At 44.4% G+C, this 71777-nt stretch overlaps 2 protein-coding genes across 4 annotated transcripts in view; both read right to left on the reverse strand.

Moving 5' to 3' along the window:
- The window catches only part of slc39a14 (solute carrier family 39 member 14), a 63431-nt gene extending 63006 nt beyond the window's left edge, over window positions 1-425 (reverse strand). For 2 of the 3 annotated variants that reach the window (XM_064936672.1, XM_064936673.1), the window contains exon 1: window positions 207-425. The gene's annotated coding sequence lies outside the window, so the exon portion shown is untranslated. Of the gene's footprint in view, window positions 1-202 lie in introns of all 3 variants that reach the window. The other variant, XM_064936674.1, reaches the window with a different exon arrangement.
- Window positions 426-6234: 5809 nt separating this feature from the next.
- mamdc2a (MAM domain containing 2a) lies at window positions 6235-52504 on the reverse strand. Its single transcript, XM_064936678.1, has 14 exons — window positions 52179-52504; window positions 51703-51816; window positions 37710-37960; window positions 34066-34150; window positions 33321-33458; window positions 32370-32626; window positions 22791-22884; window positions 18537-18683; window positions 17631-17896; window positions 17441-17537; window positions 14383-14538; window positions 13943-14202; window positions 8871-8958; window positions 6235-7094 (listed from the first exon to the last, which is right to left on the reverse strand). Exons 1-14 carry the CDS (start codon window positions 52207-52209, stop codon window positions 7033-7035), a joined length of 2046 nt encoding a protein of 681 aa, XP_064792750.1. The 5' UTR covers window positions 52210-52504; the 3' UTR covers window positions 6235-7032.
- Between the last annotated feature and the right edge of the window lie 19273 nt (window positions 52505-71777).

Raw genomic sequence — 71777 nt, forward strand, 5'->3', positions numbered from 1 at the left:
TAACGTTAGCTAACTAGCTTTGTTTGCTAGCCTTGTCAGCTAGCCCATTCACAATGAGACCCTACATTTAGCAAAGCCTATGCATACAAGAGACATGTTAACATTGATAATAGTCAGCTCAATTGTATATTCGTGGACTAGCTAGCAAGCTACGACGACGACAGACCAAGAAGCATCATTGGATGATGTGATGCATGCTCACCTACCCGCTGGGGAAGATCAGCTCGCTAACTAACTCCCGCACGTGTGATGTCTTCCTTACTTTGCATATATATATATTGCAATCAATCGTCCATAAAGAAGGCACCCTTTTCAATGCATCACAAATGCAACAAAGGCTACTAATCTCCCTCTCTCATGCCAAAGATAACGCTGGACCAGATATGATCTTGTTTCTCGGCCCATTCGCTGTATGAGAAGCAGTGACCTTAAAAGACCGCCCCTTACGGCGCATTACATTTTGTCCCGGTTTAAAATCCGACTCAATGTGTTTATGTTTGAGCTCTCGTTCCTCCCCTCTAAAATTGTCAAAATTGATATTGTAGTTAAAATGTGATAGGTACTATTCTGATTAGGGCATAATAGACATGAGGACGTATTAGCAGGCTTTGCATTGATATAGCTACTGAATAGTTTTCTGGAATGACATGTTGATGATGACATCCCATTCATGAATGTCGTTAACCAGTCTTTTCTTAGGATTTAGCGCCTTCAAGCGGATATAACAGATATGCTACATATACTTATCACATGACAGGACCCAATTCGGTCAGTGGTTCCCAGGGGACATTAATTCATGTGTAGTAGTTGACTTGGGCCAGGGTTCCGGTCTTGAAGCACGGTTTCGACTGCTCCTACAGTTTTGCTTCGGTACTGCAGTTTAACTGACGTCCGGCTCAGAAAGAGAATTTGCATACACGGCCACATAGAGAAATCAAATTAGAAAATTCCTAATAAGACACTTTAGTCATCACCTTTGTGCACAAAACATCCATTAAATTATTCAAATAATTGTGTATAGGGTGTGTGTGTGTGTATAGGGTGTGTGTGTGTATAAGGTGTGTGTGAATAAGGTGTGTGTGTACAGGGTGTGTGTGTGTATAAGGTGTGTGTGTATAGGGTGTGTGTGTATAGGGTGTGTGTGTGTGTAGGGTGTGTGTGCATAGTGTGTGTTTCTGTGTGTATAGGGTGTGTGTGTGTGTATAGGGTGTGTGTGTATCGGGTGTGTGTGTATAGGCTGTGTGTGTGTGTGTATATATAGGGTGTGTGTGTGTATAGGCTGTGTGTATATAGGGTGTATATAGGGTGTGTGTATAGGCTGTGTGTGTATAGGGTGTGTGTGTGTGTAGGGTGAGTGTGTATATAGGGTGTGTGTGTATAGACTGTGTGTGTATAGGGTGTGTGTGTGTACGGTGTGTGTGTATAGGGTGTGTGTGTATAGTGTGTGTGTGTATAGGGTGTGTGTGTATAGGATGTGTGTGTATAGGCTGTGTGTGTATAGGCTGTGTGTGTATATAGGGTGTGTGTGTATAGTGTGTGTGTGTATATAGGGTGTGTGTGTATAGGCTGTGTGTGTATATAGGGTGTGTGTGTATAGTGTGTGGCGGTGTCATTGTTCTCCTAGTCATTTGTTTGAGGCTTTTGAGAGCCATTTGAAAACCATGCTGCCCTAATTAGGGTGCTAGAAGGCATGTTTGTTTTATCCGTGTTTCTATATGTTTGATAATATTGTGATTGTGTAGAGTTATGCCACTGTAGTAATGCCCTGTATGGAGAGGCGTTACGTTCCAAGCAGTTAAAAGCACCCTCCCTTATAAGGTGATTAATTGTCTAAGTGAACTAATTTGTATTTCTTTTACGTTTATTTGTCGAGTGCAGACAATCAAAACTGTGCATAAATGATCATGGACCAACAGTCATACAGTTTATTGATTGTGTCCAGCTTGCTAATAATCACTGAGATGAATGCTAATGTAACGGGTCCTGTGTGGCTCAGTCGGTAGAGCATGGCGCTTGCAACGCCAAGCGTCGTGGGTTCGATTCCCGCTAGGGCCACCCATATGTAAAAGTAGTGGCCCCAGCCGACTTGTAAGTCGCTTTGGACAAAAGCGTCTGCTAAATGGGATATATTATTTATTATTATTATTATAACTTTAGACCGTTCCCTCGCCCATACCCGGGCGCGAACCAGGGACCCTCTGCACATATCAACAACAGTCACCAACGAGGCATCGTTACCCATCGCTCCACAAAAGCCGTCTACCTTGCATAACAAGGGGAACTACTACTTCAAGGTCTCAGAGCAAGTGACGTCACCGATTGAACCGCTGTTTAGCGCACGCCACCGCTAACTAAGCTAGCTGTTTCACATCCGTTACACTAAGACAGTCAGCGAGCATCAAAACATTTGAAAAGGGATGGATAGACGACTATTTTTGGCACATTTTGACTGTGAGGAGACTTTAAATATCATCAATCACTTAAACATCTACATATCAGCCATTATGATAATGACCCTTCAGTTCGTGTCTGTTTGTGCTGTGGCCACAATTTGTGTGTGGATGCGCAGGCTTGTACAAGGGTGGCAACAACAATAATAATTTCACAAAGACAAAAGTACTAGGTCGTAATGTTGCAATATTTTATATCAAAGGTGGCCAACCATCCTCCAGGATAGCGACTGAGAGTGCAGGTTTTTGTTCCTGCCCTGCTCTAACCACGTTGTAGCAATCAGCTGCTCAAAAGGACCTTGATAATCAGACTTGGGTGTTTCAGAGCTGGATCATGATTTTATAATCATATTCTCTAATCCCCAGGCTGGAACCAATATGGCTGAAGATCTCTGCCTGGTGCCTTTGTTCTGACTCTGAGACAATCGCTTGGCTCCCTGGCCGTTCACCGTCATGAATGGGCAGCCTCTGGAGTAGAAGACATTATGTTTCATCGTTGTTGTGGTTGTTTTACATACATTCATGTTGACCAAGGATACCTGGAAGTTTTTGTTTATTTGTGTTTCTTTTGCATGATTTCATTTTATAGCTGAAATTAATATCTGAAATTAAACATGTATTTGTATCTACAATTTGGTCATGATTGGCTATATGCCATTTTAAGAATGTCATAGACGGTGTATTAATGTTGTAACAGAGTTTTATTGTTAGAAGTATTTTTACCTTTAGAAAATTAACAGAATCTGTAATAGAGAGGTGGACATTTTTCCCCCAGCAATAAAGCTAGAAATAACCCACTTCTACTTCAATGAATATCCCATAGGCCTCTACATTATGGACAAGGTATGTGTATGAGACCATTATCCAAACAGCTTTTTTAATTGACATTTTCCACAAAAACCAAGGTATGAATACTGTTGTATGCATGTTTTGTTAATCAAATATATAATTACTATTTTTTGGGATTTGGGATTCACCCTCCCTACACCTCTGATGAATATAACAGGAAACCCGTTCAATCCCCATGCACTGCAAAATCATTCTGGCTGTGGATACGGAGAACATCAACACATTCACATTACCACACCAGAGAATATATCCATTGGACTTGGGTCTCTGCTGGGAGTTTACCTCATATTTCGATTTTTTTAAATTCTGCTTTGTCACTAAAATCACGATAAACACCGACCACTAAAATATTGTTTTATTGTTATGCTGTTTATTATTAATAATAGGGGAATAGCTCAAAAATTCAACCTTAAAGTTTCTTCAAAAGGTTCTTCGAGGATCAATTCAAATGGGTTCTTATCGGGGTTCCCCCACATATTAAATTTGAAGAACGCCTAAAGCCTAAAGGATACTCCAGAGTTCTTTTCTTTTTAGAGTGTACTCCCTGGTTTTAAGAGTGTGCTCCCTGGTTTTTAGAGTGTGCTCCCTGGTTTTTAGAGTGTGCTCGCTGGTTCTTAGAGTGTGCTCCCTGGTTCTTAGAGTGTTCTCCCTGGTCCTTAGAGTGTGCTCCCTGGTTCTTAGAGTGTGCTCCCTGGTCTTTAGAGTGTGCTCCCTGGTCTTTAGAGTGTGCTCCCTGGTCTTTAGAGTGTTCTCCCTGGTTTTTAGAGTGTGCTCCCTGGTTTTTAGAGTGTTCTCCCTGTTCTTTAGAGTGTGCTCCCTGGTCTTTAGAGTGTGCTCCCTGGTCTTTAGAGTGTTCTCCCTGGTTTTTAGAGTGTGCTCCATGGTTCTTAGAGTGTGCTCCCTGGTTTTTAGAGTGTTCTCCCTGTTCTTTAGAGTGTGCTCCCTGGTTTTTAGAGTGTTCTCCCTGTTCTTTAGAGTGTGCTCCCTGGTTTTTAGAGTGTGCTCCATGGTTCTTAGAGTGTGCTCCCTGGTTTTAAGAGTGTGCTCCCTGGTCTTTAGAGTGTGCTCCCTGGTTCTTAGAGTGTGCTCCCTGGTTCTTAGAGTGTGCTCCCTGGTTCTTAGAGTGTGCTCCCTGGTTTTTAGAGTGTGCTCCCTGGTTCTTAGAGTGTGCTCCCTGGTTCTTAGAGTGTGCTCCCTGGTTTTTAGAGTGTGCTCCCTGGTTTTTAGAGTGTGCTCCCTGGTTCTTAGAGTGTGCTCCCTGGTTCTTAGAGTGTGCTCCCTGGTTCTTAGAGTGTGCGCCCTGGTTTTATTTGTCAATGTTTCTGGTCAGTTGTGAACTTGGTCAGTAGCCTTAACTAGTCAGTGGCCTTAACTAGTCAGTAGCCTTAACTAGTCAGTAGCATTAACTACTCTGTTATATTAGGAATATGCTTTTACAAAAACAAAAATTGAAAATATATATATTAAACATCTTGTCATTTTTATTTGTATTAAAACAGTACTCTATATTTTGATACATACATCTGTAAACAGACGGATTGGTTAATCATGTTCCTTGTGCTTCTTTACCAGACTAACTTTTAAACTGTAGACTGGTGACATCATAAGAAGGCACAACACTGAAAGCAGCAGGTAGGTGAGTTAAAAGGGAGTTTTCTGACCAGCATCCCATTGACAGCCCGACTAGACAAAACCTACAACTGACCCATACCTTAACCCTAACCTTAACCTAATTCTTAACCCTAACCTTAACCTAATTCTTAACTCTAACCTTAACCAAATTCTTAACCCTAACCTTAACCTAATTCTTAACCCTAACCTTAACCCTAACCTTAACCTAATTCTTAACCCTAACCTTAACCAAATCCTTAACCTTAACCAAATCCTTAACCCTAACCTTAACCCTGACCTTAACCCTAACCTTAACCCTAACCTTAACCAAATCCTTAACCCTAATCTTAACCAAATCCTTAACCCTGACCTTAACCCTGACCTTAACCCTAACCTTAACCCTAACCTTAACCAAATCCTTAACCCTGACCTTAACCAAATCCTTAACCCTAACCTTAACCTTAACCAAATCCTTAACCCTGACCTTAACCCTGACCTTAACCAAATCCTTAACCCTAACCTTAACCAAATCCTTAACCCTAATCTTAACCAAATCCTTAACCCTAACCTTAACCCTAACCTTAACCCTAACCTTAACCCTGACCTTAACCCTAACCTTAACCAAATCCTTAACCCTGACCTGAACCAAATCCTTAACCCTAACCTTAACCAAATCCTTAACCCTGACCTTAACCCTAACCTTAACCCTAACCTTAACCCTAACCTTAACCCTAACCTTAACCCTAACCTTAACCAAATCCTTAACCCTAACCTTAACCCTAACCTTAACCAAATCCTTAACCCTAACCTTAACCAAATCCTTAACCCTAACCTTAACCAAATCCTTAACCCTGACCTTAACCCTAACCTTAACCCCAACCTTAACCAAATCCTTAACCCTGACCTTAACCCTAACTTTAACCCTAACCTGAACCAAATCCTTAACCCTGACCTTAACCAAATCCTTAACCCTGACCTGAAATTAAATATTGATTTGCACGTCAGCCACGTTTTCTTAGTTCACGTGTCAAACTCATTCCACAGAGGGCTGAATGTCTGCAGGTTTTCAATCTTCTCTCGTACCTGTTTGATGAGTTCAATTTACTGATTAGTAAGGAACTCCCCTCACCTGGTTGTCTAGGACTTTATTGAAAGAAAACTAAAATCCAGCAGACACGAGGCCCTCCATGGAATGAGTTTGTCACTCCTGCCTTCGTTCTTCCCAGGTGAGGGTATCAACAGCTTCTATTTGCTTTGACTGTCAGTCAGACAGTAATACTGATTTGGTCACACAAAGTGTTCTAGGTTATATTAAAACAAATAATCTGTCTGCATTTATGTTTATTTGTTTATTTGTAGAGCATGTTTATTTGTAGAGCATCATTTACATACTACACTTCAGCAGAACATAGCCCTATGTAGGAAAACATGTTTAGAAAAGAAAAGTAAGAAACCTGAGAAAGAGAAGAGTAGCCTATCCCAGTAGACTTTGATATATGAATCGCTGGTTATCTTCTGACTTCAGACCTAAAGCTGGACACAAATCCTTTGTCACAGTGAGGAGTTAGATATCATTTGCAATGCATAGTGTAAATGTTAGATACACATTCGATATACAGGTGGGTCAGTGCTTTACAAGTTTAGTCGAATATTTACTATTGCATTTGTATACAGATTATTCATGTATTATTTTAAACAGAATAGAGACGTGTGAATTCTCTGCAGTTTTGATCTTCCACCACTAGGGGTCAGACATGAACTGTGCAGTAAAAACGTTGAGTTTTTAAAACAATCCAACAACATATTTCTGCACTGACAATACATAAATCGAGGGGAGTAAGAATAAATTGACATAAATCCAGAAAATATTACGTTTGAACATATTGAATGATTTTCTACAAAAAAAGAAGAGTTTTGACTGTACAAAGGTCTGTAAAGCCTACATTTTGTCCTACCTTGTACAAGAAGAAGAAACAGTGGGAAAACTAATGACTGGCACTTAGCATGTCTCTACTCTAGGTAAATGGTCTTGCAGGAGTTCCTCCCGTACACACAATCTCTCACCATTGTCCCCACCCAGTCTTCTATCACACACAGACACACAGACAATCCAGTGTTTCCCTCAGTACTCAATCTCGTTGAAGTTTTCTGAAAAGCCGGAATATGGAATTGTGTCTCCAGGATCTAGAAGAGAAATTATAATGATTAACATGCATCCACAGGAGGTCGGTGGCACCTTCATTGGGGAGAACGAGCTCGTGGTAATGACTGGAGCGGAATCTGTGGAATGGAATCAAATGCATCAAACAAGTGGTTTCTATGAATTTGATGCCATTCCATTTGCTCCGTTCCGGACATTATTATGAGCCCTTTTCCACTCAGCAGCCTCCTGTAAATTCACCTGTGAAACAATCTCATGTTGGAATCGAAAACAGTGTCTATCATGATTGGGGTCAATTCCACAAATTATATTCAAATTCAATTCTCTCTCCCTGTATTCAATTTAATTCAATTAAAATTCTAGGTCAGTCTTTGAAATCAGAAATAATTCAATTCCTCTTAATTCCAATGTTAGGTCAATTCGAAGAATTCAATTCCCAATTCAATATTATCCCCAACAATTCTGCAAACTCCAATTTGAATTCAATTCCCTCAGGCTTTCAGGGGGATCATGCCACTGTTCAGACAACTTAAGTATACTGGAAATATAGCAATACACGTTGCAATGATTCAAAACCAATCTTACCAATCTTATACTACATTTTTTTATACTAATGTTCATTAATTCCATTAACTGGGAAATGTAAAAATATTTAATTTAATTCCATGTCAATTCTCCACTTCATGAGAAAAAAAAATTGGAATTGGAATTTCAAATTCAATTGGAATTGACCCCTGGTGTCCTATCTATTGTATATCTGGTCCCCAGCCGCCTCTCATGGAGTAACCTGGGGACGAGGTGATTCTATTCATATTTCTATGTATAAAGAACGGTCTTTTCTATACCTGATAAGTCTATGTACAGGGAACTGTGTATTCTATACTTCATATTTCTATGTATAGAGAATTGTCTTTTCTATACCTGATAAGTATATGTACAGGGAACTGTGTATTCTATACTTCATATTTCTATGTCTAGAGAATTGTCTTTTCTATACCTGATAAGTCTATGTACAGGGAACTGTGTATTCTATACTGCATATTTCTATGTATAGAGAACTGTCTTTTCTATACCTGATAAGTCTATGTACAGGGAACTGTGTATTCTATACTTCATATTTCTATGTATAGAGAACTGTCTCTATTCTGACTGAGGACCTGTGGCAGGATGCTGTACTGCACTGTGTGAAAGAGGTTAAAAAAGAGGTAGCCCCTGTCTACACAGCATTAAGCTATTCTATCACGTGCTGTACAGACCCCACCAGCCCCTGTCTACAAAGCATTAAGCTATTCTATCACGTGCTGTACAGACCCCACCAGCCCCTGTCTACAAAGCATTAAGCTATTCTATCACGTGCTGTACAGACCACACCAGCCCCTGTCTACAAAGCATTAAGCTATTCTATCATGTGCTGTACAGACCCCACCAGCCCCTGTCTACAAAGCATTAAGCTATTCTATCATGTGCTGTACAGACCACACCAGCCCCTGTCTACAAAGCATTAAGCTATTCTATCATGTGCTGTACAGACCACACCAGCCCCTGTCTACAAAGCATTAAGCTATTCTATCACAAAACAGAAATAGCTCAGTGATTACAGTATCAGAGTACAACTATGATGCTGATTTAACCTGTCATTATGACGTCATACTAAACTGGTTGAAGTTTCCCCAGATAGAGTATCATGTGTAAACTGTGTAATGTGTGTTCTCAAGTCCTGATTCCCCCCTTTATCTATTCAGGCGAGTCAATTAAGAACAAATTATTATTTACAATGACGGCCTGGCCAGAGAACCTACCTGCTGTGCACGGTCCTTTTTTAAACACAATGTCATCAATAGCGATATCACTTCTTATTGATGGTCCTCGGATCGCTTCGAATATAATCTGGAAAGAAAGGCAAAGAAAATCATCATCACAAACCACGTTTCCATCCACAGTTTAAACCCCGTTTCCATCTACAGTTTAAACCCCGTTTCCATCCACAGTTTAAACCCCATTTCCATCCACAGTTTAAACCCCGTTTCCATCCACAGTTTAAACCCCGTTTCCATCCACAGTTTAAACCCCGTTTCCATCCACAGTTTAAACCCCGTTTCCATCCACAGTTTAAACCCAGTTTCCATCCAGTTTAAACCCCGTTTCCATCCACAGTTTAAACTCCATATTCATCCACTGTCTGTCTGTCTGTGTCTGTCTCTGTCTGTCTCTGTGTGTCTCTCTGTCTCTGTCTGTCTCTGTCTGTGTCTCTGTCTGTCTCTGTGTGTGTCTCTGTCTGTCTCTGTGTGTGTCTCTGTGTGTCTCTTTGTCTCTGTGTGTGTCTACTGTCTGTCTCTGTGTGTGTCTCTGTGTGTCTCTTTGTCTCTGTGTGTGTCTCTGTCTGTCTCTGTGTCTCTTTGTCTCTGTCTGTGTCTCTCTGTGTGTCTCTCTGTCTGTGTCTCTCTGTGTGTCTCTCTGTGTGTGTCTCTGTCTGTGTCTCTCTGTGTGTGTCTCTGTCTGTGTCTCTGTGTGTGTCTGTGTCTGTGTGTGTGTCTCTGTCTCTGTGTGTGTCTCTGTCTCTGTGTGTGTCTCTGTCTCTGTGTGTGTCTGTGTGTGTCTCTGTCTCTGTCTCTGTGTGTCTGTCTGTGTGTGTGTCTCTGTGTGTGTGTCTCTGTCTCTGTGTGTGTGTCTCTGTCTCTGTGTGTGTGTCTCTGTCTCTGTGTGTGTGTCTCTGTCTCTGTGTGTGTGTCTCTGTCTCTGTGTGTGTGTCTCTGTCTCTGTGTGTGTGTCTCTGTCTGTCTCTGTGTGTGTGTCTCTGTCTGTCTCTGTGTGTGTGTCTCTGTCTGTCTCTGTGTGTGTCTCTGTCTCTGTGTGTGTGTCTCTGTCTCTGTGTGTGTGTCTCTGTCTGTCTCTGTGTGTGTCTCTGTCTCTGTGTGTGTCTCTGTCTGTCTCTGTGTGTGTCTCTCTCTGTCTCTGTGTGTGTGTCTCTGTCTCTGTGTGTGTGTCTCTGTCTCTGTGTCTCTGTCTGTGTCTCTGAGTGTCTCTGTCTGTCTCTGAGTGTGTCTCTGTCTGTCTCTGAGTGTGTCTCTGTCTGTCTCTGAGTGTGTCTCTGTCTGTCTCTGAGTGTGTCTCTGTCTGTCTCTGAGTGTGTCTCTGTCTGTCTCTGAGAGTGTCTCTGTCTCTGAGAGTGTCTCTGTCTCTGAGAGTGTCTCTGTCTGTCTGTGTGTGTCTCTCTGTCTCTGTCTGTCTCTGTGTGTGTCTCTCTGTCTCTGTCTGTCTCTGTGTGTGTCTCTGTCTCTGTGTGTGTCTCTCTGTCTCTGTGTGTCTCTTTGTCTCTGTGTGTGTCTACTGTCTGTCTCTGTGTGTGTCTCTGTGTGTCTCTTTGTCTCTGTGTGTGTCTCTGTCTGTCTCTGTGTGTGTCTCTCTGTGTGTCTCTGTCTCTGAGTGTCTGTCTGTCTCTGAGTGTCTCTGTCTGTCTCTGTGTGTGTGTGTGTCTCTGTCTGTCTGTGTGTGTGTGTCTCTGTCTGTCTCTGTGTGTGTGTCTCTGTCTGTCTCTGTGTGTGTGTCTCTGTCTGTCTCTGTGTGTGTGTCTCTGTCTGTCTCTGTGTGTGTGTCTCTGTCTGTCTCTGTGTGTGTGTCTCTGTCTGTCTCTGTGTGTGTGTCTCTGTCTGTCTCTGTGTGTGTGTCTCTGTCTGTCTCTGTGTGTGTGTCTCTGTCTGTCTCTGTGTGTGTGTCTCTGTCTGTCTCTGTGTGTGTGTCTCTGTCTGTCTCTGTGTGTGTGTCTCTGTCTGTCTCTGTGTGTGTCTCTGTCTGTCTCTGTGTGTGTGTCTCTGTCTGTCTCTGTGTGTGTGTCTCTGTCTGTCTCTGTGTGTGTGTCTCTGTCTGTCTCTGTGTGTGTCTCTGTCTGTCTGTGTGTGTCTCTCTGTCTCTGTCTGTCTCTGTGTGTGTCTCTCTGTCTCTGTCTGTCTCTGTGTGTGTCTCTGTCTCTGTGTGTGTCTCTCTGTCTCTGTGTGTCTCTTTGTCTCTGTGTGTGTCTACTGTCTGTCTCTGTGTGTGTCTCTGTGTGTGTCTCTCTGTCTCTGTGTGTCTCTTTGTCTCTGTGTGTGTCTCTGTCTGTCTCTGTGTGTGTCTCTCTGTGTGTCTCTGTCTCTGAGTGTCTGTCTGTCTCTGAGTGTCTCTGTCTGTCTCTGTGTGTGTGTGTGTCTCTGTCTGTCTGTGTGTGTGTGTCTCTGTCTGTCTCTGTGTGTGTGTCTCTGTCTGTCTCTGTGTGTGTGTCTCTGTCTGTCTCTGTGTGTGTGTCTCTGTCTGTCTCTGTGTGTGTGTCTCTGTCTGTCTCTGTGTGTGTGTCTCTGTCTGTCTCTGTGTGTGTGTCTCTGTCTGTCTCTGTGTGTGTGTCTCTGTCTGTCTCTGTGTGTGTGTCTCTGTCTGTCTCTGTGTGTGTGTCTCTGTCTGTCTCTGTGTGTGTGTCTCTGTCTGTCTCTGTGTGTGTGTCTCTGTCTGTCTCTGTGTGTGTGTCTCTGTCTGTCTCTGTGTGTGTGTCTCTGTCTGTCTCTGTGTGTGTGTCTCTGTCTGTCTCTGTGTGTGTGTCTCTGTCTGTCTCTGTGTGTGTGTCTCTGTCTGTCTCTGTGTGTGTCTCTGTCTGTCTCTGTGTGTGTGTCTCTGTCTGTCTCTGTGTGTGTGTCTCTGTCTGTCTCTGTGTGTGTGTCTCTGTCTGTCTCTGTGTGTGTCTCTGTCTGTCTGTGTGTGTCTCTCTGTCTCTGTCTGTCTCTGTGTGTGTCTCTCTGTCTCTGTCTGTCTCTGTGTGTGTCTCTGTCTCTGTGTGTGTCTCTCTGTCTCTGTGTGTCTCTTTGTCTCTGTGTGTGTCTACTGTCTGTCTCTGTGTGTGTCTCTGTGTGTGTCTCTCTGTCTCTGTGTGTCTCTTTGTCTCTGTGTGTGTCTCTGTCTGTCTCAGTGTGTCTCTTTGTCTCTGTGTGTGTGTGTGTCTCTGTCTGTGTCTCTCTGTGTGTCTCTGTGTGTGTCTGTGTGTCTCTGTCTCTGTGTGTGTCTCTCTGTGTGTCTCTGTCTCTGAGTGTCTGTCTGTCTCTGAGTGTCTCTGTCTGTCTCTGTGTGTGTGTGTGTCTCTGTCTGTCTCTGTGTGTGTGTGTGTCTCTGTCTGTCTCTGTGTGTGTGTCTCTGTCTGTCTCTGTGTGTGTGTCTCTGTCTGTCTCTGTGTGTGTGTCTCTGTCTGTCTCTGTGTGTGTGTCTCTGTCTGTCTCTGTGTGTGTCTCTCTGTCTGTCTCTGTGTGTGTGTCTCTGTCTGTCTCTGTGTGTGTGTCTCTGTGTGTCTCTGTCTGTCTCTGTGTGTGTGTCTCTGTCTGTCTCTGTGTGCGTGTCTCTGTCTGTCTCTGTGTGTGTGTCTCTGTCTGTCTCTGTGTGTGTGTCTCTGTCTGTCTCTGTGTGTGTGTCTCTGTCTGTCTCTGTGTGTGTGTCTCTGTCTGTCTCTGTGTGTGTGTCTCTGTCTGTCTCTGTGTGTGTGTCTCTGTCTGTCTCTGTGTGTGTGTCTCTGTCTGTCTCTGTGTGTGTGTCTCTGTCTGTCTCTGTGTGTGTGTCTCTGTCTGTCTCTGTGTGTGTCTCTGTCTGTCTCTGTGTGTGTCTCTCTGTCTCTGTGTGTGTCTCTGTCTGTGTCTCTCTGTGTGTCTCTGTGTGTGTCTGTGTCTGTGTCTCTGTCTGTGTCTCTCTGTGTGTGTCTCTGTCTCTGTGTGTGTCTCTGTCTCTGAGTGTCTCTGTCTGTCTCTGAGTGTCTCTGTGTGTGTCTCTGTCTGTCTCTGTCTGTCTCTGTGTGTGTGTCTCTGTCTGTCTCTGTGTGTGTCTCTGTCTGTCTCTGTGTGTGTCTCTGTCTGTCTCTGTGTGTGTCTCTGTCTGTCTCTGTGTGTGTCTCTGTCTGTCTCTGTGTGTGTCTCTGTCTGTCTCTGTGTGTGTCTCTGTCTGTCTCTGTGTGTGTCTCTGTCTGTCTCTGTGTGTGTCTCTGTCTGTCTCTGTGTGTGTCTCTGTCTGTCTCTGTGTGTGTCTCTGTCTGTCTCTGTGTGTGTGTCTGTCTGTCCCTGTGTGTGTCTCTGTCTGTCTCTGTGTGTGTCTCTGTCTGTCTCTGTGTGTGTCTCTCTGTCTCTGTGTGTGTCTCTCTGTCACTGTGTGTGTCTCTCTGTCACTGTGTGTGTGTCTCTGTCTGTGTCTCTGTCTGTGTCTCTCTGTCTGTGTCTGTCTGTCTCTGAGTGTGTCTCTGTCTGTCTCTGAGTGTGTCTCTGTCTGTCTCTGTGTGTGTCTCTGTCTCTGTGTGTGTCTCTGTCTCTGTGTTTGTCTCTGTCTCTGTGTGTGTCTCTGTCTCTGTGTGTGTGTCTCTGTCTCTGTCTCTGTCTGTGTCTCTCTGAGTGTCTCTGTCTGTCTCTGAGTGTCTCTGTCTGTCTCTGTGTGTGTGTCTCTGTCTGTCTCTGTGTGTGTCTCTGTCTGTCTCTGTGTGTGTCTCTGTCTGTCTCTGTGTGTGTCTCTGTCTGTCTCTGTGTGTGTCTCTGTCTGTCTCTGTGTGTGTCTCTGTCTGTCTCTGTCTGTCTCTGTGTGTGTCTCTGTCTGTCTCTGTGTGTGTCTCTGTCTGTCTCTGTGTGTGTCTCTGTCTGTCTCTGTGTGTGTCTCTCTGTCTCTGTGTGTGTCTCTCTGTCTCTGTGTGTGTCTCTCTGTCACTGTGTGTGTCTCTCTGTCACTGTGTGTGTCTCTCTCTGTCACTGTGTGTGTCTCTCTCTGTCACTGTGTGTCTCTCTCTGTCACTGTGTGTCTCTCTCTGTCACTGTGTGTCTCTCTCTGTCACTGTGTGTCTCTCTCTGTCACTGTGTGTCTCTCTCTGTCACTGTGTGTCTCTCTCTACCTGGTGTCTGCGGTCACACTCGTAGTCCACCGTTGCCCTCATCCAGGAGATGCTCTGCTCGCCGCGACGTCTCCATAGCAACGTGTCCTGCTCCCTATCGCTGCGGCGCAGGAGTACGCTCAGCAAGCCGGTGCCAGAGCCGTACATGTGGTAGTAGAAGACCAGACACTGTGGCCCCGCGGAGCCCCTCAGGTCAGAAGACAGCAGACGGGCTGTGTGACCAGGACGCATCAGAGAAGCCTCGACATACATGAAGTACCCTGAAGAGAGATATGAGATATGACAGGTTAGTGGTGGAATGTAAACACTCAGGAGGAGGAAGATATCAGGGGTCATAGAAACACGTTGCTGACATACAGTACAGCATATCATCAGCATTACGTATGTGTGTGTATAACTGATGCTGGGTGAATGGATGAATGAATGAACTGGTGACTCACCCACCCCTGAAGTGTGGTCTCCTCGGGGCCCGGTGTAGGAGGTGGGGGTTTGCCCTCGCACCCGGAGCCACTCCCCTTTATCTGTCTCCTTCTCCTGGCTATAGCCACAGTCCCCTGTCTCAAAGTTACACTGGCCAGGCAGGGGTCTCAACGGCCCTGGAACACACACACACACACACACACACACACACACACACACACACACACACACACACACACACACACACACACACACACACACACATACACACAGACAGCTGCTTTAAGGAATCTGACAGCAAAGCTTGATTAAATGTAGATACATGGTAATCAACAGTGTTCGGACTCCCTGGAGGTTGGCAGTTGGCAGTGATGTTTGAATGATGACTCACGTGATTTCATAACGAGATAAAGAATAACTCCTTTCCCACTGGGCAAGAACCAGTTGCATCAACAATGTCTCCACGGAATTTCAACAACAAGAATTATATCTGATGACATTGAATCAACGTGGAAAACTAATTGGATATGAAAAAAGTCATCAAGGTAAAGGAATTTAGTATTTTTTTCACCCAACTTTTAACCTAAATCCAATGATGTGGTTAAAAAAATATATATATTTCACGTTGAATTCATGTGAGTCGACATCTCAACCTGTCACGCCCTGACCTTAGAGCTTTTATTGTCTCTATTTTGGTTTGGTCAGGGTGTGATTTGGGTGGGCATTCTATGTTCCTTTTTCTATGTTTTTGTATTTCTTTGTTTTGGCCGGGTATGGTTCTCAATCAGGGACAGTTGTCTTTCGTTGTCTCTGATTGGGAACCATACTTAGGTAGCTTTTTCCCACATGGGTTTTGTGGGTAGTTATTCTCTGTTTAGTGTTTGCACCTTACGGGACTGTTTCGGTTTCATTTAGTCTCTTGTTATTTTTTATTAGTGTTCAGTTCAATTAAAAAAAACACAAACACTTCCCACGCTGCGCTTTGGTCCGACTCCTCCTCCTCCGACGACGAAAACCGTTACACAACCAAATGTAAATCAGAAGTAGATGTTGAAATGATGTCTGAGTGGGTTGGCTGTATTTCTCCATTGCTCTTCACTACCAGGCTCATCAGCAGCAGAATCAGCGGCAGCAGTTATGAAAGTCATTAGCAACATAATCACAGCCCTGCTGAATGGCAGTTTACTTTGGGACTAAAAGAGTTTAAATCCATTGCCGCTTTGAAGATAACTGTTGTCTTAATAGTTTTAAGAATGACAACATCACAACAAAACCTTTACAAGTGCTTTGAAATGTATTTCTGTTATACATATGTGAAATAAATTATAATTACAATCAAAGACAATTCATTTGTGATTAGTCTTTGAAAGGTTGGCAGTAATATTATCACATCCCATCGAAACCGTTCCGAAGGCCTCATTTATAGTTTTCACCACAGCGGCATGAGAACGAAGCCCAAATGGAAACTGCTGTCAAGGCAAAGAAATCGTCACTGCCCATGTAATTACCATATACCACCATAGACGGCGAGACCAGATGTTTTCCACAATGGCTGATCGTCTAAGGCTGCGTTTACTGTTATGGGCAAAGGATCTGATCTGATTGGTCAAAAGACCAATTAGTGGTAAAAGATCCGAATTGGGCTGCCTGTGTAAACGCAGCCTAAGAGCTTATAAATAGTAAGAGTTTAACTGAAGGACCCAGCCCAGTCTCCCAGCAGCTGGCATCAAAAACCACATATCCACAGCCAGGGCCTGTGTAGGAGGAAAAGAGGAGAGTTGTAGTTGATTTTATTTCAGCTTGAAATATTTTCTCATGCTACTAGCTACTCTGGCTTGAGCAAGGCCAGGGCCCGGATAACCCTGCTTGCAAGGTCGACCTGTCTGAGACTTTATAGTCAGTGTCAGCCTTTGGCCCAAGAGGGACTTTCCTTAAGTTAAGATGTTGGTTTCTCCAGTGGGGGGATCCAAGATCACATCCAGCCTGTGACACTTCTCCAGATCAGGTTATGTAGTGAGGGATACCTGGCTAAACTACAACATCAAGTCCTGGACTGCTACCAGAGTAGCAGGATGCCACTGTTAAGTAGCACACTCCGAGAGTGGCTCCCGAGTGGCGCAGCGGTCTAAGGCACTGCATCTCGGTGCTAAAGGCGTCACTACAGACCCCAGTTTGATTCCAGGCTGTATCACAACCGGTCGTGCTTGGGAATCCCATAGGGCGGCGCACAATTGGACCCAACGTCGTCCAGGTTAGAGTTTGGCCGGGGTAGGCCGTCATTGTAAATAAGAATTTGTTCTTAACTGACTTGCCTAGTGAAATAAAGGTTAAATAAATAAAAATAGAACTACGTTTCGATATGTAACCTAGCCAAACTAGCTCTCTGAGCCAGCGGTGCTAACATAAATAGTCAAGTGTTTTAATAAACACTTCACTTTGGATGGAAACTAAAGAGCTTTGGCCTTGGCAAGCACGGCTAGAGAAAAACACCAACTTAAACTTAGAAATAGACTGTTTATTTCTACAAAACTCAACAATGGAGAACATCCAGATCTGTTAATCAGATGACCCTAGACACTGGGTACCTCTCTGTTTCAGTTCTGTTTAGAAGTATTGATGTCAATGGGAGAAATATTTCATAGTTGTATGTGCAATGGATATCACAAGGCAGGATTCAATCACATGTGCAGTGGATATCACAAGGCAGGATTCAATCCCATGTGCAGTGGATATCACAAGGCAGGATTCAATCCCATGTACAGTGGATATCACAAGGCGGGATTCAATCCCATGTGCAGTGGATATCACAAGGCAGGATTCAATCCCATGTGCAGTGGATATCACAAGGCGGGATTCAATCCCATGTGCAGTGGATATCACAAGGCAGGATTCAATCCCATGTGCAGTGGATATCACAAGGCAGGATTCAATCCCATGTGCAGTGGATATCACAAGGCATGATTCAATCCTATGTGCAGTGGATATCACAAGGCAGGATTCAATCCTATGTGCAGTCTCCTTGACATAATGGCAAGATCAAAGACCTGACCTATACACGCCCAGGCCCTGCTGTCTTACCTGCTGTGATTCTACAGTCCCCAATGGTCACTGTGATGTCATCGAGAGCCACTTGGCCACAGTCCCAGAGGTTTTTACAGATGCTGACGAACACTACCTGGGAGAAAGTCACAGATATTACCCGGCTATCGCAGAGAAAAAAACTCAACTATCATCCCTCCCTCCCTTCTGTGTACGCATGCGTTGTTACCTTGGTAACCATGGGCTTCATATATGTGATGTCCACCCCTGTCCAGACATCTCTGGTGGTATCAGCCAGGCTCCAGACCTTCTCCTGAGCCACGTTGTGCTGGTCGTAGATGTAGAGAACCAGAGCGTTTTCCACTTTCCTGAAGCCGTGAAGGGCGTAGTGGAAACGCAGACAGTACTTATGGTTGCCGGGGAGGAAAGGGCCGTGGAGACGACCCACGTAACCCGGCCGCGACGTGAATCGTGTGTTCGCCAGGAGGAACGAGCCTGGAGGGGAGATTTAGGATTTGATATGTTACGTCTCTCGATACAGGACATCACTTTAACCCCTACTTACATGTTCATATTACCTCAACTACCTCATAACCCTACACAATGACTCAGTACTGCTACTGCTTGTATATAGCCTCCTTATTGTTATTTTATTGTGTTACTGTTTTTTTCCGTTTTTTTGCTAATTTCTTACTTGTTAACTCAGTCAGTCTCGTTTGTAAGCATTTCATGGTAAAGTCTACACCTGTTGTATTCAGCGCATGCGATGAATAAATTAGATTTGACTCTAAATATCTGTTATTTAGTCACAATCATTATGGGGCGAAACATAACTTCCAAGTACATTTTTCACTTAGTTATGTATCGATGTTAATGGGAAACATAAAGTGCAAATACGACTTCAGCGCATGTTAGGATTCAGCCCTACGATAAAACATAAAGGGCTCATAAATGCTTGTGACAAGTCTTACAGGCTTTATGTTAGGCGTTATAAGGTGCATCCCAAATAGCAACCTATTCCCTATAGAGTGCACAACTTTTGGCCAAGGCCCTATGGACACTGGTCAAAAGTAGTCTACTATAATGGGGAATAGGGTGTAATTTGGGACGCGTCCATAAGAGTTGTGTAACTCACCAGTCCCTGTGGTGTGGTCTCCTATTCTGTAGGCGTTGGGCTTCACTGATACTCTGTTCCACACCTTGCTCTCCACTCTTTCCTGGTAGTACTGACACAGACCCTCCTCAAAGTCACAGTTAGCTATGGACGGGTCAACCACAGGCTCTGAAACAAAGCAAGCAGCTGTCACACTGTAGTCATTCCATGAGGGTAGAAGTGAACAATGGTACCACTTAATTCCATGGGTTTGAAGCATTCCAAATGATCTAGACCAAGGACAAAAACAGGCCATTGAATAAATGTTGCCAGCTACGGTCACTTTAGAAAATGATACCACACCTTAGGGAGCTTTAGGAAATGATACCTTAGGGAGCTTTAGAAACGATACCTTAGGGAGCTTTAGAAATGATAATACACCTTAGGGAGCTTAAGAAACGATACCTTAGGGAGCTTTAGAAACGATACCTTAGGGAGCTTTAGAAACGATACCTTAGGGAGCTTTAGAAACGATACCTTAGGGAGCTTTGGAAAATGATACTATACCTTAGGAAGCTTTGGAAACTATACCTTCAGGAGCTTTAGAAACGATACCTTAGGGAGCTTTAGAAACGATACCTTAGGGAGCTTTAGAAACGATACCTTAGGGAGCTTTAGAAACGATACCTTAGGGAGCTTTAGAAACTATACCTTAGAGAGCTTTGGAAAATGATACTATACCGTAGGAAGCTTTGGAAAGTGATACTATACAGTTGAAGTCCGAAGTTTACATACACCTTAGCCAAATACATTTAAAAACAGTTTTTCACAATTCCTGACATATAATCCTATCAAAGAATTCCCTGTTTTATGTAAGTTAGGATATCCACTTTATTTTAAGAATGTCACACTCTGACCATTATTTGCGCTGTTTGTTTCTATGTTTTGTTTGGTCAGGGTGTGATATGAGTGGGCATTCTGTTGTATGTCTAGTTTGTCTATTTCTGTGTTTGGCCTGATATGGTTCTCAATCAGTGGCAGGTATTTGTCGTTGTCTCTGATTGGGAACCATATTAGCCTGTTTTATATTGTGGTTCGTGGGTTATTGTCTATGTTAGGTTGCTTGTTAGCACAGTGTTTCTTTAGCAGTCACGGTCATCTTGTTTGTTTGTTTGTTTGTTTGTTTGTACTTCGTGCTTTTTCTGTCTTTTCATTAAATCATGCATTCACACCACGCTGCGCTTTGGTCTACTCAATACGACGATCGTGACACAGAATGTGAAATGTCAGAATAATAGTAGAGAGAATCATTTATTTCAGCTTTTATTTCTTTCATCATATTCCCAGTGGGTCAGAAGTTTACATTCACTCAATTAGTATTTGGTAGCATTGCCTTTAAATTGTTTCACTTGGGTCAAACGTTTCGGGTAGCCTTCCACAAGCGTTGGCCCATTCCTCCTGACAGACCTGGTGTAACGGAGTCAGGTTTGTAGGCCTCCTTGCTCGCACACACATTTTCAGTTCTGCCCACAAATTTTCTATAGGACTGAGGTCAGGGCTTTGTGATGGCTTTGACTTTAAACCATTTTGCCAGAACTTTGGAAGTATGCTTGGGGTCATTGTCCATTTGGAAGACCCATTTGCGACCAAGCTTTAACTTCCTGACTGATGTCTTGAGATGTTGCTTCAATATAGCCACGTAATTTTCCTCCCTCATGATGCCATGTATTTTGTGAAGTGCACCAATCCCTCCTGCAGCAAAGCACTCCCACAACATGATGCTGTCACCCCCGTGCTTCACGGTTGGGATGGTGTTCTTCAGCTTGCAAACCTCCCCCTTTTTCCTCCACAGATAATAATGGTCATTATGGCCAAACAGTTCTGTTTTTGTTTCATCAGACCAAAGGACATTTCTCCAAAAAGTATGATCTTTGTCCCCATGTGCAGTTGCAAACCGTAATCTGGCTTTATTATGGCGGTTTTGGAGCAGTGGCTTCTTCCTTGCTGAGTGGTCTTTCAGGTTATGTCGATATAGGACTCGTTTTACTGTGGATATAGATACGTTTGTACCTGTTTCCTCCAGCATCTTCACAGGGTCCTTTGCTGTTGTTCTGGGATTGATTTTCCCACCAAAGTGCGTTCATCTCTAGGAGACAGAACGCGTCTCCTTCCTGAGCGGTATGGTGGGAACGTGGTTCCATGGGGTTTATACTTGCGTACTATTGTTTGTACAGATGAACGTGGTACCTTCAGGAGTTTGGAAATTGCTCCCAAGGATGAAAAAGACTTGGGGAGGTCCACAATTTTTTATCTGAGGTCTTGGCTGATTTCTTTTGATTTTCCCATGATGTCAAGCAGAGGCACTGAGTTAGAAGGTAATCCTTGAAATACATCCACAGGAAACACCTCCAGTTGACTCAAATGATGTCAATTGGCCTGTCAGAAGCTTCTAAAGCCATGGCATAATTTTCTGGCATTTTCCAAGCTGTTTAAAGACACAGTAAACTTCTGACCCCTTGGAATTGTGATATAATTATTTGTAAGTGAAATAATCTGTCTGTAAACAATTGTTGGACAAGTTACTTGTGTCATGCAAAGTAGATGTCCTAACTAACTTGCCAAAACTATAGTTTGTTAACAAGAAATTTGTGGAGTGGTTTAAAAATTTGTTTTAATGACCCCAACCTAAGTGTATGTAAGCTTCCGACTTCAACTGTACCTTTAGAAACGATACCTCAGGGAGCTTTAGGAAATTATACGATATCTTCGGAGCTTTAGAAAATTATAATACGCCTTGGGGAGCTTTAGAACGATACCTTAGGGAGCTTTAGAACGATACCTTAGGGAGCTTTAGAACGATATCTTATGGAGCTTTAGAAAATGATACCACACCTTAGGGAGCTTTAGAAACGATACCTTAGGGAGCTTTGGAAAATGATACCTTAGGGAGCTTTGGAAAATGATACATTAGGCAGCTTTAGGAAATGATACCACACCTTAGGGAGCTTTAGAAACGATACCTTAGGGAGCTTTAGAAAATGATACTACACATTAGGAAGCTTTAGAAAATGATACTACACCTTTGGGAGCTTTAGAAACGATACCTTAGGGAGCTTTAGAACGATACCTTAGGGAGCTTTAGAACGATACCTTAGGGAGCTTTAGAAAATGATACTACACATTAGGAAGCTTTAGAAAATGATACTACACCTTTGGGAGCTTTAGAAAATGATACTACACCTTTGGGAGCTTTAGAAACGATACCTTAGGGAGCTTTAGAACGATACCTTAGGGAGCTTTAGAAACAATACCTTGGGGAGCTTTAGAACGATATCTCAGGGAGCTTTAGAAACGATACCTCAGGGAGCTTTAGAAACGATACCTCAGGGAGCTTTAGAAACGATACCTCAGGGAGCTTTAGAAACGATACCTCAGGGAGCTTTAGAAACGATACCTTAGGGAGCTTTAGAACGATACCTTAGGGAGCTTTAGAACGATACCTTAGGAAGCTTTAGAAATGGTAATATCCCTTAGGGGGCTTTAGAAACGATACCTTAGGGAGCTTTAGAAAATGATACTATACCTTAGGGAGCTTTAGAAATACAAAAAAGGGACAACATGGAAACTTTTAATTGTCAAAGTTTCTGCTGCAAGGTCTTTTTCAGGATAAAAAAAATTGTCCATACATTACAAACAAGCTATAGATTGTATGTATTGATTTGGTTATGATATCAGAAATGTGTTTAAAATACTTGTACCATGCTGTATCCTAAGCCCGGGGCTGACTGACAACACATGTTGCTGAGGGTGAGAGAACACTGGCTACTGAGAGGTTCTCTCTGGAATTTAGACTGGGGGACAGAGAGAAGGAGAGCGAGAAAGATACAGAAAGAGAAGAGAGAGAGAAAATTGTTCAACTTCAGAGGATAGTGGAATCAAAAGAAGGATAATTTTTACATCCGCGGTTAATGTTCCAATCATAATCTAATCATTTCCAATACTTTTCTTCAAAGGGCACACACCCTTCTCTCCCACCTCTTTTGATGAATCATGTTGTCTGGAACACTTGAGGAAAATGAGAATGGGTTGGACGGTAGAGTAGGGACTATGTGGTACTCCGGGGCTCTGTGGTGATGGTGTAATGTAGCTAGTAGCTACTGTTGCTGAAACACACTGGGCCAGTTTCCCAGACACAGATTAAGCCTGTAGTCCTGGACTAAAAAGCATGCTCAGTGGAGATTATCTAGGATTCTCCGCCCCGACTGTGTTGATCATAGTAATACTGTACCCTCTCACCTGTCTCTGTGTGGCAGAACTCTGGAGAGAAGGAGATGTCATCAATGGCCACGTATCCTCCACGGGCACTGTTAAAGGCTACTTCATAAACCACCTGGAAAACACAGACAAAACCAAGATATAGCCAAGATATAACCAAGATATAGCCAAGATATAACCAAGATATAACCAATATATAGCCAAGATATAGCCAAGATATAACCAATAGATGATCAGAAGATAACCATACAGTGTAAACTCAATAGTTAGCTCAACAGTTAGCGCAATAAATAGCTCATCAACAGTTAGCTCATCAGCAGTTAGCTCATCAGCAGTTAGCTCATCAACAGTTAGCTCATCAGCAGTTAGCTCATCAGCAGTTAGCTCATCAGCAGTTAGCTCATCAGCAGTTAGCTCATCAACAGAATAAACCTATTTTCCTCCCCCTGATTTGCTTTGGGGTTTGTGTTATTGGAGAATAACATCAACTGCTAACACCACTGTGCATACTGCCCAGTGCTACATGTTTAGGTTAAATGGGCAGTGCAGTTCAAAACGTGATTTTCCTGTTTGTTTGATGATATTTCCACTATATGAGGTCAAAGTAACACTCTGAAATTGTGAAAATTATGACAATGCCCTTGTTGTGTAAGAGCTATTTGAAAAATAACGCCTGGAATTTCAGCCAGTTCAAGTGGGAGTTTTTGGCCCAATCATGACATCACAATCTGATCTGATTATTCTGACCAATGACCAGTCATCTTTTATTTGAATATGTATCGTCCTACTTTGAAGGGTTATAAGCAGGGTAGGCTCTTTAGAGTCTCGATGATCCTATCCGCCAATCAGAGCTGTGGTTATAAATATATTAAACATTTTTAACAACACGATCAGACAGAGCATTTCAACGGCAAAAGGAGACTGAGGGCAATAAATGATTAGTTATTTTCATGAAATTAACACAGTGATTTTAAAAAGATTTTAAAGACAGAAAACAGTGAGCTCCAGTCTTCAGTCCCCAATGTAAATCAATATTATGCAAAAAAAAATATTACATCTAAATTCTATGAAAAATTGACATACAGTGCCTTCGGGAAAGTATTCAGACCCCTTGACTTTTTCAACATTTTGTTACATTACAGCCTTATTCGAAAATGGATTAAAGAAAAAAATGTCCTCTGGAATCTACACACAATAACCCATAATGACAAAGCAAAAAAACAGGTTTTGGAATTTGCTGCACATTTATAAAAATACAAAAACGGAAATACCTGTTTTTATAATATTTCCATAACTATTCAGACCCTTTCCTATGAGACTTGCAATTGACCTCAGGTTGCATCCTGTTTCCATTGATCATCCTTCAGATGTTTCTATTGTCACGTTCTGACCATAGTTCTTTTGTGTTTTCTTTGTTTTAGTGTTGGTCACGACGTGAGCTGAGTGGGCATTCTATGTTGTGAGTCTAGTTTTCCCATTTCAATGTTTGGCCTGACATGGTTCTCAATCAGAGGCAGGTGTTAGTCATTATCTCTGATTGGGAACCATATTTAGGTAGCCTGTTTTGTGTTGGGTTTTGTGGGTGGTTCTTTCCTGTGTCTGTGCCACACGGGACTGTTTCGTTGCCTGTTCACTTTGTTATTTTGTATTTGTGTTCATGTTCAGTTTTCCCTATTAAAACATGGACACCTACGACGCTGCGTATTGGTCCGATCCTTGTTTCACCTCTTCAGAGGAAATCTGCCGTGACATCTATAACTTGATTGGAGTCCTTCTGTGGTAAATTCAATTGATTGGACATGATTTGGAAAGGAACACACACGTCTATATAAAGGTCCCACTGTTGACAGTGCATGTCAGAGCAAAAACCAAGCGCTGAGGTCAAAGGAATTGTCCGTAGAGCTGCGAGACAGGATCGTGTCAAGGCACAGATCTGGGGAAGGGTACCAAAACATTTCTGCAGCATTGATGGTCCCCAAGAACACAGTGGCCTCCATCATTCTTAGATGGAAGAACTTTGAAACCACCAAGACTCTTCCCAGAGCTGGCCTCCGCGCCAAACTGAGCAATCGAGGGAGAAGGGCCTTGGTCAGGGAGGTGACCAAGAACCCGATGGTGACTCTAACAGAGCTCCAGAGTTCCTCTGTGTTCCTCCTCCTTCCAGAAGGACAACCATCTCTGCAGTACTCCACCAATCAGGCCTTTATGGTAGGGTGGCCAGACAAAAGCCACTCCTCAGTAAAAGGCAAATGACAGCCCAATTGGAGTTTGCCAAAAGGCATCTAAAGACTCTCAGACCATGATAAACAATATTCTCTGGTCTGATGAAACCAAGACTGAACACTTTGGCCTGAATGCCAAGCGTCTCATCTGGAGGAAACGTGGCACCAACCCTACGGTGAAGCTTGGTGGTGGTAGCATCATGCTGTGGGGATGTTTTTCAGCGGCAGGGACTGGGAGACTAGTCAGGATCGAGGCAAAGATGAACGGAGCAAAGTACAGAGAGATCCTTGATGAAAACCTGCTCCAGAGTGCCAAGACTGGTTCAAATTGTATTTGTCACCGAATACAACAGGTGTAGCCCTTACAGTGAAATGCTTACTTACAAGACCTTAACCAACAATGTAGTTTTAAGAAAATACCTACAAAGAAGTAAGAGACAAGAATAACAAATAATTATAGAGCAGCAGCATATAACAATAGCGGGGCTATACACAGGGAGTACCGGTACAGAGTCAATGTGCGGGGGCACCGGTGTCGAGGTAATTGAGGTAATATGCACATGTAGGTTATTAAAGTGACTATGCATAGATAATAATAGAGAGGAGCAGCAGCGTAGAAGGGGGAGGGGGCAATGCAAATAGTCTGGGTGGCCATTTGATTAGCTGTTCAGGAGTCTGTTTAGAAGCTTCTTGAACCTAGACTTGGCGCTCCAGTACCGTTTGCCGTGCGGTAGCAGAGAGAACAGTCTATGACTAAGGTGGCTGGAGTCTAGAGACATTTTTAGGGCCTTTCTCTGACACCACCTGGTATAGAGGTCCTGGATGGCAGGAAGCTTGGCCCCGGTGATGTACTGGGCCATACGCACTATCCTCTGTAGTGTCTTGCGGTCGGAGGCTGAGCAGTTGCCATACCAGGCAGTGATGCATTTGGTCAGGATGCTCTCGATGGTGCAGCTGTAGAACCTTTAGAGGATCTGAGGACCCATGCCACATCTTTTCAGTCTCCAGAGAGGGAATAGGTTTTGTCGTGCCCTCTTCACGGCTGTCTTGGCGTGCTTGGACCATTTAGGTTGTTGGTGATGTGGAAGCCAAGGAACTTGAAACTCTCAACCTGCTCCAATACAGCCCCGTCGATGAGAATGGGGGTGTGCTCGATCCTCCTTTTCCTGTAGTCCACAATCATCCATCTCTGACATCCTCCCTACAGGCTGTCTCAACGTTGTCAGTGATCAGGCCTACCGCTGTTGTGTCATCAGCAAACTTAATGATGGTGTTGGAGTCGTGCCTGGCCGTGCAGTCATGAGTGAACAGGGAGTACAGGAGGGGACTGAGCACGCACCCCTGAGGGGCCCCCGTGTTGAGAATGATCAGCGTGGCAGATGTGTTGTTAACCTACCCTTACCACCTGGGGGCGGCCCGTCTGGAAGTCCAGGATCCAGTTGCAGAGGGAGGTGTTTAGTCCCAGGGTCCTTAGCTTACTGATGAACTTTGAGGGCAATATGGTGTTGAACACTGAGCTGTAGTCAATGAATAGAATGTTAACATAGGTGTTCCTTTTGTCCAGGTGGGAAAGGGCAGTGTGGAGTGCAATAGAGATTGCATCATCTGTGGACCTGTTGGTGCGGTATGCAAATTGGAGTGGGTCTAGGGTTTCTGGGATAATGGTGTTGATGTGAGCCATGACCAGCCTTTCAAAGCATTTCGTGGCTACAGACGTGAGTGCTACGGGTCGGTAGTGATTTAGGCAGTGTCATGACGTTGGCCTCTTTGTTTATAGCAAGCCCCATCCCCCTCTCCCTGCCTCGCCCTTGCCTCCTTCAACTAGGTTGTGGTCAGAGAGACGTCGTAAATTCTTGTGGATCTCCTCATGGACACACAGTATAGAGAAAGTAGATTTTCATGGAGCACAAAGGAATTTCTTCCACCTCACAGAACTTGAGGTACGAACAAATGTCATGTTCCGGAGAAAGTATATAAGATCGGTGAAGAATCCAGCTACGAACTGGTCCGTTTGTTACAACTTGGGGAAGTTCCTGGGAGACGGTGTGGCCACATTACCATAACGCTGTTTATATAATAGCCTCAGATATGAGGTTTACATCTAATTGTTGTATAAGATGAATGAGTGAGTATGATACCGTTTGTATAATTGCGTAATATGAATTTGGACTGTTTAATGAAGAAAAATACAATTCCCTTTTGATTTGAACTAAATCAGAGGACCGCCCCTGAGCCCAGTTAGGGTCAGGCCTCCTGGGACAGCCCTTTTTCGGCCCACCTGAATAAAACCCCCACTCGGGTTTTTGATCAGCAGACCGAGCTTATCTCAATTACGAGATGGCTAAAGATTGCAGACCATCGATACCGACAGAATAAGAACAAGTCTTTGAAATTAATTTCTAGTCTGCAGCTAGGAATTCGGCATCATTGAACGCGAAGAACGACAACCGCCGAAACATCCATTCTTTAACGAAACGAATGAATGTCACTCATTTCTTGTAAGCACATTTACCTTGTTTGTTTGTTTATGCATTTCTGTGAATTACTTAGTTAGTAATAAATAAATGATTTAAGACAATTGATGTATGGATGACTCATAGTAAAGTAAATAATTCATTAATTCGAAGACTAATTGATCAGATAAAATATCTGAAAAGTTATTTTAGGAAATGATAACTTTGTAATCTGAATATTTTCCTTGGTGCCCCGACTTCCTAGTAATTACGGTTACCTGGTTAATCAGTCTAATCGCGTAAAACTGTAAGTCTTCAGTTAATGATAGCAAAGACACAACAGCAGGTTACCTTAGTTTTCTTGGGCACAGGGACTATGGTGGTCTGCTTGAAACATGTTGGTATTACAGACTCAGACAGGGAGAGGTTGAAAATGTCAGTGAAGACACTCGCCAGTTTGTCAGCACATGCTCGGAGTACACGTCCTGGTAATCCGTCTGGCCCTGCGGCCTTGTGAATGTTGACCTGTTTAAAGGTCTTACTCACATCAACTGCGGAGAGCGTGATCACACAGTCGTCCGGAACAGCTGATGCTCTCATGCATGTTTCAGTGTTACTTGCCTCGAAGCAAGCATAGAAGTTATTTAGCTCGTCTGGTAGGCTCGTGTCACTGGGCAGCTCGCGGCTGTGCTTAGCTCGTGGCTGTCATAGTTTGCAGGCCCTCCCACATAAGACGAGCGTCGGTGCCGGTGTAGTACGATTCGATCTTAGTCCTGTATTGACGCTTTGCCTGTTTGATGGTTCGTCGGAGGGTATAGCAAGATTTCTTATAAGCTTCTGGGTTAGAGTCCCGCTCCTTGAAAGCAGCAGCTCTACCCTTTAGTTTAGTGTGCCGAATTTTGCCAACACAGTCTTGTAATGTAGCATCCGCGTCATCTGACAACTTACATATTGAGCGAGTCACTGGTACTTCCTGCTTTCGTTTTTGCTTGTAAGCAGGAATCAGGAGGATATAATTATGGTCAGATTTGCCAAATGGAGGGTGAGTGAGAGAGCTTTGTATGTGTCTCTGTGTGTGGAGTAATGGTGGTCTAGAATTTTTTTCCCTCCGGTTGCACATTTAACATGCTGATAGAAATGAGATAAAACTGATTTTAGTTTCCCTGCATTAAATTCCCGACCAGTAGGAGCGCTGCCTCTGGATGAACGATTTCCTGTATACAGCTCATGGCAGTGTACAGCTCATTGAGTGCGGTTTTAGTGCACCAGCTGTTGTTTACATATAGTTAAAGTCAGAAGTTACATACACTTAGGTTGGAGTCATTAAAACTCGTTTTACAACCACTCCACAAATTTCTTGTTAACAAACTATAGTTTTGGCAATTGTTTACAGACAGATTATTTCACTTAGAATTCACTGTATCACAATTCCAGTGAGTCAGAGGTTTACATACACTACGTTGACTGCCTTTAAACAGCTTGGAAAATTCTAGAAAACGATGTCATGGCTTTAAAAGCTTCTGACAGGTTATAGAGATCATTTGAGTCAATTGGAGGTGTAGCTGTGGATGTATTTCAAGGATTACCTTCAAACTCAGTACCTCTGTGGTTGACATCATGGGAAAATCAAAAGAAATCAGTCAAGACTTCAGAAAAAAACCTCCACAAGTCTGGTTCATCCTTGGGAGCAATTGCCAAACGCCTGAAGGTACCACGTTCATCTGTACAAACAATAGTACGCAAGTATAAACCCCATGGGACCACGCAGCCGTCATACCGGGCACAGGAGATGCGTTCTGTTTCCTAGAGATGAACGTACTTTGGTGCGAAAAGTGCAGATCAATCCCAGAACAACAGCAAAGGACCTTGTGAAGATGCTGGAGGAAACAGGTACAAAAGTATCTATATCCACAGTAAAACGAGTCCTATATCGGCATAACCTGAAAGACCACTCAGCAAGAAAGAAGCCACTGCTCCAAAACCGCCTTAAAAAAGCCAGACTACGGTTTGCAACTGCACATGGGGACAAAGATCGTATTTTTATCCAAACTGTTTGGCCATAATGACCATTGTTATGTTTGGAGGAAAAAGGCAGAGGCTTGCAAGCCGAAGAACACCATCCCAACCGTGAAGCACAGGGGTGGCAGCATCATGTTTTGGGGGTGCTTTGCTGCAGGAGGGACAGGTGCACTTCACAAAATAGATGACATTGTGAGGAAGGAAAACATGTGGATATATTGAAGCAACATCTCAAGAAATCAGTCAGGAAGTTAAAGCTTGGTCGCAAATGGGTCTTCCAAATGGACAATGACCCCAAGCATACTTCCAAAGTTGTGGCAAAATGGCTTAAGGACAACAAAGTCAAGGTATTGGAGTGGCCAACACAAAGCCCTGAACTCAATCCCATATAAAAGTTGTGGCCAGAACTGAAAAAGTGTGTGCGAGCAAGGAGGCCTACAATCCTGACTCAGTTACACCAGCTCTGTCAGGAGGAATGGGCCAAAATTCACCCAACTTATTGTGGGAAGCTTGTGGAAGGCGACCCAAAATGTTGACCCAAGTTAAACAATTTAAAGGCAACGCTACCAAATACTAATTGAGAGTGTGTAAACTTCTGACCCACTGGGAATGTAGTGAAATAAATAAAAGCTGAAATAAATAATTCTCTCTACTATTATTCTGACATTTCACATTCTTAATCACATTCGTGATACTAACTGACCTAAGACAGGGAATGTTTCCTAGGATTAAATGTCAGCAATTGTGAAAAACGCAATTTAAATGTATTTGGCTAAGGTGTATGTAAACTTCCAACTTCAACTGTATATGCATAGGTCCTTGACATGTGTCTTTATCAGAGGCTGCTGTTCTATCCTGCCGATAGAGTGTATAACCTGCCAGCTGTATGTTTTTAATGTCGTCGTTCAGCCACGACTAGGTGAAACATAAGATATTACTGTGTTTAATGTCCCATTTTTAGGATATACCTGCATGTGCTTTCAGTTCATCCCGTTTATTTCCCAGAGATTGAACATCAGCACTACGGAAGGCAAATGCAGATTAGCCACTCGTCGTCTGATCCTCACAAGGCACCCTGATCTTTTTCCGCAAAATCTCAATTTCCTTCTCCAGGGAATGACGGGAATCTGGGCCTGGTCGGGTGTCTGTAGTATCTCCCTCCTCTCCGGACTCATTGAAGAAAACCTGTTCTTCTGATCTGAGGTGAGTAATTACAGTTCTGATGTCCATAAGAGACGGTAGCAGCAACATTATGTACAAAACAAGTTATGTACAAAGTGAAAAAACAAACAAAATAGCACGTCGGATAAGAGCCAATAAGACGGTAGCCCTCCCCTCTGGCGTCATCATGACCTTCCAACACGACAATGATCCTAAGCACACAGCCAAGACAAAGCAGGAGTGGCTACGGAACAAGTCTCTGAATGTCCTTGAGTGGCCCAGCCAGAGCCTGGATTTGAACCCGATCAAACATCTCTGGAGAGACCTGAAAATAGCTGTGCAGCGACGCTCCCCATCCAACCTGACAGAGCTTGACAGGATCTCAACTCCCCAAGAAGCTTTGATGCTGTAATCGCTGCTAAAGGTGCTTCAACAAAGTACTGAGTTAAGGGTCTATTTAAATGTAATATATATTTATTTTTTACATTTACATCCATTTCTAAAAACCTGTTTTTGCTTTTACATTGTGGGGTATTGTGTGTAGATTGATATGGAAAAAGTCAAGGGGTCTGAATACTTTCGGAATGCCTGTACACTTCACAACAGAATGTGACAGGAAGTCACCAGTCTGCTATAAGATACATTATAACATTACAGCAGCTGCAGAGAATGAGACCAAACATTTCCTGTCTTTTCAATCTATTCTCTTCCATCAACAGATTCATAGGAGAGGAGGTGAAGGGGGAGGGATGTCTGTGTGAAATGTGGTTGAGAAGGGGGAGGAGGAAGAGAGGAGGAGAAGGGGGAGGAGGATGAGAGGAGGAGGAGGAGAGGAGGAGATGGGGGAGGAGGAAGAGAGGATGAGAGGAGAGGAGGAGAAGGGGGAGGGCTGTCTGTGTGAAATGTGGTTTAGAAGGGGGAGGAGGAAGAGAGGAGAGGGAGGACTAGGAGGAGAGGAGAAAGAGGAGAAGGGGGAGGAGGAAGAGAGGAGGAGCAGAGGAGGAGAAGCGGGAGGACTGGGAGGAGGAGAAGTGGGAGGATTAGCAGGTAGAGGAGAGGAGAAGAAGAGGAGGACTGGGAGGCGGAGAAGGGGGAGAACTAGGAGGTGGAGGAGATGAGAGGAAGAGAAGGGGGAGGACTGGGCGGAGGAGAAGTGGGAGGATTGGGAGGTAGAGGAGAGGAGAAGAAGAGAAGGGGGAGGACTGGGAGGAGGAGAAGTGGGAGGAGGAGGAGGAGGAGAGTCATACAAACTCTTCCCTGGATCTTCTTTCTGGTGTTCTACCCTTGAAGGAACTCACTCAGTCTCTGGCGCTATGACAACAGTAATTAATAACACCCTTCTCCCTTCTGGCTATTTATATCTGTCCAGAGAATCCACAGGGAAGAATACTGCACTGACCAAAGATCTCTAGTGTGTGTGTGTGTATGTGTGTCTGCCTGCGTGCTTGTGTCTGTCTGTCTGTCTGTCTGTCTGTCTGTCTGTCTGTCTGTCTGTCTGTCTGTCTGTCTGTCTGTCTGTCTGTCTGTCTGTCTGTCTGTCTGTCTGTCTGTCTGTCTGTCTGTCTGTCTGTCTGTCTGTCTGTCTGCCTGCCTGCCTGCCTGCCTGTCTGTCTGTCTGTCTGTCTGTCCGTCCTTGTCCTTGTCCTTGTCCTCTGACCCTTGAACTCTAAGGTGTGTAGGGCCAGTACTGACCTCCAGGCATGTGTTTGTTTGTCAAGAAGGTGTGGTGTACTACCTGTACTGACCTCCAGGGGGTGTGGGGCCTTAATATCCACATTGACCAGCCTCCAGGAAGTTGTAGCATAGACCTCAGGCCTCCAGATCTCCTCGTAGTGTCCCAGCGTGTCTCTAGTGAACACTGAGAAGATGTTCCCTCTCTCCTGGTCTCGCTGGTAATAGAACGACAGGCAGCCTGACACCGGTGTGGTCGTCATGGGAGACGTCAGCTTGGCCACTTCCTGGAACCGCTTGGCATAGACTGAGTCCACATACATGTAGTGACCTAGAGAGAGGTGAGAGAGAGGTGAGAGAGAGGTGAGAGAGAGGTGAGAGAGATGAGAGAGAGGTGAGAGAGATGTGAGAGGTGAGAGAGATGAGGTGTAGAAACATGACAGCAATATTGGGTTATCGTTTTGTAAAGAACAAAAGCAAGTAAATATACACCAATGAACAGAACACACTCAGGTCAGGCCTCTGGGGTGATCTTTGTGTGTGTGTACCTCTCTGGTTATCCATGGTGTGTGTGTGTGTGTACCTCTCTGGTTGTTCATGGTCTGTGTGTGTGTGTGTGTGTGTGTACCTCTCTGGTTGTTCATGGTCTGTGTGTGTGTGTGTGTGTGTGTACCTCTCTGGTTGTTCATGGTCTGTGTGTGTGTGTGTGTGTGTGTACATCTCTGGTTGTTCATGGTCTGTGTGTGTGTGTGTGTGTGTACATCTCTGGTTGTTCATGGTCTGTGTGTGTGTGTGTGTGTGTGTGTGTGTGTGTGTGTGTGTACCTCTCTGGTTGTTCATGGTCTGTGTGTGTGTGTGTGTGTACCTCTCTGGTTGTTCATGGTCTGTGTGTGTGTGTGTGTGTACCTCTCTGGTTGTTCATGGTCTGTGTGTGTGTGTACCTCTCTGGTTATCCATGGTGTGTGTGTGTGTGTGTACCTCTCTGGTTGTTCATGGTCTGTGTGTGTGTGTGTGTGTGTGTGTACCTCTCTGGTTGTTGATGGTGTGGTCATCAGGCAGGTTGGACTGGGGGTCTCTGGCTAGACTCCCTCCAACATACCAGTTGACATTAGGGTTCCAGTGGTTACTGTAGCCACACAGGTGGTGCTCCTCAAAGTTACACTCTGACAACAACAACAACAACAAAAACCGTTATATCTCTTGGCATAAAAGTCATGAAATCTGCACATGCCAAGTATAAGGCATATTTTTTACTTCAATATTATGTTTTCTAAACATAAACAGGCATCAACCACATGTTGTGAGGCTTAACAGTTGTCTTAGCGTTCTCCTACCCTGAGATCTGTTGTGAGGCTTAACAGTTGTCTTAGCGTTCTCCTACCCTGAGAACTGTTGTGAAGCTTAACAGTTGTCTTAGAATTCTCCTACCCTGGGAAGTGTTGTGAGGCTTAACAGTTGTCTTAGCGTTCTCCTACCCTGGGAAGTGTTGTGAGGCTTAACAGTTGTCTTAGAATTCTCCTACCCTGGGAAGTGTTGTGAGGCTTAACAGTTGTCTTAGCGTTCTCCTACCCTGGGAAGTGTTGTGAGGCAAAACAGTTGTCTTAGAATTCTCCTACCCTGGGAAGTGTTGTGAGGCTTAACAGTTGTCTTAGCGTTCTCCTACCCTGGGAAGTGTTGTGAGGCTTAACAGTTGTCTTAGAATTCTCCTACCCTGGGAAGTGTTGTGAGGCTTAACAGTTGTCTTAGAATTCTCCTACCCTGGGAACTGACCTATGCAGTAGCCAGGCACGATGTGAATTTCGAAGATCGCCACACTGTTGCCTGCTTCCTCACTGGGTCGACCCTCCAGCAAAAGCTAGGACAAACAGAGAGATATAGATAGAAAGAGAACGAGAGAAAGGGGGAGGGGACATGGTGGAGGAAGAGAACAAAAACAAATAAGCCATTGTATCAGACACTGTTATGAAGTTTAGTTTTCAGTAAAACGTCTCCATCTCCACTCTAAAAGCAATAAAACCCTAACAGATGATGTCCCCTCCTACATATCTCCCTGTGGGATGGGGAGTGGAGTCAGGTGAGGGATGGGGAGTGGAGACAGGTGAGGGATGGGGAGTGGAGTCAGGTGAGGGATGGGGAGTGGAGTCAGGTGAGGGATGGGGAGTGGAGACAGGTGTGGGATGGGGAGTGGAGACAGGTGAGGGATGGGGAGTGGAGACAGGTGAGGGATGGGGAGTGGAGACAGGTGTGGGATGGGGAGTGGAGTCAGGTGTGGGATGGGGAGTGGAGTCAGGTGTGGGATGGGGAGTGGAGTCAGGTGTGGGATGGGGAGTGGAGTCAGGTGTGGGATGGGGAGTGGAGACAGGTGAGAGATGGGGAGTGGAGTCAGGTGTGGGATGGGGAGTGGAGACAGGTGTGGGATGGGGAGTGGAGACAGGTGTGGGATGGGGAGTGGAGACAGGTGTGGGATGGGGAGTGGAGACAGGTGAGAGATGGGGAGTGGAGTCAGGTGTGGGATGGGGAGTGGAGACAGGTGAGAGATGGGGAGTGGAGACAGGTGAGAGATGGAGAGTGGAGACAGGTGTGGGATGGGGAGTGGAGTGGAGACAGGTGTGGGATGGAGAGTAGAGACAGGTGTGGGATGGGGAGTGGAGACAGGTGTGGGATGGAGAGTGGAGACAGGTGTAGGATGGAGAGTGGAGACAGGTGTGGGATGGGGAGTGGAGACAGGTGTGGGATGGGGAGTGGAGACAGGTGTGGGATGGGGAGTGGAGACAGGTGTGGAATGGAGACAGGTGTGGGATGGAGACAGGTGTGGGATGGAGACAGGTGTGGTATGGAGACAGGTGTGGTATGGAGACAGGTGTGGTATGGAGACAGGTGTGGTATGGAGACAGGTGACGGATGGGGAGTGGAAACAGGTGACGGATGGGGAGTGGAAACAGGTGTGGGATGGGGAGTGGAGACAGGTGTGGGATGGAGACAGGTGTGGGATGGAGACAGGTGTGGGATGGGGAGTGGAGACAGGTGAGGGATGGGGAGTGGAGACAGGTGAGGGATGGGGAGTGGAGACAGGTGTGGGATGGGGAGTGGAGACAGGTGTGGGATGGGGAGTGGAGACAGGTGTGGGATGGAGACAGGTGTGGGATGGAGACAGGTGTGGGATGGAGACAGGTGTGGGATGGAGACAGGTGTGGGATGGAGACAGGTGTGGGATGGAGACAGGTGAGGGATGGGGAGTGGAAACAGGTGACGGATGGGGAGTGGAAACAGATGACGGATGTGGAGTGGAAACAGGTGACGGATGGGGAGTGGAAACAGGTGACGGATGGGGAGTGGAAACAGGTGACGGATGGGGAGTGGAAACAGGTATGGAATGGGGAGTGGAGACAGGTGAGGGATGGAGACAGGTGTGGGATGGGGAGTGGAGACAGGTGTGGGATTGGGAGTGCAGACAGGTGTGGGATGGGAACAGGTGAGGGATGGAGACAGGTGTGGGATAGGGAGTGGAGACAGGTGAGGGATGGAGAGTGGAGACAGGTGAGTGATGGAGAGTGGAGACAGGTGAGGGATGGAGAGTGGAGACAGGTGAGGGATGGAGAGTGGAGACAGGTGAGGGATGGGGAGTGGAGACAGGTGTGGGATGGGGAGTGGAGACAGGTGTGGGATGGGGAGTGGAGACAGGTGTGGGATGGGGACAGGTGTGGGATGGGGACAGGTGTGGGATGGGGACAGGTGTGGGATGGGGACAGGTGTGGGATGGGGACAGGTGTGGGATGGGGACAGGTGTGGGATATATCCAGTTATAGGTTAGAGGCTGAACCCCAGTTATAGAATATAGAGTCTGAACACCAGATATAGAATATAGAGGATGAACCCCAGTTATTGAATAGAGAGTGTGAACCTCAGCTTTATAATAGAGGCTGAACCTCAGCTTTAGAATATAGAGGATGAACCTCAGCATTAGAATATAGAGGCTGAATCTCAGCATTAGAATATAGAGGCTGAATCTCAGCATTAGAATATAGAGGCTGAATCTCAGCATTAGAATATAGAGGCTGAATCTCAGCATTAGAATATAGAGGCTGAATCTCAGCATTAGAATATAGAGGCTGAATCTCAGCATTAGAATATAGAGGCTGAATCTCAGCATTAGAATATAGAGGCTGAATCTCAGCATTAGAATATAGAGGCTGAATCTCAGCATTAGATTAGAATGTGAATCTCAGCATTAGAATATAGAGGCTGAATCTCAGCATTAGAATATAGAGGCTGAATCTCAGCATTAGAATATAGAGGCTGAATCTCAGCATTAGAATATAGAGGCTGAATCTCAGCATTAGAATATAGAGGCTGAATCTCAGCATTAGAATATAGAGGCTGAATCTCAGCATTAGAATATAGAGGCTGAATCTCAGCATTAGAATATAGAGGCTGAATCTCAGCATTAGAATATAGAGTGTGAACCTCAGCATTAGAATATAGAGGCTGAATCTCAGCATTAGAATATAGAGGCTGAACCTCAGCATTAGAATATAGAGGCTGAATCTCAGCATTAGAATATAGAGGCTGAATCTCAGCATTAGAATATAGAGTGTGAACCTCAGCATTAGAATATAGAGGCTGAATCTCAGCATTAGAATATAGAGGCTGAATCTCAGCATTAGAATATAGAGGATGAATCTCAGCATTAGAATATAGAGGCTGAATCTCAGCATTAGAATATAGAGGCTGAATCTCAGCATTAGAATATAGAGGATGAATCTCAGCATTAGAATATAGAGGCTGAACCTCAGCATTAGAATATAGAGGCTGAATCTCAGCATTAGAATATAGAGGCTGAATCTCAGCATTAGAATATAGAGGATGAATCTCAGCATTAGAATATAGAGGATGAATCTCAGCATTAGAATATAGAGGCTGAACCTCAGCATTAGAATATAGAGGCTGAATCTCAGCATTAGAATATAGAGGCTGAACCTCAGCATTAGAATATAGAGGCTGAATCTCAGCATTAGAATATAGAGGCTGAATCTCAGCATTAGAATATAGAGGCTGAATCTCAGCATTAGAGGTTATATATAGTCTGAACCCCAGTTATATAATATAAAACCTGAACCCCAGTTTTTAATATAGAGACTGAACCGCAGTTATATAATGTAAAGTGTGAACCCCTGTTATATAATATAGAGGGTGAAACCCAGTTATATAATATAGAGGCTGAACCCCAGTTATAGAATAGAGGCTGAACCCCAGTTATAGAATAGAGGCTGAACCCCAGTTATAGAATAGAGGCTGAACCCCAGATATAGAATATAGAGGCTGAACCCCAGTTACAGAATATAGAGGGTGGGTGTTTTGGGATGTAGTCTGCAAGCTTACCTGCTAGGTGTGCGTGTGTGTGCGTGCCTGGGTACCTGGTATGCGTTGGAGGTGTTTCTCAGGTCAATGCTTGCGATGAGCCAGCTGTCTGAGGGCTTGTCTGCGCTCCACAGCGTGTAGTCAAAGTTGTCTCCGTCCGGTCTGAGGTGCAGCTGCAGGGAGCCGTCTCCAGTAATCTGGTAAACCAGCCTCAGACAGCTCCAGTCCAGCAGCTCTAACACTGGGCTCACCAGGACAGCCTTCTCCCTCCCGTCGATGAAGGATGAGTCTGCCGTGATGAAACGCCCTGTGAAGAATATGACAAAGGAATAAATAAATAATGTTGCTTGATATTGAAGTCGTAAATCATTACTTAATATTATCAAAATATTCCAAATATTTTGGTTTGATACAGAGTCAAAAGGAGATATTACTCTGCTGAGGATGTAGGGGAGGAGTGTGTGTGTGTGTGTGTGTGTGTGTGTGTGTGTGTGTGTGTGTGTGTGTGTGTGTCATGTTGTGTAGTTATACAGTGCATCACCTAGTCTAAACAAAGAGTAAAAAATACCATACAAGCCCCCCAAACCTGACATCAGCATATGAAAGAAGCTGACTTCAATCAGAGAGTTAATCAGATCAAATCAGCCATTAAACTCATACAGCATCAAGGACATGGAGTCATTAAAGACAAAAACATAAAACTGTTGGTCGCCAAAGGAAGACGATGGGAGAAAAAAACCTCTCTATGCAAAGGGAAAAGGAGGTCTGACAAAAACCAAAGCAATAGAGTCTGGAAACAAACAAAACTTAATGACCATTCGTCCCCCTTTCCCCTGCACTGCACCGTGGGTGGTAGGGAGGGAGAGAGGAAAGAGAGAGAGACGAGAGATATGATTAAAATCCCATGGCTTAGGGTGAAAAATCATCCTCTTCTTTAAACTGTTTAAAGACAGCTAATAGATAACAAGATAAATCTTGCTGGAGAGTCAACTCCTTGGTTAAACCCAAATGTTATTGAGCAATGGCAGGCTGTGCTATGCATCATAAACCATGAGTATGGACTGGATTCTTCTGCAGATCAGACAAGCCACATGTTCAATAAGCACCAACTGTAGATAAACAATATGGAGATGGCTGTACGGTACTGCTGTAATGTGTTATAAACAGCAAGTTGGCATGGAGACAGTTGTTTTCTGCTGTATATTATTATAATGGCGTCCGTTACTCCGTCCACTTTTACGACCTGGACGAAACGATATGCTCTGACAGACAGACAGTGGACATGATTCCTTCCAGATACCATGTGGATCATCTCTCTCCCTCGCTGTTCTGTCCTCCCCCCTTTTTCAAAGCCCATCTTTCAAAGCCCATCTTTCAAAGCCCATCCTTTCCCCTGTTCTTCTCCCTATTTCAACCCCTCTCTCTCTCCCATTCTCCTGTAACCAAAACAATGCTCTTCCCCCCCGCTACCTCCTAACACCAACACTCCTGAGTTAGACTCTTCCCCTGTCCCAAAGACAGTCTCCTAACCAACACTCCTGAGTTAGACTCTTCCCCTGTCCCAAAGACAGTCTCCTAACCAACACTCCTGAGTTAGACTCCTCCCCTGTCCCAAAGACAGTCTCCTAACCAACACTCCTGAGTTAGACTCTTCCCCTGTCCCAAATAGTCTCCTAACGAACACTCCTGAGTTAGACTCTTCCCGTGTCCCTAAGACAGTCTCCTAACCAACACTCCTGAGTTAGACTCTTCCCCTGTCCCAAAGACAGTCTCCTAACCAACACTCCTGAGTTAGACTCTTCCCCTGTCCCAAATAGTCTCCTAACGAACACTCCTGAGTTAGACTCTTCCCGTGTCCCTAAGACAGTCTCCTAACAAACACTCCTGAGTTAGACTCTTCCCGTGTCCCAAAGGCAGTCTCCTAACATCAACACTCCTGAGTTAGACTCTTCCCCTGTCCCAAAGACAGTCTCCTAACCAACACTCCTGAGTTAGACTCTTCCCCTGTCCCAAATAGTCTCCTAACGAACACTCCTGAGTTAGACTCTTCCCGTGTCCCTAAGACAGTCTCCTAACCAACACTCCTGAGTTAGACTCTTGCCCTGTCCCAAATAGTCTCCTAACGAACACTCCTGAGTTAGACTCTTCCCGTGTCCCTAAGACAGTCTCCTAACAAACACTCCTGAGTTAGACTCTTCCCGTGTCCCAAAGGCAGTCTCCTAACATCAACACTCCTGAGTTAGACTCTTCCCCTGTCCCAAAGACCGTCTCCTAACATCAACACTCCTGAGTTAGACTCTTCCCGTGTCCCAAAGACAGTCTCCTAACCAACACTCCTGATGAAACCCTATTCCCTACAAAGTGCACTACTTTTGATTAGGGAATGGGTTGTCATTTGGCACGCAGCCTTAGACCCTTCCCCTAACATCAACACTCCTGACTGAGTTATACTGGTCTCCTCAGAAAAGGCCCCAGAGTGATCCTCGAGACTGTAAACAGCTCCACATGTTAAAAGGCCAAAGAGTAAATGAAGAGATATTGCACTGTGCACTGCAGTGTTCAAGCTGGATAACAGAAGGATAGAATCTCTTGGACTAATAAACATCTTTGGTTTCAGCACAAAACTTTTCATTTTTTACCGTTTGTCATATCTAACGTCTAACATCTAAATAAAACAGTTTAAAATATGGAAATAATCAATGGATTGAATGTCTAAATCTTCAAGATCAACACGTCTATTTGGTTGGAGTCTAATCCTAGTCTGTCTGACCAGAGCTGGCTGTGATGGACATGATGAGTATAACCCACGTAACCTGCTCATCTACGGACTACAAACGCCACAAAATCATGGTACCAATATTAGCCATTTTAGCACATAATATTCATACAAAAGGTATCTAAAAAGTCACTTGAACATGATGCACGAAAAATGGTAATATCAAAACAATGATTTTGTTGCATTTGCGGCACAAATCACATCCAAATCATGGTACCGATATTAGCATTTTGGCACATCATGTTCGACTCATCTAAGTGACTTTTGCTGGGCTTCACAATATATTTGAGATACTTTAGGATGATTTGGACAAGATGAGCGAGAAATGCTAATATCGCTACCAGGACTTGGATGTGATTTGTGCCACAAATGATAAAACGGCTAGTGCTAGGGAAACTAAACCAAAGCATGGGTTGCTGTCAAACCTTGTCAATAGACTGCTTACAGGGTGAGGAAACCAATATGTCATTTAGTCATTTCGGCGAACTATCCATTCAGTACTAATTTTCTGCAGAAAAACTGCCTCTGGCCCTGAGCTCCTTAATACGAGGGTGAGAAAGGTCATTTGTAATGTGATACAAGTGGTACAAAGGAAAGGGGGATACCTAGTCAGTTATACAACAGAAAGGGGGATACCTAGTCAGTTGTACAACAGAAAGGAAAGGGGGATACCTAGTCAGTTATACAACAGAAAGGGGGGTACATAGTCCGTTATACAACAGAAAGGGGGATACCTAGTCAGTTATACAACAGAAAGGGGGATACCTTGTCAGTTATACAACAGAAAGGGGGATACCTAATCAGCTGTACAACAGAAAGGGAGAAAGCTAGTCAGTTATAGAACAGAAAGGGGGATACCTAGTCAGTTATACAACAGAAAGGGGGATACCTAGTCAGGCCTTAATCGACATCCACGCCATCGGCACAGTGGGTTAACTGCCTTGCTCAGGAGAACAGTGGGTTAACTGCCTTGCTCAGGAGAACAGTGGGTTAACTGCCTTGCTCAGGAGAACAGTGGGTTAACTGCCTTGCTCAGGAGAACAGTGGGTTAACTGCCTTGCTCAGGAGAACAGTGGGTTAACTGCCTTGCTCAGGAGAACAGTGGGTTAACTGCCTTGCTCAGGAGAACAGTGGGTTAACTGCCTTGCTCAGGAGAACAGTGGGTTAACTGCCTTGCTCAGGAGAACAGTGGGTTAACTGCCTTGCTCAGGGGAACAGTGGGTTAACTGCCTTGTTCAGGGGAACAGTGGGTTAACTGCCTTGCTCAGGAGAACAGTGGGTTAACTGCCTTGCTCAGGGAAACAGTGGGTTAACTGCCTTGCTCAGGAGAACAGTGGGTTAACTGCCTTGCTCAGGAGAACAGTGGGTTAACTGCCTTGCCCAGGAGAACAGTGGGTTAACTGCCTTGCTCAGGGGTAGAAGGACACATTTTTTTTACCTTGTCAGCTCAGGGATTTGATCCAGCAACGTTTCAGTTACTGGCCCAACGCTCCTACCCAGATACATGTTAAAGGTATAAGCAGGGCATATTTTACCACACAACACAGACAACACTGGACGTGGACAACCTATTGACATTTTTGTCATTCAGGAGAAACTCTTATCCAGAGCTCCTTCAGAGTAGGGAGTGTATACATTTTCCTACTGGTCCTCCATGGGAATCGAACCCACAACCCTGGCGCTGCAAGTAACATGCTATACCAACGGAGCCACGCGCAACCTTTGAACCCCAAAGAGAAAAAGGAATTCAGTTACAGAGCTGTTGCACGCTGGGGCCCTAACCTATTAATCTATTATACTGAACATTGCAGTCCATCTGTTGAAATCCAACTGTATGTATGTAAAAAGGACTGACAAAGGAGAGTGATGCCCATGTATGCATGTCGTATAGGAGTTAGTAGCAACAAGCCAACCCTAATGTAGAGTATATGCCTCCAAATCCCATTATAAACAGGTCGTGACTTAACACGCTTTAATTAAGTTTATAGTGAGACAAAGCCATGGGATAACCCCTGACCTCAAAAGCCTGAGATGAACTTTGACCAATGGAGGTCCTCCTGACATGCAGGATGAGCGTCTAGGTGATTGGCTAAGGTCCAGGTGAGTTGTCCTGGTGAACGTAACCCTGGTGAGTAATGGAGAGCTTTGTCTCTATGGGTTTAACAAAACAAAGGGTCTGTGTCTGGGTGATTGGTTTAGCAGAGTTATTTGGGTGTGTAAAGGGGCCTCTGTGGGTTTGAGTGATCTATAATATCTCTGCCTTTTTTGATAGACCTTAGATGTCTGCTTAACCTCCTGACCCCTGTATGGAGTGGAAGTAACGAATTACAAATACTCTCGTAAAAGCCACTCCATGGTCAATCCGTTGTCCAGATTGGCCGTGCAGCATTTATGGTGATACCGTCCTCTGCAGAAGTCAGGGCATTCATAGAATAGGATCATAGAATAGAATCATAGAATAGAATCATAGAATAGAATCATAGAATAGATTCATAGAATAGAATCATAGAATAGAATCATAGAGTAGAAAGAAAGAAACTGTTTGCGTCACACCCTCCATACGGAGTCTCCAACCACTTTGTTGGATCAAGGCTAACGTCAGCAAGTGAACTAGCTAGCTAATGTTAGTTAGCTGGGTCAAAATGTACAGTATTACTGAATTTTAACAATGTCAAATCAAATCAAATTGTATGTCAGAAACACATGGTTAGCAGATGTTAATGCGAGTGGAGCGTAATGCTTGTGCTTCTACATAGCATAAATGGGCTTTTTCTGTAATTGAGTAGATTTTCTGAGTACATGTAGTTTGAGTATTTTTCAAAGTCAATCATTTTACTTCAGTATTGTACTTCGCTACCTTTTTAAAACCATCCGTTACAGTGTACAATTTTGTAGGCTAATAATAATAATAATAATAATAATAAGTAAGTTTGCGAAAGCCCCTCCGAGCCACAAGAAGAACTGCTCATTGTTCTTGGTCAATCTTCCAATCAAATTTCACGCATCACGCCAACGCAGGCCAATCAAAATCAACCTGTGTATACAAACTGAACGATGATGGTTGGAAGATTTTTCAAAAAGGCAGGAATTTAGCTAGCTATCTAGTTTAGTTGAAGACGTATGAGAGAAAAGTTTGAAAGAGAGAAAGACGTATGAAAGAAAGAAAAGTTTTTTAATTTTTTTAAAATCAAAGTGGTGCGCTAGCCTTGCTTACCAAGAATAGTGGAGGTGGCAGTCTACAAAAACTCTGCCTCAAACTTGATTTAACTATGAAAAATGTAGCTATGGATGGCTTTAGCAGTTAGCTAGTTATACTAACTAGTACTCTAACTTGCGTACGTTAGCAAACTATTCTTGCAGCTAAGCTAACCACCTGATGATGATAGCTGTTATAGCTAGCACTTTGATGTTACTTATGTGTGGTGGTGGCTTGCTAGCTAGCTAGCTAGCCATGTAAGTTATCTGGGCTAGCTAACAACATTAGGCTAACGTCAGCAAGTGAGCTAGCTAGCTAGCTAGCTAGGTAACTAAGTGAACTAGCTAGCTAATGTTAGTTAGCTGGGTCAAAACGTACAGTATTACTGAATTTTAACAATGTCAAATCAAATTGTATTTGTCAGAAACACATGGTTAGCAGATGTTAATGCGAGTGTAGCGTAATGCTTGTGCTTCTAGTTCCGACAATGCAGTAATAACCAACGAGTAATCTTACCTAACAATTTTACAACAACTACCTTATACACACAAGTGTAAAGGGATGAAGAATATGTACATAAAGATATATGAATGAGTGATGGTACAGAGCAGCATAGGCAAGATGCAGTAGATGGTATCGAGTACAGTATATACATGTGAGATGAGTAATGTAGGGTATGTAAACATATAAAAGTGGCATTGTTTAAAGTGGCTAGTGAAACATTTTTACATCAATTTTTCCATTATTAAAGTGGCTGGAGTTGAGTCAGTATGTTGGCAGCAGCCACTCAATGTTAGTGATGGCTGTTTAACAGTCTGATGGCCTTGAGATGGAAGCTGTTTTTCAGTCTCTCGGTCGCTGCTTTGATGCACCTGTACTGACCTCACCTTCTCGATGATAGCGGGGAAACAGGCAGTGGCTCGGGTGGTTGTTGTCCTTGATGATCTTTATGGCCTTCCTGTGACATCGGGTGTTGTCGGTGTCCTGGAGGGCAGGTAGTTTGCCCCCGGTGATGCGTTGTGTAGACCTCACTACCCTCTGGAGAGCCTTACAGTTGTGGGCGGAGCAGTTGCCGTACCAGGCGGTGATACAGCCTGACAGGATGCTCTCGATTGTGCATCTGTAGAAGTTTGTGAGTGCTTTTGGTGACAAGCCAAATTTCTTCAGCCTCCTGAGGTTGAAGAGGCACTGCTGCGCCTTCTTCGCGATGCTGTCTGTGTGGGTGGACCATTTCAGTTTGTCCGTGATGTGTACGCCGAGGAACTTAAAACTTTCCATGTTCTCCACTACTGTCCCGTCGATGTGGATAGGGGGGTGCTCCCTCTTCTGTTTCCTGAAGTCCACGATCATCTCCTTTGTTTTGTTGACGTTGAGTGTGAGGTTATTTTCCTGATACCACACTCCGAGGGCCCTCACCTCCTCCCTGTAGGCCGTCTCGTTGTTGTTGGTAATCAAGCCTACCACTGTAGTGTCGTCTGCAAACTTGGTGATTGAGTTGGAGGCGTGCGTGGCCACGCAGTCGTGGGTGAACAGGGAGTACAGGAGAGGGCTCAGAACGCACCCTTGTCGGGCCCCAGTGTTGAAGATCAGCGGGGTGGAGATGTTGTTACCTACCCCCACCACCTGGGGGCGGACCGTCAGGAAGTCCAGTTGCACAGGGTGGGGTCGTGACCCAGGGTCTCGAGCTTGATGACGAGTTTGGAGGGTACTATGGTGTTAAATGCTGAGCTGTAGTTGATGAACATCATTCTCACATAGGTATTCCTCTTGTCCAGATGCAGTGTGGTTGCGATTGTGTCGACTGTGGACCTATTGGGGCGGTAAGCAAATTGGAGTGGGTCTAAGGTGTCAGGTAGGGTGGAGGTGATATGGTCCTTGACTAGTCTCTCAAAGCACTTCATGATGACGGAAGTGAGTGCTTGGGGCGGCAGTCGTTTAGCTCAGTTACCGTAGCTTTCTTGGGCCTTATATGCATCGCGGAAGTTAGAATAACAATGATCCAGGGTTTTACCAGCCCTGGTAGCGCAATCAATATGCTGATAGAATTTAGGGAGTCTTGTTTTCAGATTAGCCTTGTTAAAATCCCCAGCTACAATGAATGCAGCCTCAGGATATATGGTTTCCAGTTTACATAGAGTCAAATAAAGTTTGTTCAGGGCCGTCGATGTGTCTGCTTGGGGGGGAATATTTTTGCGGCTGTGATTATAATCGAAGAGAATTGTCTTGGTAGATAATGCGGTCAACATTTGATTGTGAGGAATTCCATCAAAGTCCATACCACCCTGCATATCACAGCTGCCTTAAATACCTGAAGGATCAACAGGAACGGACACCAACCCACCTACAGACCATGTTCGGAACTCCCGGAACTTCCCATAATGTTCGTGCATGTGTCAATACATCTGACAACGACCTTAGCTGTTCTACAATTGGTCGGTAAAACAAGTATTTTCAAGTGCAGCTCAGAAATCTAACGATGCTCCTACGAATGTTCTAAAGATGAACTTTGCATGAAAAGGAGAAATTAACCCAAAAGCCATAAACTCCCATGTGATTCCACAGCAGCGCTGGATTAGACAGGGGCCAGGCCCGGCCCAAACCAAAAACAAAGAAGAAAAGACGGTGGTAGTCCAAGATGGATATCATCTGAGTTAATGGTTGTGATGTGAAGCCAAGTGGATGATAGGCCAGTCGTATGCAGAAAGAATAAATACAGAAAGATTTTAAAAAATGATGATTTTTACTTCATCTTTGTCCTCATTTCACAGACTGACCACCCAGAGGAACACAAATTATTCTCTGTCCCAGTTAACACTCGTGGTCCGGTTTCCCAAAAAGCATCTTATAGGAGAAGATTACTCAAAATCCTGAAACTCCCAAGTGATTCCATACACTGAACAAACTATAAACACAACATGGAACAGTTTCTATGATGTTACTGAGTTACAGTTCATATAAGGAAATCAGTCAATTGAAATAAATTCATTCGGCCCTGATCTATGGATTTCACATGACTGGGAATACAGATATGCATCTAATGGTCACAGAAACCTTAAAAAGAAAAAGGCGAGGGGCGTGGATCAAAAAACCAGTCAGTATCTGGAGTGACCTGGTTTATTTTTTATTTTTTGGTAAGCCGGGCCTGGCCCATGTCTGATCCAGTGTTGCTGTGGAAACCAAACAGAAAACACAGCCGTCGTGGCCCAGTCTTTTGGTTTTATGGCTGTATTTACCGACCCAGTGGGAGGGACGAAACCGCTGGCCGGCCCACCACGATTCACAAGCCACTGAGTCCGACTTCGCCAAGGTTGTGTCGGTTCGCCGTCAGGGGACTGTATAGATCCATGTTTGGCAGTTATTCTCTCGGCGACATGGTCTGCTCTGTTCTCTGTCAGCCAGGGACTGCTCTTGTAACGCCTCAACCGTTCAGTGTGAAGTGAAGGTTTCTGTTGTTCAACCACTTCAAAGCCTGAACCCTGCTGGATGTCTCCAGGCAGGGTTGACAGATGGGCCCACCCAGCACTTCCTAGAGTGAAGCTGGCTGCAGACACACTATAACTGCATCCCAAATGGCACATGCAGCCTATAGTGTCAGTCGGGCCATCTGGCTTGGCAAGCAGCGATGACACAGAGACGCTAGGCTACAACACTAACACTTATTTTTAGAGGGGGTAACGTCAACTCCAGAGACAGATTATTATAAACCAGAAGCCCTTGTTGTTGGAGGCTGCTTCTGTCCTCAAGAGCTGCAGAGAGAGAGAGAGAGAGCCCAGAGACTAATTTAATGTAATGTTAGAGTTGTCCAGTGGGAAACAGAAAGCCTGCTGGGAGTGAAGTCTTACTGTAGAGAATGTGTGGCTTGGCATCAGGAGCTGGTGGTGACATACAGCACATCTCTCACCTCAACTGTTTCTTTAACTCTCTCTCTCTCTCCCCCTCTCCCTCTCCCCCCTCTCTCTCTCTCTCTCTCTCCCCCCTCTCTCTCCCTCTCCCCCCCTCTCTCTCCCTCTCTCTCTCTCTCTCTCTCTCTCTCTCTCCCCCTCCCCCCTCTCTCTCTCCCCTCTCTCTCCTCTCCCCTCTCCCCCTCTCTCTCTCTCTGCCATCCCCCCTCCCTCTCTATTCCCCCCCCTCTCTATCCATCCCCTCTCTCTCTCTATTCCCCCCCCCTCTCTCTCTCTATTCCCCCCCCACCTCTCTCTCTACCCCCTCTCTCTATCCCCCCTCTCTCTCTCTCTCTCTATTCCCCCCTCGCACTCTATTCCCCCCACCTCTCTCTCTCTCTCTCTATCCCCCCCCTCTCTCTACCCCCTCTCTCTCCATTCCCCCTCTCTCTCTCTCTATTCCCCCTCTCTCTCTCTCACTGTATACCTCCCCCTCTCTCTTTATCCCCCCCTCTCTCTCTCTATTCCCCCTCTCTCTCCCCCCCCTCTCTCTATTCCCCCCCTCTCTCTCTCTCACTGTATACCCCCCTCTCTCTCTCTATTCCTCTCTCCCCCTCTCTCTATTCCCTCTCTCTCTCTCACTTACTCACTGTATACCCCCTCTCTCTCTATTCCCCCCCTCTCTCTCTTCCCTCTCTCTCTCTCTCTCTCTCTCTCACTTACTCACTGTATACCCCCTCTCTCTCTCTATTCCCCCTCTCTCTCTCTATTCCTCTCTCCCCTCTCTCTCTATTCCCTCTCTCTCTCTCACTTACTCACTGTATACCCCCCTCTCTCTCTCTATCCCCCCCTCTCTCTATTCCCTCTCTCTCTCACTTACTCACTGTATACCCCCTCTCTCTATTCCCCCCTCTCTCTATTCCCTCTCTCTCTCTCTCTCACTTACTCACTGTATACCCCCTCTCTCTCTCTATTCCCCCCTCTCTCTCTATTCCCTCTCTCTCTTTCACTTACTCACTGTATACCCCCCCTATTCCTCTCTCTCTATTCCCCCTCCCCTCTCTCTCTATTCCCTCTCTCTCTCACTTACTCACTGTATACCCCCCTCTCTCTCTATTCCCCCTCTCTCTATTCCCTCTCTCTCTCTCTCTCTCACTTACTCACTGTATACCCCCCTCTCTCTCTATTCCCCCCCCCTCTCTCTCTATTCCCTCTCTCTCTCTCACTTACTCACTGTATACCCCCTCTCTCTCTATTCCCCCCTCTCTCTCTCTATTCCCCCCTCTCTCTCTCACTTACTCACTCTATACCCCCTCTCTCTCTCTATTCCCCCTCTCTCTCTATTCCCTCTCTCTCTCTCACTTACTCACTCTATACCCCCCTCTCTCTATTCCCCCTCTCTCTCTATTCCCCCTCTCTCTCTCTATTCCCCCCTCTCTCTCTCTATTCCCCCTCTCTCTCTATTCCCCCCTCTCTCTATTCCCCCCCCTCTCTCTATTCCCCCCCCCTCTCTCTCTATTCCCCCCCTCTCTCTCTCTTCCCCCCCTCTCTCTCTATTCCCCCTCTCTATTCCCCCCTCTCTCTCCACCCCCTCTCTCTATTCCTCTCTCCCATCTCTCTCTATTCCCTCTCTCTCTCTCACTTACTCACTGTATACCCCCCTCTCTCTCCATTCCCCCTCTCTCTCTCTATTCCTCTCTCCCCTCTCTCTCTCTCACTTACTCACTGTATACCCCCTCTCTCTCTCTCTCTCTCTCACTTACTCACTGTATACCCCCCCTCTCTCTCTCTCACTTACTCACTGTATACCCCCCCTCTCTCTCTCTCACTTACTCACTGTATACCCCCCTCTCTCTCTCTCACTTACTCACTGTATACCCCCTCTCTCTCTCTCACTTACTCACTGTATACCCCCCTCTCTCTCTCACTTACTCACTGTATACCCCCCTCTCTCTCTCACTTACTCACTGTATACCCCCCCTCTCTCTCTCACTTACTCACTGTATACCCCCCCTCTCTCTCTCACTTACTCACTGTATACCTCACTGTATACCCTCTCTCTTTCACCAGACAGTTTTTTCTGTTTGGCTGAACTTACTCAGTAATTCGCCTTAGAGACCATTAGCAAACCTTTCCATTGATAGCTGGCCATTACTTCCTCTGGGTTGAAAGACATTTATGAAAAGTAGCACAGTGCCAGAAGTGCTACTTGCTGGTCTCCCTCAAATAATGGACTGGTCCTACTTTTTGCAGTCTAAACTTTTGATGAAAGTTTGTAAGGAACAATTTGTAGCTCCCTATAGGCCAACAGGATGAATTGACATAAATTAAATTCTGTGTCTGTCTCACCCTCTACACATGTTCATCTCTGTGCCTTCCCCATCTCTCTCTCTCTGCCCCCCCCTATCTCTGTCCCACTCTCTCTCTCTCTCTGCCCCCCCCCTATCTCTGTCCCACTTTCTCTCTCTCTGCCCCCCACCTCTCTCTGTCCCACTTTCTCTCTCTCTCTGCCCCCCACCTCTCTCCCTCTCTCTCCCCATCTCTCTCTGCCCCCTCTCTCTCTGCCCCCCCCCTATCTCTGTCCCAGTCTCTCTCTCTGCCCCCCACCTCTCTCCCTCTCTCTCCCCATCTCTCTCTCTCTCTGCCCCCCACTTCTCTCTCTCTCTCTCTCTCTCTCAATTCAATTCAATTCAAGGGGCTTTATTGGCATGGGAAACATGTGTTAACATTGCCAAAGCAAGTAAGGTATATAATATATAAAGTGAAATAAACAATAACAATTAACAGTAGACATCACACATACAGAAGTTTCAAAACAATAAAGACATTACAAATGTCGTATTATATATATATATACAGTGTTTTTACAATGTGCAAATGATAAAATAAATAAGCATAGATATGGGTTGTATTTACAATGGTGCGTGTTCTTCACTGGTTGCCCTTTTCTTGTGGCAACAGGTCACAAATCTTGCTGCTCTGATGGCACACTGTGGAATTTCACCCAGTAGATATGGGAGTTTTTCAAAATTGGATTTGTTTTCGAATTCTTTGTGGATCTGTGTAATCTGAGGGAAATATGTCTCTCTAATATGGTCATACATTGGGCAGGAGGTTAGGAAGTGCAGCTCAGTTTCCACCTCATTTTGTGGGCAGTGAGCACATAGCCTGTCTTCTCTTGAGAGCCATGTCTGCCTACGGCGGCCTTTCTCAATAGCAAGGCTATGCTCGCTGAGTCTGTACATAGTCAAAGCTTTCCTTAATTTTGGGTCAGTCACAGTGGTCAGGTATTCTGCCGCTGTGTACTCTCTGTGTAGGGCCAAATAGCATTCTAGTTTGCTCTGTTTTTTTGTTAATTCTTTCCAATGTGTCAAGTAATTATCTTTTTGTTTTCTCATGATATGGTTGGGTCTAATTGTGCTGCTGTCATGGGGCTCTGTAGGGTGTGTTTGTGAACAGAGCCCCAGGACCAGCTTGCTTAGGGGACTCTTCTCCAGGTTCATCTCTCTGTAGGTGATGGCTTTGTTGTGGAAGGTTTGGGAATCACTTCCTTTTAGGTGGTTATAGAATTTAACAGCTCTTTTCTGGATTTTGATAATTAGTGGGTATCGGCCTAATTCTGCTCTGCATGCATTATTTGGTGTTCTACGTTGTACACTGAGGATATTTTTGCAGAATTCTGCGTGCAGTCTCAATTTGGTGTTTGTCCCATTTTGTGAAGTCTTGGTTGGTGAGCGGACCCCAGACCTCACAACCATAAAGGGCAATGGGCTCTATGACTGCTCTCTCTCTACCTCTCTCTCCCCATCTCTCTCTGCCCCCCCTCTCTCTATACCACTCTCTCTCTCTGCCCCCCACTCTCTCTCTCTCTCTGCCCCCCACTTCTCTCTCTGCCCCCCCCTGAATGTTTTAGTTCTCCCCCAACCCTCTTAAAGAGGCCCTCCTAATGTAACCAGTTATGCATGAAGAGACAGGGTCATGGTCAAAAACAGTATGGACAGACGATAGACAGACACAATGTATATACATGCTGCTCTGACCATCGTTACCATCTAGCCTGTATATATATAGTCCTGATAATGGAAAAGTAGCCCTGCAAAACCTCAAAACATGAAGATGTCAATGAAGACATCCTTCCGTTCTATATTTGCATTTTGTGTTACAGCGTTGATTACAGAGTAAGTGAGTTGTCCAACCTTCCTCGTTCCTGGTCCATCTGGCATAGGCAAGGTCGGAGCTGTAATCGCATGTACCGGTATCAAAGCTACAGGATCCGGGTAACAGCTGCTGCGCCCCAACAAGCACAGGGACTGGAGGACAAGGAGAGGAAGAACAATATTTACAGCTATGTAGCTTTTGGTACGCGTAGGGCATTGGCTTGGTGCAAAAGATGTGGGCTTCTGTTTTATATCATGCACACAGCTAGTGGTTCTTTCAAGGCAGAGCATGCTGCACCACAATTAATCATTCATTTAAACTGTCATGAGGGTCTACTGCGCCCAGAAAGAAAAACTAAAAACTAACGGAATCAGAACTTGAAGAGGAAATCAAATAGGCTATGTGGCACGGACACAGCCAACATTTGAGAGTACGAAAAATAACGGTGCAACTTCTTTGATTAACTTTGAAATTAATGTTTTAAAAAATAATTTAAAAAAAGGCTGCAACTTACCCAGAAAAACGAGATGGTAAATGCTGTTCATATTGAGGCTGCAGGGAGACTCATTAACTTCTCACTCGTAGATTCCAGAGGGGGAAACCACCACAAAACAACACGATCTATCTTCTGTACTGCCAAGCTCGTCTACAGTTCAACCACCAACTCTCACAGCAGCAGGGCACGAGCAGTCGCTCAGCTGTTACCGGTCCGTTTACATGGCTCAATCCAACTGGAAAGACGCTTGGCACTCGGGGCGGGAGAGGAGGAGAGTGAGGAAGCGCCTGACTGTAATGCAGTCCAGATTCAAACGGCTAGTTGACGCATCACCACGGGGAATCTGTGTAGGCTACTCCGCCTCCTGCAACTCTTTCTCTCCCTAACGCTGTGGATGAAATCACAGGCATTCCACATCAAATAACTCCCTCCTTTCGGAAGTAGCCATACTTTATGTTACACTTCATTAAGTTGCATAGATACAACGTAGTTACATGTAGTCTCATTTTATGTATTAGTTTAATTCCAACATTGATGTATACACGGAAACTGTGGATTCGTTTGAAACTTAAAGTAGATAACCCTCGGCCCTATGTCCCACGGGGAATCCCCGCAGCCATGTTTGTCTTCGGGCCAAGTGATTAGCCAAACAATGGAAGTTTGCAATTTAAGCCCCTCTGCCCTTGTTTTTAATGGCGTTTGCGTGTGTACAATTATGTTAACTTCGGGTCCTGAAACGCTCCATAATTCAATTCGCAATGATTGTTCATCCGATAAGAAAAGTCTGCCAAAACTTAAAACTTCAACATACAAGTGTAAGTAAAAATGTAAATAATTTAGAAATTGAATATGTAAACACTCCAGGTGTCCTGGAGGGCAAACTACCTGCCCTCCAGGACACCTGCATCACCTGATGTCACAGGAAGGCCAAAAGACCATTAAGGACATCAACCACCCGAGCCACTGCCTGTTCACCCCGCTATCATCCAGAAGGCGAGGTCAGTACAGCTGCATCAAAGCTGGGACCGAGAGACCGAAAAACAGCTTCTATCTCAAGGCCATCAGACTGTTAAACAGCCTTCACTAACCGACCTCCACCCGGTTACTCAACCCTGCACCTTAGAGGATGCTGCCCTATTTACCCAGACATGGAATCACTGGTAACTTTAATAATGGACCACTGGTCACTTTAATAATGGAACACAAGTCACTTTAATAATGGAACACTGGTCACTTTAATAATGGAACACTGGTCACTTTAATAATGGAACACTGGTCACTTTAATAATGGAACACTGGTAACTTTAATAATGGACCACTGGTCACTTTAATAATGGAACACTGATCACTTTAATAATGGAACACTGGTCACTTTAATAATGGAACACTAGTCACATTAATAATGGAACACTGGTCACTTTAATAATGGAACACTGGTCATTTTAATAATGGAACACTAGTCACTTTAATAATGGAACACTGGTCACTTTAATAATGGAACACTGGTCACTTTAATAATGGAACACTGGTCACTTTAATAATGGAACACTAGTCACTTTAATAATGGAACACTAGTCACTTTAATAATGGAACACTGGTCACTTTAATAATGGAACACTGGTCACTTTAATAATGGAACACTGGTCACTTTAATAATGGAACACTAGTCACTTTAATAATGGAACACTGGTCAATTTAATAATGGAACACTAGTCACTTTAATAATGGAACACTGGTCACTTTAATAATGGAACACTGGTCACTTTAATAATGGAACACTGGTCACTTTAATAATGGAACACTGGTCACTTTAATAATGGAACACTAGTCACTTTAATAATGGAACACTAGTCACTTTAATAATGGAACACTAGTCACTTTAATAATGGAACACTGGTCACTTTAATAATGGAACACTGGTCACTTTAATAATGGAACACTGGTCACTTTAATAATGGAACACTAGTCACTTTAATAATGGAACACTGGTCAATTTAATAATGGAACACTAGTCACTTTAATAATGGAACACTGGTCACTTTAATAATGGAACACTGGTCACTTTAATAATGGAACACTGGTCACTTTAATAATGGAACACTGGTCACTTTAATAATGGAACACTGGTCACTTTAATAATGGAACACTGGTCACTTTAATAATGGAACACTGGTCACTTTAATAATGGAACACTGGTCACTTTAATAATGGAACACTGGTCACTTTAATAATGGAACACTGGTCACTTTAATAATGGAACACTGGTCACTTTAATAATGGAACACTGGTCACTTTAATAATGGAACACTGGTCACTTTAATAATGGAACACTGGTCACTTTAATAATGGAACACTGGTCACTTTAATAATGGAACACTGGTCACTTTAATAATGGAACACTGGTAACTTTAATAATGGACCACTGTTCACTTTAATAATGGAACACTAGTCACTTTAATAATGGAACACTGGTCACTTTAATAATGGAACACTAGTCACTTTAATAATGGAACACTGGTCACTTTAATAATGGAACACTGGTCACTTTAATAATGGAACACTGGTCACTTTAATAATGGAACACTGGTCACTTTAATAATGGACCATTGTTCACTTTAATAATGGAACACTAGTCACTTTAATAATGGAACACTGGTCACTTTAATAATGGAACACTGGTCACTTTAATAATGGAACACTGGTCACTTTAATAATGGAACACTGATCACTTTAATAATGGAAAACTGGTCACTTTAATAATGGAACACTAGTCACATTAATAATGGAACACTGGTCACTTTAATAATGGAACACTGGTCATTTTAATAATGGAACACTAGTCACTTTAATAATGGAACACTGGTCACTTTAATAATGGAACACTGGTCACTTTAATAATGGAACACTGGTCACTTTAATAATGGAACACTAGTCACTTTAATAATGGAACACTGGTCACTTTAATAATGGAACACTGGTCACTTTAATAATGGAACACTGGTCACTTTAATAATGGAACACTAGTCACTTTAATAATGGAACACTGGTCACTTTAATAATGGAACACTGGTCACTTTAATAATGGAACACTGGTCACTTTAATAATGGAACACTGGTCACTTTAATAATGGAACACTGGTCACTTTAATAATGGAACACTGGTCACTTTAATAATGGAACACTGGTCACTTTAATAATGGAACACTGGTCACTTTAATAATGGAACACTGGTCACTTTAATAATGGAACACTGGTCACTTTAATAATGGAACACTGGTCACTTTAATAATGGAACACTGGTCACTTTAATAATGGAACACTAGTCACTTTAATAATGGAACACTGGTCACTTTAATAATGGAACACTGGTCACTTTAATAATGGAACACTGGTCACTTTAATAATGGAACACTGGTCACTAATAATGGAACACTGGTCACTTTAATAATGGAACACTAGTCACTTTAATAATGGAACACTGGTCACTTTAATAATGGAACACTGGTCACTTTAATAATGGAACACTGGTCACTTTAATAATGGAACACTGGTCACTTTAATAATGTTTACATAATGTTTACATACCGCTTTACTCATTCTATTCCACTGTATTTTAGTCAAAGCCACTCTGACATTGCTTGTCCTAATATTTATATATTTCTTAACTCCATTTTTTGACTTTTAGGTTGTGTGTACTGTTGTCCGTTGTTAGATTCTACAGCACTGTTGGAGCTGGGAACACAAGCATTTTGCCTCACCTGCAATAACATCTACTAAATATGTATATGTGACCAATATATTTTGATTTGATAACAAGGCTATTTGTAACTTATTTGGAAAACATTTGTCCAGTTCACTTTTGCAATTTAAGCATTTAAACAACCTTTATTATCCCATGTTGTTATTTGAGTCCTATTCTAGTCTAGACTGTAATTGTACAGTATATTGTTAATTCACTACCAGACAGTGCTACTGTAGGTCCTTCTTCTTCAAGGCTTTGTGGTTTCTGGAAACTAAAAATATTTTCTGGGCAGGTTGCTCACAGAGAGAGACCTTGGTATTTACCCAGGAAAATGTTATGCCACGGCTGTGGGTCTATGTTTTATTTTTCCTCCATACTTTCTTTAGTTTACACTCACTTCTGCCTTGTTCCTGTACTGTCTGTGAGCATCTGAAACATCTGTGGGCCTTCTTCATTTACACTTTTCTGTCTGGCAGTTTGTCTTTGTAAGAAACAAGTGATGAATCAGTGTCTGTCTCTGTCCGTCCGTCTGTCTGTTTGTCTTTGTAAGAAACAAGTGATGAATCAGTGTCTGTCTCTGTCCGTCCGTCTGTCTGTTTGTCTTTGTAAGAAACAAGTGATGAATCAGTGTCTGTCTATATCTGTAAAACCCAGTACTGTCCCAGTTAGAGAGAGGTAATGTGCCTGTCTGTCTGTCTGTCTGTCTGTCTGTCTGTCTGTCTGTCTGTCTGTCTGTAGTACCCAGTACTGTCCCAGTTAGAGAGAGGTAATGTGCCTGTCTGTCTGTCTGTCTGTCTGTCTGTCTGTCTGTCTGTCTGTCTGTCTGTAGTACCCAGTACTGTCCCAGTTAGAGAGAGGTAACGTGCCTGTCTGTCTGTCTGTCTGTCTGTCTGTCTGTCTGTCTGTCTGTCTGTAGTACCCAGTACTGTCCCAGTTAGAGAGAGGTAATGTGTCTGTCTGTCTGTAGTACCCAGTACTGTCCCAGTTAGAGAGAGGTAATGTGCCTGTCTGTCTGTCTGTAGTACCCAGTACTGTCCCAGTTAGAGAGAGGTAATGTGTCTGTCTGTAGTACCCAGTACTGTCCCAGTTAGAGAGAGGTAATGTGTCTGTCTGTAGTACCCAGTACTGTCCCAGTTAGAGAGAGGTAATGTGTCTGTCTGTCTGTAGTACCCAGTACTGTCCCAGTTAGAGAGAGGTAATGTGTCTGTCTGTAGTACCCAGTACTGTCCCAGTTAGAGAGAGGTAATGTGTCTGTCTGTCTGTAGTACCCAGTACTGTCCCAGTTAGATAGAGGTAATGTGTCTGTCTGTCTGTAGTACCCAGTACTGTCCCAGTTAGAGAGAGATAATGTGTCTGTCTGTCTGTAGTACCCAGTACTGTCCCAGTTTGAGAGGGGTAATGTGTCTGTCTGTAGTACCCAGTACTGTCCCAGTTTGAGGTAATGTGTCTGTCTGTCTGTAGTACCCAGTACTGTCCCAGTTAGAGAGAGGTAATGTGTCTGTCTGTCTGTAGTACCCAGTACTGTCCCAGTTTGAGGTAATGTGTCTGTCTGTCTGTAGTACCCAGTACTGTCCCAGTTTGAGGTAATGTGTCTGTCTGTAGTACCCAGTACTGTCCCAGTTAGAGAGAGGTAATGTGTCTGTCTGTCTGTAGTACCCAGTACTGTCCCAGTTAGAGAGAGGTAATGTGTCTGTCTGTCTGTAGTACCCAGTACTGTCCCAGTTAGAGAGAGGTAATGTGTCTGTCTGTAGTACCCAGTACTGTCCCAGTTAGAGAGAGGTAATGTGTCTGTCTGTAGTACCCAGTACTGTCCCAGTTAGAGAGAGGTAACGTGCCTGTCTGTCTGTCTGTCTGTCTGTCTGTCTGTCTGTCTGTAGTACCCAGTACTGTCCCAGTTAGAGAGAGGTAATGTGTCTGTCTGTCTGTAGTACCCAGTACTGTCCCAGTTAGAGAGAGGTAATGTGCCTGTCTGTCTGTCTGTAGTACCCAGTACTGTCCCAGGTAGAGAGGGGTAATGTGTCTGTCTGTCTGTAGTACCCAGTACTGTCCCAGTTAGAGAGAGGTAATGTGCCTGTCTGTCTGTAGTACCCAGTACTGTCCCAGTTAGAGAGAGGTAATGTGTCTGTCTGTCTGTAGTACCCAGTACTGTCCCAGTTAGAGAGAGGTAATGTGTCTGTCTGTCTGTAGTACCCAGTACTGTCCCAGTTAGAGAGAGGTAATGTGTCTGTCTGTAGTACCCAGTACTGTCCCAGTTAGAGAGAGGTAATGTGTCTGTCTGTCTGTAGTACCCAGTACTGTCCCAGTTAGAGAGAGGTAATGTGCCTGTCTGTCTGTAGTACCCAGTACTGTCCCAGTTAGAGAGAGGTAATGTGTCTGTCTGTCTGTAGTACCCAGTACTGTCCCAGTTAGAGAGAGGTAATGTGTCTGTCTGTCTGTCTGTCTGTCTGTCTGTCTGTCTGTCTGTCTGTCTGTAGTACCCAGTACTGTCCCAGTTAGAGAGAGGTAATGTGTCTGTCTGTAGTACCCAGTACTGTCCCAGTTAGAGAGGGGTAATGTGTCTGTCTGTAGTACCCAGTACTGTCCCAGTTTGAGGTAATGTGTCTGTCTGTCTGTAGTACCCAGTACTGTCCCAGTTAGAGAGGGGTAATGTGTCTGTCTGTAGTACCCAGTACTGTCCCAGTTAGAGGTAATGTGTCTGTCTGTCTGTAGTACCCAGTACTGTCCCAGTTTGAGGTAATGTGTCTGTCTGTCTGTAGTACCCAGTACTCTCCCAGTTAGATAGAGGTAATGTGTCTGTCTGTCTGTCTGTAGTACCCAGTACTGTCCCAGTTAGAGAGAGGTAATGTGTCTGTCTGTCTGTAGTACCCAGTACTGTCCCAGTTAGAGAGAGGTAATGTGCCTGTCTGTCTGTAGTACCCAGTACTGTCCCAGTTAGAGAGAGGTAATGTGCCTGTCTGTCTGTAGTACCCAGTACTGTCCCAGTTAGAGAGAGGTAATGTGCCTGTCTGTCTGTAGTACCCAGTACTGTCCCAGTTAGAGAGAGGTAATGTGTCTGTCTGTAGTACCCAGTACTGTCCCAGTTAGAGAGAGGTAATGTGTCTGTCTGTCTGTAGTACCCAGTACTGTCCCAGTTAGAGAGAGGTAATGTGTCTGTCTGTCTGTAGTACCCAGTACTGTCCCAGTTAGAGAGAGGTAATGTGTCTGTCTGTAGTACCCAGTACTGTCCCAGTTAGAGAGAGGTAATGTGTCTGTCTGTAGTACCCAGTACTGTCCCAGTTAGAGAGAGGTAATGTGCCTGTCTGTCTGTAGTACCCAGTACTGTCCCAGTTAGAGAGGGGTAATGTGTCTGTCTGTAGTACCCAGTACTGTCCCAGTTAGAGAGAGGTAATGTGTCTGTCTGTAGTACCCAGTACTGTCCCAGTTAGAGAGAGGTAATGTGTCTGTCTGTAGTACCCAGTACTGTCCCAGTTAGAGAGAGGTAATGTGCCTGTCTGTCTGTAGTACCCAGTACTGTCCCAGTTTGAGGTAATGTGTCTGTCTGTAGTACCCAGTACTGTCCCAGTTAGAGAGAGGTAATGTGCCTGTCTGTCTGTAGTACCCAGTACTGTCCCAGTTAGAGAGGGGTAATGTGTCTGTCTGTAGTACCCAGTACTGTCCCAGTTAGAGAGAGGTAATGTGCCTGTCTGTCTGTAGTACCCAGTACTGTCCCAGTTAGAGAGAGGTAATGTGTCTGTCTGTCTGTAGTACCCAGTACTGTCCCAGTTAGAGAGAGGTAATGTGTCTGTCTGTCTGTAGTACCCAGTACTCTCCCAGTTAGATAGAGGTTATGTGTCTGTCTGTCTGTAGTACCCAGTACTGTCCCAGTTTGGGAGAGGTAATGTGTCTGTCTGTCTGTAGTACCCAGTACTGTCCCAGTTAGAGAGAGGTAATGTGTCTGTCTGTAGTACCCAGTACTGTCCCAGTTAGAGAGAGGTAATGTGTCTGTCTGTAGTACCCAGTACTGTCCCAGTTAGAGAGAGGTAATGTGTCTGTCTGTAGTACCCAGTACTGTCCCAGTTAGAGAGAGGTAATGTGTCTGTCTGTCTGTAGTACCCAGTACTGTCCCAGTTAGAGAGAGGTAATGTGTCTGTCTGTAGTACCCAGTACTGTCCCAGTTAGAGAGAGGTAATGTGTCTGTCTGTCTGTCTGTAGTACCCAGTACTGTCCCAGTTAGAGGTAATGTGTCTGTCTGTCTGTAGTACCCAGTACTGTCCCAGTTAGAGAGAGGTAATGTGTATGTCTGTCTGTAGTACCCAGTACTGTCCCAGTTAGAGGTAATGTGTCTGTCTGTCTGTAGTACCCAGTACTGTCCCAGTTAGAGAGAGGTAATGTGTCTGTCTGTCTGTAGTACCCAGTACTCTCCCAGTTAGATAGAGGTTATGTGTCTGTCTGTCTGTAGTACCCAGTACTGTCCCAGTTAGAGAGAGGTAATGTGTCTGTCTGTCTGTAGTACCCAGTACTGTCCCAGTTAGAGAGAGGTAATGTGTATGTCTGTCTGTAGTACCCAGTACTGTCCCAGTTAGAGGTAATGTGTCTGTCTGTCTGTAGTACCCAGTACTGTCCCAGTTAGAGAGAGGTAATGTGTCTGTCTGTCTGTAGTACCCAGTACTGTCCCAGTTAGAGAGAGGTAATGTGTCTGTCTGTAGTACCCAGTACTGTCCCAGTTAGAGAGAGGTAATGTGTCTGTCTGTCTGTAGTACCCAGTACTGTCCCAGTTAGAGAGAGGTAATGTGTCTGTCTGTCTGTAGTACCCAGTACTGTCCCAGTTAGAGAGAGGTAATGTGTCTGTCTGTCTGTAGTACCCAGTACTGTCCCAGTTAGAGAGGGTTATGTGTCTGTCTGTCTGTAGTACCCAGTACTGTCCCAGTTAGAGAGAGGTAATGTGTCTGTCTGTCTGTAGTACCCAGTACTGTCCCAGTTAGAGAGAGGTAATGTGCCTGTCTGTCTGTAGTACCCAGTACTGTCCCAGTTAGAGAGAGGTAATGTGTCTGTCTGTCTGTAGTACCCAGTACTGTCCCAGTTAGAGGTAATGTGTCTGTCTGGGATGAGGTCATGGAACTTTGTGAAGCAGCACTGTGGTTAGTTTTACTGGTGAAACTGAGCCAGGTTGTTATAACAGGGTAAGCAGGAGTCTGAGCAGCTGATATACCGTCATTATGAATTCACTCACTCACTCACTCACTCACTCACTCACTCACTCACTCACTCACTCACTCACTCACTCAAGCACTCACGCACTCACTCACTCACTCACTCACTCACTCACTCACTCACTCACTCAGTTATGTACCACCAGTGTGTGTGGAGTATTGTAAGTGATGGTTGTGTGTGTGTGTGTTTATGTGGCTGCCTGCACATGCATGTGTGTGTATGTATGTAGGGTGAGTTTCCTATTTGGGAAGGGTACATCCTGCCCCTGGATTAAAGTGATCTGGACTTAGTGCGTCATAAGGAGAGGAGTGCCGTTTGTCTTCATGTAATCCACCTTGCTGCTATTCGTGAGATGGGTCCTCTTCTTATCTTACTAGAATCCCCATGAAACAGAAATAAACAGCATCTCACCACCGTTGCCTTTGTCCTGCTGTCCGCCTGTGGAGTCTCGTCTTTTAAAACATCTGCTTTTTATTGTAAAGGAAGGAAACAGAGTTTGGGATCCTCACAGTGGCAGCTCTATATAGACAATAGAGTTTGGGATCCTCACAGTGGCAGCTCTATATAGAAACAGAGTTTGGGATCCTCACAGTGGCAGCTCTATATAGACAATAGAGTTTGGGATCCTCACAGTGGCAGCTCTATATAGAAACAGAGTTTGGGATCCTCACAGTGGCAGCTCTATATAGAAACAGAGTTTGGGATCCTCACAGTGGCAGCTCTATATAGAAACAGAGTTTGGGATCCTCACAGTGGCAGCTCTATATAGAAACAGAGTTTGGGATCCTCACAGTGGCAGCTCTATATAGAAACAGAGTTTGGGATCCTCACAGTGGCAGCTCTATATAGAAACAGAGTTTGGGATCCTCACAGTGGCAGCTCTATATAGAAACAGAGTTTGGGATCCTCACAGTGGCAGCTCTATATAGAAACAGAGTTTGGGATCCTCACAGTGGCAGCTCTATATAGAAACAGAGTTTGGGATCCTCACAGTGGCAGCTCTATATAGAAACAGAGTTTGGGATCCTCACAGTGGCAGCTCTATATAGAAACAGAGTTTGGGATCCTCACAGTGGCAGCTCTATATAGAAACAGAGTTTGGGATCCTCACAGTGGCAGCTCTATATAGAAACAGAGTTTGGGATCCTCACAGTGGCAGCTCTATATAGAAACAGAGTTTGGGATCCTCACAGTGGCAGCTCTATATAGAAACAGAGTTTGGGATCCTCACAGTGGCAGCTCTATATAGAAACAGAGTTTGGGATCCTCACAGTGGCAGCTCTATATAGAAACAGAGTTTGGGATCCTCACAGTGGCAGCTCTATATAGAAACAGAGTTTGGGATCCTCACAGTGGCAGCTCTATATAGAAACAGAGTTTGGGATCCTCACAGTGGCAGCTCTATATAGAAACAGAGTTTGGGATCCTCACAGTGGCAGCTCTATATAGAAACAGAGTTTGGGATCCTCACAGTGGCAGCTCTATATAGAAACAGAGTTTGGGATCCTCACAGTGGCAGCTCTATATAGAAACAGAGTTTGGGATCCTCACAGTGGCAGCTCTATATAGAAACAGAGTTTGGGATCCTCACAGTGGCAGCTCTATATAGAAACAGAGTTTGGGATCCTCACAGTGGCAGCTCTATATAGACAATAGAGTTTGGGATCCTCACAGTGGCAGCTCTATATAGAAACAGAGTTTGGGATCCTCACAGTGGCAGCTCTATATAGAAACAGAGTTTGGGATCCTCACAGTGGCAGCTCTATATAGAAACAGAGTTTGGGATCCTCACAGTGGCAGCTCTATATAGAAACAGAGTTTGGGATCCTCACAGTGGCAGCTCTATATAGAAACAGAGTTTGGAATCCTCACAGTGGCAGCTCTATATAGACAATAGCGTTTGGAATCCTCACAGTGGCAGCTCTATATAGACAATAGAGTTTGGAATCCCTCACAGTGGCAGCTCTATATAGACAATAGCGTTTGGAATCCTCACAGTGGCAGCTCTATATAGACAATAGAGTTTGGAATCCTCACAGTGGCAGCTCTATATAGACAATAGAGTTTGGAATCCTCACAGTGGCAGCTCTATATAGATAATAGAGTTTGGAATCCTCACAGTGGCAGCTCTATATAGACAATAGAGTTTGGAATCCTCACAGTGGCAGCTCTATATAGATAATAGAGTTTGGAATCCTCACAGTGGCAGCTCTATATAGACAATAGAGTTTGGAATCCTCACAGTGGCAGCTCTATGTAGACAATAGAGTTTGGAATCCTCACAGTGGCAGCTCTATATAGATAATAGAGTTTGGAATCCTCACAGTGGCAGCTCTATATAGATAATAGAGTTTGGAATCCTCACAGTGGCAGCTCTATATAGACAATAGAGTTTGGAATCCTCACAGTGGCAGCTCTATATAGATAATAGAGTTTGGAATCCTCACAGTGGCAGCTCTATATAGAAACAGAGTTTGGGATCCTCACAGTGGCAGCTCTATATAGAAACAGAGTTTGGGATCCTCACAGTGGCAGCTCTATATAGAAACAGAGTTTGGGATCCTCACAGTGGCAGCTCTATATAGAAACAGAGTTTGGGATCCTCACAGTGGCAGCTCTATATAGAAACAGAGTTTGGGATCCTCACAGTGGCAGCTCTATATAGAAACAGAGTTTGGAATCCTCACAGTGGCAGCTCTATATAGAAACAGAGTTTGGGATCCTCACAGTGGCAGCTCTATATAGAAACAGAGTTTGGGATCCTCACAGTGGCAGCTCTATATAGAAACAGAGTTTGGAATCCTCACAGTGGCAGCTCTATATAGACAATAGCGTTTGGAATCCTCACAGTGGCAGCTCTATATAGAAACAGAGTTTGGAATCCCTCACAGTGGCAGCTCTATATAGACAATAGAGTTTGGAATCCTCACAGTGGCAGCTCTATATAGACAATAGAGTTTGGAATCCCTCACAGTGGCAGCTCTATATAGACAATAGCGTTTGGAATCCTCACAGTGGCAGCTCTATATAGATAATAGAATTTGGAATCCTCACAGTGGCAGCTCTATGGTGTCATTTGGGACACAGAGTGCTTCCACTAGACCAGACAGGAAATTAACATTCCACGTCCTTCTAGTGGAGAACAGGAAAACCACTTGTTCCTCCGTCCATCCATACCTCCTGTTTGATGTATAAAGAAGTATTGTCTCGGTACTGATACCATATGTCTCCTCTCTGTCTCCTCTCTCAATGTCAGCTTGGTCTCCTCTCTGTCTCCTCTCTCAATGTCAGCTTGGTCTCCTCTCCGTCTCCCTCTCATAATGTAAACATGGTGTAGGGCCCCAGAGACACCCAGTCTCTTCGTAAAGCTGAGGTGTTGTTGAGATGAAGGGGTCAAATCCCCCAAACCACACACTTCTTTCAGTGAGTGGAAACGTTTACCCCTGAGTTCTCTTTCTTTCTCTCTCTGAGACTTTGGTGCTTTTATCATTAGTGGCTGACCTGACTTCTTCCCTCAGTGGACATAGAGTACAGTCCCAGCAGAGCAGTGGAAAATTTTAACACAACTCTCTCTCTCATGTACGTTTGGCTGGCTGCAATAGTTTTAGTTTCTTTGGCTTTCTTGAAGAAGTCGCTCATACTATCGATCTGTGTGTGTGTGTGTGTGTGTGTGTGTGTGTGTGTGTGTGTGTGTGTGTGTGTGTGTGTGTGTGTGTGTGTGTGTGTGTGTGTGTGTGGGCAGAGGATCTGCAGACCAGCTGTATGCACTTCCACTCTGATCCTCAGCCTGACTTCTGACTAGAGATCAGTTCCACTCTGATCCTCAGCCTGACTTCTGACTAGAGATCAGTTCCACTCTGATCCTCAGCCTGACTTCTGACTAGAGATCAGTTCCACTCTGATCCTCAGCCTGACTTCTGACTACAGATCAGTTCCACTCTGATCCTCAGCCTGACTTCTGACTACAGATCAGTTCCACTCTGATCCTCAGCCTGACTTCTGACTACAGATCAGTTCCACTCTGATCCTCAGCCTGACTTCTGACTAGAGATCAGTTCCACTCTGATCCTCAGCCTGACTTCTGACTACAGATCAGTTCCACTCTGATCCTCAGCCTGACTTCTGACTAGAGATCAGTTCCACTCTGATCCTCAGCCTGACTTCTGACTAGAGATCAGTTCCACTCTGATCCTCAGCCTGACTTCTGACTAGAGATCAGTTCCACTCTGATCCTCAGCCTGACTTCTGACTACAGATCAGTTCCACTCTGATCCTCAGCCTGACTTCTGACTACAGATCAGTTCCACTCTGATCCTCAGCCTGACTTCTGACTAGAGATCAGTTCCACTCTGATCCTCAGCCTGACTTCTGACTACAGATCAGTTCCACTCTGATCCTCAGCCTGACTTCTGACTACAGATCAGTTCCACACACACAGCTGGAGGCAAAAGAGAGGGATGGAGAGGCAAAAAGGGAGAGAGAGATAGAAAGGAAGAGACTATTGGAGGTGGAGAGAGATTGTTTATTTCTCTTATTATATATTTAATTTGCTTTGGCATATGGGAAAATACAGATTAATGAGTGTGTAGGAGAGAGAGAGATGTGTAGGGGTTGAGACAAATTAATGTGTATGTAGCAGAGAGAGAGAGATGGGTTGAGACAGATTAATGTGTATGTAGCAGAGAGAGAGAGATGGGTTGAGACAGATTAATGAGTGTGTAGGAGTGAGAGAGAGATGTGTAGGGGTTGAGACAGATTAATGTGTATGTAGCAGAGAGAGAGATGTGTAGGAGATGAGACCGATGAATGTGTATGTAGCAGAGAGAGAGAGATGGGTTGAGACAGATTAATGTGTATGTAGCAGAGAGAGAGATGTGTAGGAGATGAGACCAATGAATGTGTATGTAGCAGAGAGAGAGAGATGGGTTGAGACAGATTAATGTGTATGTAGCAGAGAGAGAGAGATGTGTAGGAGATGAGACAGATTAATGTGTATGTAGCAGAGAGAGAGGGAGAGAGATGGGAAGAGAGATGTGTAGGGGTCGAGACAGATTAATGTGTATGTAGCAGAGAGAGAGAGAGAGAGAGATGGGAAGAGAGATGTGTAGGGGTCGAGACAGATTAATGTGTATGTAGCAGAGAGAGAGAGATGGGTTGAGACAGATTAATGTGTATGTAGCAGAGAGAGAGATGGGTTGAGACAGATGTGTATGTAGCAGAGAGAGAGAGATGGGATGAGACAGATTAATGTGTATGTAGCAGAGAGAGAGAGATGGGTTGAGACAGATTAATGAGTGTGTAGGAGAGAGAGAGAGATGGGATGAGACAGATTAATGTATTAATGTGTATGTAGCAGAGAGAGAGATGTGTAGGAGATGAGACCGATGAATGTGTATGTAGCAGAGAGAGAGAGGTGGGATAAAACAGATTAATGTGTATGTAGCAGAGAGAGAGAGATGTGTAGGAGATGAGACCGATGAATGTGTATGTAGCAGAGAGAGAGAGAGATGTGTAGGGGATGAGACAGATGAATGTGTATGAGAGAGAGAGAGAGAGAGAGAGAGAGAGAGAGAGAGAGAGAGAGAGAGAGAGAGAGAGAGAGAGAGAGAGAGAGAGAGAGAGAGAGAGAGAGAGAGAGAGAGAGAGAGAGAGAGAGAGAGAGAGAGAGAGAGGTTGAGAGAGAGAGAGGTTGAGGTTGAGACAGACATAATTTGTATTACATCTATTTATCCAGTTGGCCAATAGAAAGCAGTCACAATATCCATGAAAAATAGTCATTCAAAATCCACAGTCTTTAATTAAGAAATTGAGAGAAATAATCTGACAACCACAAATATCCAGTGAAATTCCATCCTGTGACAAGATTTTCTATAGGCTTTGAGAGGAGTAGGAGACAGAGACAGACAGCTGGGAGGGATGTCTGCAGTGTGAGCCGAGAATAATTAATCATCTTTGATAAACAAAGATTTCACACATACTGTAATTCCATGACTGTGTATCCTCAATCGCTGTTTTGTTTACTATCCGTTAAAATCCCAAATGAATGATTTGAGTTGTTTTACTGCTGCGTGTATGGCAGCGTTACATTGGCTGTGAATGGGTTCTGTCGAGCCAATAAAGACAGTTCAACTCGGTCGGATGAAAAAAGAGACAGTCAGAACACGATTTCAGTGACTAGTTAACTCTGAGATGTGCTGAGGGTAAAGAACATCATTGCACTGCTATATTTATGCTCAAATGTCTTGCAGATGCTCCCTGAAGCAACTCTGTTTCCTGACCTCTAACTGATAGCGCTTCACAGCAGCATGACGGAGAGCCTGTGGGTAGTTATGCCCCGTGGCAGCTGAGCCAGGCATCAGGCAAGGACAATATCTGGTCTCCAGGACCCAATGGCTCAGTGGATGCTCAGGCACAACAGTGGAGGAAACCCTTTTATATGGGAGAGAGAGAGAGTTGGGATAAAGAGAAAGATAGAGAGTTGGGATAAAGAGAAAGATAGAGAGAGAACATTGATGTAAAAGTAGTTTTCCAAAAAAAGAGAAATACCTTATTTACATACAGTACCAGTCAAAGGATTGGACACACCTACTCATTCCAGGGTTTTTATTTATTTTGACTACTTTCTACATTGTAGAATAATAGTGAAGACATCAATACTATGAAATAACACATATGAAATCAGGTAGTAACCAAAAAGTGTTAAACAAATCAAAATATGTTATATTTAAGATTCTTCAAAGTTGCACCTTTTGCCTAGATGACAGCTGTGCACACTCTTGGCATTCTCTCAACCAGCTTCATGAGGTAGTCACCTGGAATGCATTTAAATTAACAGTTGTGCCTTTTTAAAAGTTAATTTGTGGAATTTATTTCCTTCTTAACGCGTTTGAGCCAATTAGTTGTGTTGTGACAAGGTATGGTTGATATACAGAAGATAGCTCTATTTGGTAAAAGACAAAGTCCATATTATGGCAAGAAGAGCTCCAATGGCCTCCCGGGTGGCGCAGTGGTTAAGGGCGCTGTACTGCAGCGCCAGCTGTGTCATCAGAGTCCCTGGGTTCGCGCCCAGGCTCTGTTGTAACCGGCCGCGACCGGGAGGTCCGTGGGGCGACGCACAATTGCCCTAGCGTCGTCCGGGTTGGGGAGGGCTTGGTCGGTAGGGGTGTCCTTGTCTCATCACGCACCAGCGACTCCTGTGGCGGGCCGGGCGCAGTGTGCGCTAACCAAGGTGGCCAGGTGCACGGCGTTTCCTCCCACACATTGGTGCGGCTGGCTTCCGGGTTGGATGCGCACTGTGTTAAGAAGCAGTGCGGCTTGGTTGGGTTGTGTATCGGAGGACGCATGACTTTCAACCTTCGTCTCTCCCGAGTCCGTACGGGAGTTGTAGCAATGAGACAAGGTAGTAGCTACTAAACAATTGGATACCATGAAATTGGGGAGAAGAAGGGGTAAAATAAAAAAATAAAAAAGAAGAGCTCCAATAAGCAACGAGAAACGATAGTCCATCATTACGGTAAGACATGAAGGTCAGTCAATTCTGAAAATTTCAAGAACTTTGAAAGTTTTGTCAAGTAAACCATTAAGCACTACGATGAAACTGGCTCTCATGAGGACTGCCACAGGAAAGGAAGACCCAGAGTTACCACTGCTGCAGAGGATAAGTTCATTAGTGTTACCAGCCTCAGAAATTGCAGATAAATGCAGACACATATAACAGACACCAACATCAACTGAATCAGGCCTTCATGGTTGAATTTCTGCAAAGAAAACACCAATAAAATACACCAATAAGAAGAAGAGACTTGCTTGGGCCAAGAAACATGAGCATTGGACATTTAACCAGTGGAAATCTGTCCTTTTGAGAATTTTGGTTCCAACCGTCATGTCTTTGTGAGACGCAGAGTAGGGTAAACAGATAATCTCCGCATGTTCCCACCATGAAGCAAGGAGGAGGAGGTGTGGGGGTGCTTTGCTAGTGACACTGTCAGTGATTTATTTAGAATTCAAGGCACACTTAACCAGCATGGTTACCATAGCATTCTGCAGCGATATGCCATCCCATCTGGTTTGTGTTTAGTGGGACTATCATTTGTTTTTCAACAGAACAATAACCCAACACACCTCCAGGTTGTGTAAGAGCTATTTGACCAAGAAGGAGAGTGACGGAGTGCTGCATCAGATGACCTGACCTCTACAATCCCCCGACCTCAACCCAATTGAGATGGTTTGGGATGAGTTGGACCGCAGAGTGAAGGAAAAGCAGCCAGCAAGTGCTCAGCGTTTGTGGGAACTCCTTCAATGCTGTTGGAAAAGCATTCCAGGTGAAGCTGGTTGAGAGAATGCCAAGAGTGTGCAAAGCTGTCCTCAGGGCAAAGGGTGGCTACTTTGAAGAATCTAAAATATAATAACACTTTTTTGGTTAATACATGATTCCATATGTGTTATTTCATAGTTTTGATGTCTTCACTATTATTCTACAATGTAGAAAGTAGTCCAAAAAAAAGAAAAAGCCTTGTGTGGGTGTGTCCAAACTTTTGACTGGTACTGTAAGTATTCAAACCCTTTGCTATGAGACTTGAAATTGAGCTCGAGTGCATCCTGTTTCCATTGATCATCCTTGAGACGTTTCTGCAACTTGATCTAAGGCCACCTGTTGTAAATTCAATTGATTGGACATGATTTGGAAAGGCACACACCTGTCTATATAAGGTCCCACAGTTGACAGTGTATGTCAGAGCAAAAACCAAGCCAAGAGGTGAATGGAATTGTCTGTAGCGCTCCGAGACAGGATTGTGTCGAGGCACAGATCTGGGGAAGGGTACCAAAAATGTCTGCCGCATTGAAGGTCCCCAAGAACACAGTGACCTCCATCTTTCTTAAATGGAAGAAGTTTGGAACCACCAAGACTCTTCTTAGAGCAGGCTGCCCGGCCAAACTGAGCAATCGGGTGAGGGAAGTGACCAAGAACCAAATGGGCACTCTGACAGAGCTCTAGAGTTCCTCTGTGGAGATGGGAGATCCTTCCAGAAGGACAACCATTTCTGCAGCACTCCACCAATCAGGCCTTTATGACAGAGTGGCTAGACGGAAGCCACTCCACAGTAAAAGGCACATGACAGTCCGCTTGGAGTTTGCCAGAAGGCACCTAAAGTCTCACAGACTTTACAGATTATCTGGTCTGATGAAACCAATATTTAACTATTTGGCCTGAATGCCAAGCGTCACATCTGGAGGAAACTTGGCAACATCCCTACGGTGAAGCATGGTGGTGGGGATGTTTTTCAGTGGCAGGGACTGGGAGACTAGTCAGAATCGAGGGAAAGATGAACGGAGCAAAGTACAGAGAGATCCTTGATGAAAACCTGCTCCAGACCTCAGACTGGGGCGAAGGTTCACCTTTAAACAGGACAACGACCCTAATCGCAGAGCCAAGACAACGCAGGAGTGGCTTCGGGACAAGTCTCTGAATGTCCTTGAGTGGCCCAGCCGGAGCCTGGACTTGAACCTGATCGAACATCTCTGGAGAGACCTGGAAATAGCTGTGTAGCGACGCTCCCCATTCAACTTGACAGAGCTTGAGAGGATCTGCAGAGAAGAATAAGAGAAACTCCCCAAATACACGTGTGCCAAGCTTATAGCGTCATACCCAAGAAGACTCAAGGCTGTAATCACTGCCAAAGGTGCTTCAACAAAGTACTGAGTGAAGGGTCTGAATACTAATGTAAATGTATTATTTAAGTAATTAAAAAAAAAAGCAGAAATGTCTACAAACCTGTATTGTGTGTAGATTGATGAGGGGATAATAATAACTATTTAATCCATTTTAGAACAAGGCTGTAACGTAACAAAATGTGGAAAAATACTTACCGAAGGCACTGTATATGTACCCTTGCTTTGGATCTTTAGCAAGTGTTTGTGGGTATGCCAAAATGCCATGCCAACAATCCAATCTCACTTTTACTCCTCAGGACAGTCAGACAGACAGAACAACAGGGGGACTGACAGGGAGACAGACAGACAGGGAGACAGATGGGGTGACAGACAGACAGTCAGAAAGACAGACAGTGAGTCTCTACAGGTGGAGGCATGATGACATAGTGGTTAGAAGACAGAATAAAGGGCTCACAGGAACTAGTGTATTATTCAGATTACTTTGATTGGTCCAGGGCTGGTCCAGGGCAGGCTTCTGTGTTTTGCAAGTTTTCCACTGTATTGTACTGTGTGTGTGAATGTGCATGCATGTGTGTCTGTAGTTAGTTTCAGACTGAGTGACTTTTCCAGGACACAAGTTTATTTTCTCTCCATCTGCATTAATGGAAATGGTTTGTGCAGAAAAGAGTTGAACTGAATCTTGTTAGTTTACATCTTCGGAACAACTGTCCAGACCAAGTGAAATGAATTATTGCACAATGAAGTAATACACATCTGTTGAATGTGATTTCTGGTGAATTGGGGGAAACAGTAGTGAGCACGGTTTCATGCACCGATTACTATAATAGTTTAAAGCGCCTACATGCTTTGCAAGAATAATTATAATTAATTAACTAATTATCCTGTTTATACACTAAACATTAAGAACACCTTCCTAATATTGAGTTGCACCCCCCTTTGCCCTAAGAACATCCTCAATTCATCAGGTCATGGACTCTACAAGGTGTCAAGTGTTCCACATGGATGCTGGCCCA

Source organism: Oncorhynchus masou, chromosome 25 (assembly GCF_036934945.1).
Source record: "Oncorhynchus masou masou isolate Uvic2021 chromosome 25, UVic_Omas_1.1, whole genome shotgun sequence".
Classification (NCBI taxonomy): Eukaryota; Metazoa; Chordata; class Actinopteri; order Salmoniformes; family Salmonidae; genus Oncorhynchus; species Oncorhynchus masou.

Coding starts and splice junctions, on each gene's coding strand:
- mamdc2a (XM_064936678.1), bottom strand. CDS start 52,209: ATGAACAGCATTTACCATCTCGTTTTTCTGG. Junction 34,151..37,709: donor ACACCTCCAACGCATACCAG/GTACCCAGGCAC, acceptor TGTTTGTCCTAG/CTTTTGCTGGAGGGTCGACC. Junction 18,684..22,790: donor GTTCTGCCACACAGAGACAG/GTGAGAGGGTAC, acceptor GCTTTGTTTCAG/AGCCTGTGGTTGACCCGTCC.